The 57,086-nt window shown below is 42.9% G+C and overlaps 9 protein-coding genes, 2 long non-coding RNA genes and 2 other non-coding genes across 18 annotated transcripts; 11 read left to right on the forward strand and 2 right to left on the reverse strand.

Annotated features, from left to right (window-relative positions):
- The first annotated feature begins 5,610 nt into the window (after window positions 1-5,610).
- On the forward strand, window positions 5,611-6,763 carry LOC4326466 (thylakoid lumenal 17.9 kDa protein, chloroplastic). 2 transcript variants are annotated; one of them, XM_015775886.3, is made up of 3 exons: window positions 5,611-5,935; window positions 6,018-6,150; window positions 6,232-6,763. In XM_015775886.3, exons 1-3 carry the CDS (start codon window positions 5,631-5,633, stop codon window positions 6,571-6,573), a joined length of 780 nt encoding a protein of 259 aa, XP_015631372.1. In that variant the 5' UTR covers window positions 5,611-5,630; the 3' UTR covers window positions 6,574-6,763. The 2 variants fall into 2 exon arrangements, with proteins under 2 accessions (XP_015631372.1, XP_015631379.1); XM_015775893.3 differs by having other exon boundaries at window positions 6,018-6,144.
- A 2,478-nt stretch (window positions 6,764-9,241) lies between these two features.
- On the forward strand, window positions 9,242-12,922 carry LOC4326467 (uncharacterized). 3 transcript variants are annotated; one of them, XM_015766964.3, is made up of 3 exons: window positions 9,242-9,402; window positions 9,510-9,677; window positions 11,440-12,922. In XM_015766964.3, exons 1-3 carry the CDS (start codon window positions 9,373-9,375, stop codon window positions 12,733-12,735), a joined length of 1,494 nt encoding a protein of 497 aa, XP_015622450.1. In that variant the 5' UTR covers window positions 9,242-9,372; the 3' UTR covers window positions 12,736-12,922. The 3 variants fall into 3 exon arrangements, with proteins under 3 accessions (XP_015622450.1, XP_015622452.1, XP_015622453.1); XM_015766966.3 differs by having other exon boundaries at window positions 9,253-9,402; window positions 9,515-9,677; XM_015766967.3 differs by lacking the exons at window positions 9,242-9,402; window positions 9,510-9,677 and adding an exon at window positions 11,075-11,226.
- A 330-nt stretch (window positions 12,923-13,252) lies between these two features.
- LOC4326468 (uncharacterized) lies at window positions 13,253-15,811 on the forward strand. The gene is made up of 4 exons (XM_015766968.3): window positions 13,253-13,951; window positions 14,511-14,751; window positions 14,883-15,000; window positions 15,137-15,811. The coding sequence occupies exons 1-4, from the start codon at window positions 13,404-13,406 to the stop codon at window positions 15,226-15,228; spliced, it is 999 nt and encodes a 332-aa protein (XP_015622454.1). The 5' UTR covers window positions 13,253-13,403; the 3' UTR covers window positions 15,229-15,811.
- Window positions 15,812-16,928: 1,117 nt separating this feature from the next.
- Window positions 16,929-19,204, forward strand: LOC4326439 (probable inactive shikimate kinase like 1, chloroplastic). The gene is made up of 9 exons (XM_015766244.3): window positions 16,929-17,106; window positions 17,225-17,271; window positions 17,348-17,402; window positions 17,499-17,659; window positions 17,770-17,852; window positions 17,931-18,039; window positions 18,426-18,504; window positions 18,631-18,695; window positions 18,827-19,204. Exons 1-9 carry the CDS (start codon window positions 16,965-16,967, stop codon window positions 18,893-18,895), a joined length of 810 nt encoding a protein of 269 aa, XP_015621730.1. The 5' UTR covers window positions 16,929-16,964; the 3' UTR covers window positions 18,896-19,204.
- A 212-nt stretch (window positions 19,205-19,416) lies between these two features.
- LOC4326440 (uncharacterized) lies at window positions 19,417-21,826 on the forward strand. 2 transcript variants are annotated; one of them, XM_015766246.3, is made up of 6 exons: window positions 19,417-19,633; window positions 20,770-20,868; window positions 20,954-21,062; window positions 21,176-21,247; window positions 21,376-21,381; window positions 21,472-21,826. In XM_015766246.3, the coding sequence occupies exons 1-6, from the start codon at window positions 19,467-19,469 to the stop codon at window positions 21,589-21,591; spliced, it is 573 nt and encodes a 190-aa protein (XP_015621732.1). In that variant the 5' UTR covers window positions 19,417-19,466; the 3' UTR covers window positions 21,592-21,826. The 2 variants fall into 2 exon arrangements, with proteins under 2 accessions (XP_015621732.1, XP_066167048.1); XM_066310951.1 differs by lacking the exon at window positions 21,376-21,381 and having other exon boundaries at window positions 21,176-21,251.
- A 930-nt stretch (window positions 21,827-22,756) lies between these two features.
- Window positions 22,757-27,784, forward strand: CSB (DNA excision repair protein CSB-like). Its single transcript, NM_001397953.1, has 7 exons — window positions 22,757-23,031; window positions 23,131-23,235; window positions 23,368-23,859; window positions 23,949-24,345; window positions 24,498-25,966; window positions 26,330-26,770; window positions 26,863-27,784. The coding sequence occupies exons 2-7, from the start codon at window positions 23,143-23,145 to the stop codon at window positions 27,532-27,534; spliced, it is 3,564 nt and encodes a 1,187-aa protein (NP_001384882.1). The 5' UTR covers window positions 22,757-23,031; window positions 23,131-23,142; the 3' UTR covers window positions 27,535-27,784.
- A 6,809-nt stretch (window positions 27,785-34,593) lies between these two features.
- LOC112936174 (uncharacterized) lies at window positions 34,594-40,957 on the forward strand. 2 transcript variants are annotated; one of them, XR_010741626.1, is made up of 3 exons: window positions 34,594-35,427; window positions 39,945-40,116; window positions 40,194-40,957. It is a non-coding gene; the product is annotated as an uncharacterized lncRNA (long non-coding RNA). The 2 variants fall into 2 exon arrangements; XR_010741625.1 differs by having other exon boundaries at window positions 39,948-40,116.
- LOC4326442 (light-regulated protein, chloroplastic-like) lies at window positions 40,243-41,635 on the reverse strand. Its single transcript, NM_001397954.1, has 3 exons — window positions 41,411-41,635; window positions 41,071-41,229; window positions 40,243-40,976 (listed from the first exon to the last, which is right to left on the reverse strand). The coding sequence occupies exons 1-3, from the start codon at window positions 41,578-41,580 to the stop codon at window positions 40,919-40,921; spliced, it is 387 nt and encodes a 128-aa protein (NP_001384883.1). The 5' UTR covers window positions 41,581-41,635; the 3' UTR covers window positions 40,243-40,918.
- A 174-nt stretch (window positions 41,636-41,809) lies between these two features.
- Window positions 41,810-43,517, forward strand: LOC107279520 (uncharacterized). The gene is made up of 3 exons (XR_001541469.2): window positions 41,810-41,929; window positions 42,034-42,461; window positions 42,755-43,517. It is a non-coding gene; the product is annotated as an uncharacterized lncRNA (long non-coding RNA).
- On the reverse strand, window positions 42,241-44,487 carry LOC9266052 (vacuolar protein sorting-associated protein 60.1). The gene is made up of 7 exons (XM_015761781.3): window positions 44,324-44,487; window positions 44,090-44,241; window positions 43,898-43,991; window positions 43,718-43,789; window positions 43,084-43,195; window positions 42,726-42,874; window positions 42,241-42,415 (listed from the first exon to the last, which is right to left on the reverse strand). Exons 1-7 carry the CDS (start codon window positions 44,390-44,392, stop codon window positions 42,365-42,367), a joined length of 699 nt encoding a protein of 232 aa, XP_015617267.2. The 5' UTR covers window positions 44,393-44,487; the 3' UTR covers window positions 42,241-42,364.
- A 5,439-nt stretch (window positions 44,488-49,926) lies between these two features.
- LOC4326444 (protein NRT1/ PTR FAMILY 6.1) lies at window positions 49,927-51,869 on the forward strand. Its single transcript, XM_015772731.3, has one exon. It carries the CDS (start codon window positions 49,962-49,964, stop codon window positions 51,780-51,782), a length of 1,821 nt encoding a protein of 606 aa, XP_015628217.1. The 5' UTR covers window positions 49,927-49,961; the 3' UTR covers window positions 51,783-51,869.
- A 1,524-nt stretch (window positions 51,870-53,393) lies between these two features.
- Window positions 53,394-53,474, forward strand: TRNAL-AAG (transfer RNA leucine (anticodon AAG)). The gene has a single exon. It is a non-coding gene; the product is annotated as a tRNA-Leu (tRNA).
- A 108-nt stretch (window positions 53,475-53,582) lies between these two features.
- Window positions 53,583-53,664, forward strand: TRNAS-AGA (transfer RNA serine (anticodon AGA)). Its single transcript has one exon. It is a non-coding gene; the product is annotated as a tRNA-Ser (tRNA).
- The last annotated feature ends 3,422 nt before the right edge of the window (window positions 53,665-57,086 follow it).

The following is a 57,086-nucleotide window of genomic DNA, read 5'->3' on the forward strand; positions in this document are numbered from 1 at the left end:
TACTTAGATAACTCGGGGCTAGAGCATTTGTAATCTTTATGCATCTGGTTCGCGACTAGTTCGGAATCCCCTTTCATGATCAGTCACCTAACTCCGAGTGCAGCTGCTGCTCTTATCCCGGCGAGTAGTCCTTCGTACTCGGCTGTTGTTGGTCGCCCTGAAGTTGAGGTGAATTGCATGCTTGAACTGATCTCCCAAAGGTGATGTCAAGATGAATCATGCCCCTGCTCCTTGGCTGTTGAGTGCGCCGTCGAACACCATTGTCCACGTTTCGTTGTCAATTTGGTTGCCTGACCTGTTATCAGTCATAGTCCAATCGGCTACGAAGTCGGCAAGTACCTGGGACTTGATGGTTGTTCGTGGCACAAAGCGGACATTAAATTGGCTTAGCTCGACTACCCATTTCGCAATGCGGCCGACAACGTCTTTGTTTCTCACTACTTCACCGAGAGGGAAGGAGGATACAACTTTGACCCTGTGGGCTTGGAAGTAGTGGCGTAGCTTTCTTGATGTCATGATTACCACGTAGAGCAGTTTTTGGATCTGTGGATATCTTGTCTACGTAGTAGACTGGTCGTTGCACTTTCTCTCTCTCGACAACAATGACAGTGCTAACGGAATATGGCGTGGCGGCAATATAGAGAAATAATTCTTCATTAGGTTGGGGGGCAACAAGTACAGGTGGATTTGATAGGTAGCGCTTGAGTGCAATGAATGCCTCTTCGGCTTCCTGTGTCCATACAAATTTGTCTTGCTTCTTCAGCAGAGTGAAGAAGGGTTGTCCTCGCTCTCCCATCCTAGTGACGAACCTGCTTAGTGCCGCCATGCATCTGGTTAGCTTCTGTACTTCCTTGAGTCTTGTAGGCGACTTTATGTTTTCGATTGCGTTGATCTTCTCGGGATTTGCTTCTATTCCTCTGCTAGAGACGAGGAAACCAAGCAGCTTTCCCGATGGTACTCCGAACGTGCACTTCTCTGGATTGAGCATGAGGCGATATCGTCGGAGGTTGTCGAACGTTTCCCGCAGACTGTCAATCAATGAGTCGCTTGTCTTGGTCTTAACAACAATGTTGTCGACGTAGGCCTCGACATTGTTTCCGAGTTGGCCGCTAAGTGCGCCCTAGACCGTGCGTTGGAAAGTGTTTCCTGCGGTTATTAGTCCGATCGGCATCTTAACGTAGCAGAATACCCCGAACGGCGTGAAGAATGCTGTCTTCTCCTCGTCCTCTTTCGCCATGTTGATTTGGTGGTAGCCGGAGTAAGCGTCGAGAAAGCTCAACAACTCACAACCGGCTGTTGAGTCCACCAGTTGGTCTATTCGAGGAAGAGGGAAGTGATCCTTGGGACACGCCTTGTTGAGGTCGGTGAAATCGACACACATTCTCCATTTCCCGTTGGCCTTCCGCACCATGACTGGGTTGGCTAGCCACTCTGGATGGAGTACCTCTCTGATGAAACCAGCTTTGAGAAGCTTGTCGAGCTCTTCTCGTATGGCTTGTTTTCGATCTGGTGTAAATCTCCGCAGTTTTTACTTTACTGGTTTGGCGTTGGGTCGCACCATGATTTTGTGATCAATCACCTCCCTGGGTACCCCCGGCATGTCGGACGGCCGCCAAGCGAACACGTTAGCATTTTCGCGGAGGAAGGTGATGAGCGCGAGTTCCTATTTCCCGCCTAGTGATGCCCCGATTTTGACTGTCTTGTCGGGGTTGGCACTAGAGAGTGGAACGATCTTGATTGCACCGTCCGGTTTCGGCGTCTTGTTTGTTTTGCTCACTTTCTTGGGTGGCTCAGCTGTGGCGGGTGGGCTGGGCGTGTGCTCGACCATGTCGAGGCTCCGCTTGTCGCATTGCACTGCCAGCTTAGAATTCCCTTGAATAGTGATTGTTCCCTTCGGTCCCGGCATCTTGAGCACTTGATACACGTAGTTAGATGCGGCCACGAACTTCGCGAGTGCAGTTCTCCCAATGATAGCATTGTATGCTGTATCGAATTCAGCGACATCAAAGGTGATCTGCTCCGTTCGGAAGTTATTTGCTTGGCCGAAAGTCACAAGCAACGTAATTTTGCCCAATGGTTTGGACGATGACTGAGTAGTGATTCCATGGAAGGGTTGATCGGTGGGTGTCAACTCGCTTCGTGGGATCCCCATCGCGTCCAAGGTGCTAGCGAAGAGAAGGTTGATTGAGCTGCCGTCGTCGATCATAACTCGTGCGACCTTGATATTCCGAACAGTGGGTTCGACCACGATCGGATATCGCCCTGGGATGACAGCAGTCTTGGGGTGGTCCTCTTCTGAGAATTCTATCTTCTGCTCAGACCACTTCATCTTGGGCGCAGCTCCCTGCCACGTCGAACAGACTTCACGTTCCACTTTCTTGTATTCTCGCTTTGAGGAGTATGTCGTGGAACCTCCGAAGATGTGCGAGACATGGAGATCAGAGTCTGGGTATGCTGAGCCCGATTCCTGAGTAGCCGCCTCAGCGTCCTTCTCGACCACGCGTACTCGCTTGCCTTTTTCCAATGGCATGTGTTTTGCGAGCGACTTTTTGAAGACGAGGCAATCTTCTAGAGAGTGTCTGTCTGACTTGTGTATAGGGCACCATGTTTTCTTCGCGTCGCTGCCTTGTGGGTCAGGGCGCTTAGGAGGGTCCGCGTATTCTGTTGCGATAACTTCCGCTTGAGCTTTCCTTTTCCCACTCTTGCAATTTTTCTTCTTGCTTGACTCGGGTGCGTCCTTGGCTGGTTTCTTCTCTCCTCCGGTCTTTGGTTTGTCGTTCTTGCGTCTCAGTGCGTCGTCCGCATGAGCGCAACGATCGACAATTTCAAATAATCTCCGAGTAGTCGTGACGCGCCTCGTTGCCAACTCCTAGGTAGTATAGCGATCTCTGACACCGGACTTGAAAGCGCGGATTACAGAAGCATCGGTGATTTCGGGGATCGTATTTCTGCACTCATTAAAGCGCCGAACATAATCCCTCAAGGATTCACCCGGATTCTGTGTCAACGCATGTAGGTCGTCTTCGATCGCGTGGCGCTTGTAAGTTCCTTGGAAGTTGGCGATGAACTGCTGCCACAGGTCTGCCCACGAAGAAATCGAGTAGGGGGGAAGATGCATCAGCCATGAACGCGCAGAGACTTTCAATGTGGTTGGCAAGTAATTCGCCAACGCGTTGTCGTCCGCTCCGGCAGCGTAGAGTACCATGGAGTAAACCTGAAGGAATTCTTCTGGGTCGGTACTCCCATCGTACTTCTCTATTGCTCCTGGTCGAAATCTCTCAGGCCATCAGACATCACGCAGTGAACGACTGAAAGCTCTTCAACCAGCGCTGGGGGCGATGGGTTGTCGGCGGTCGTACGTCCTTCGTGGATACCTATCTGATGATGAGGATGAGGAAGATGACGACGATGACGATGGGTCACTTGGTTCCGGTGTACGATTACGAGGACGTCGGTCGGGTTCTCGAGAATCCTGTCGTCGTCTCCCGTTGTTGTCTCGGCGCCGATCTCCGTCGTCGTCGTCGTTATGGCGGCGTCCTCGACCAGTATCGCCCAGCACCCGCCGTTCGCGATCGTCGTGATCGTAGCGGTTGTGGCGGTTATCACGGTCTCGGTCTTCGCTCGAACGGCCTCCTCGTTCTTCGTTATCGTGACGCCGTGAAGAGACGCGATGTCGGAAACTGTTCTCGTTGTCTCGTGCACATCGCGCCTCTCGGCGGCCATTCAGGTGATCGCGGAGATCGTTGATGCCGCGAGGTGGAGGGGTGGCTCGATGAGGCAATTCCCGCTGTTTAGGGTTTTCACCATTAGCACCGCCAGTTGGTGGCTGTTCCGGGTGCGCTGCAGTAGCGGCCTCCTCGAACGCGTTGCTGAGGTTGGTCACTGATTCCCGCAACTGTTCTGTCCATCGTGCGAGATCGTCGTTCAGAACGGGATCGTAAGGGGTTTCCCTCAGTATTGCGTTGACGGCCCTGATGTGCTGGGCCGGTGTAGTCACTTGATTCTCCGCTTCCACATTAGCGCGCGCTGACGTGCCGGTCTCGTCGATAGCCAATACCTCGCGCGGCATACTTGTTGACGATGAGCCATAGTCTTCGAGCAGATGCAAGACTGATGGTTCGTGAGGATAGATATCGACTACCCCAACGAATCGATCTGAAATCACCGTCGCTCCTTGTTCCTTGTCCTCATCCCTGAGGGGGATGCGTGACTGTTGGACCTTAGGAGGTGACGTCTTCATGGCGCTGAGAAAGACCTTGCAGCCTGAGAGGTCGTGATTCTTTGTCTTGTGAATAGGACAATATACATCACGAGTTTGAGAAGTACGCTGAATTCCGCACTCTTTGCAGGCACGAATTTCTGCGTGGACGTTGAGAAAAACCCAGCAGGCTTGCAAGTTGTGTTTTCTGGTTTTGTGGATAGGACACCAGGACCTTGTCACCTCGGAAATCATCCTCGTCGGCTTGTGATTCTTGTCGGAAAGACAAGGTTTGGACGTACTAGGATCCTTCTCGGGCTCGGATGTCATCGACGTTCCGTTCTTCGCTTCGGCGGGAGGATCCTTCGACATGGAGTCATCCTGGGTTGTAGCCACTGTGTTCTCGCTTCCGGTCATTGATGGACCAGCCGAGATCGACACCGTGGTGTAAACCGGGAAGACGATTTCGCCGACTTGAGTCCACACCAGCATTGTTGAAGTAGGAACTCCTTGGTTGAGGTTGGTGTTGACGCTGTTGTCGACGAAGCTGGATGTCATAGTAGTAGAACCTTGAGCACCAAGTCCCCCTACCTGGCACGCCACTGTCGATGGGGGATACCCGTAGACCGAATATAGAGGGTATTGGGGTACGCTGGTATGAGGATCTACGTAATACGACATCAAGCAGACAGAAAACAAAGATTATACTGGTTCAGGCCCCTTGATAGGTAATAGCCCTAATCCAGTTGATATGGGATTATATGATGGAAACCACAGATTACAGAAGGAAAAGCAGAACTCGATGATACCGACGAGATCGTAGTCGAGTTGATTCGACTAGATCACCCGGCGACTTGGCTCCTGTAGGCTTCAACTCCGTAGGCTGTGGTGGATGTGCTGACTATGAGATTCAATCACTTAGGTCCTCCCGGGGGGTCCCTTTTATATCGCAGGTCAACTGGTCTCAAAGTAGGACTCGGAGACATCGGACTCGGCACGATACAATGACGACCCAGTTCTGTCCGAGTAGGACTCCTTCCATCTGTGAACTCCATGATGAATTTCCTTAACGTATGCCGAAAACGTCCGTATACGCGTATGTATACCATATCGATGTGTGACGTATATCGAAGGGTAGAGGGTATACCTTACCCGTAACCCTGACAAATATTTTAGATTCATCATAAGAAATATTTTTATATAATTCACATGGTGTTAAAGTATATATAATGGTCAAAGATATGTTTAAGTTATGATAAAGCTAAAACGATAGTTAATTTAAAATGGAGAAAGTGCAAGTACATTCTGGATGGGTAGATAAGAAGAGCAGATGGAGATGTGTGGGGTGTAGGTGTGATCGATCGAGGGACGACAAACCAATTAATTAACCACGCTAGCCCAGAGTGATCGATAGCAGAATCGTACGTTTGTAATGACGTCATCATTATCATCATCCACAGCCTCTGCTGCTGCTTGTTGCAAGAGTAGAAGTCGTAATCCTCCTCCGGCGCCGGCGCCACACACTAGTACTGCACGAGTAGTTCGCAGCAGCAGGCGGAGGCTTCTCTTAGTATTCTTCTCCGCAGAGGCGGCGGCGGCTGCGACGAGCGGTCTCATCCAGACCCCGTGTGGGCAAGCCTACCCTTTCGCTGGCACCAACGTGAAGAAGCCGCAGCCGCCGTCCACCCCTTACTCCCAATCCCAATCGCAGCAGCAGTTTGGCCTCGACGCCAAAGGGTAATTAACTAAACCGGCCGCCACAGATCTGGATGGATCGATCTTAAAATTAAGAAAGAGATTATATATATTATGGATGCAGGAGGATTAGGGCGTGCCCGTCGACGAACCCCGGATGCGTGTCCACAAACCCCACGGTGGGCGCATCTTGCTCCTTGGCCTCCCCGCTCATCGTCCCCGCTAATACACCAACGGACAAGGCCGCCGCTGTAAGTGTACGCACGCACGCATTTGTTATTCATTTAATATAGCAGTATTTGTTTCTGAATTAGTAATTCGATGTGAATGAATGACAGTCGCTGCGCGAGGCTATCCTCAAGACGCAGAGGAATGCGGTGATCAAAGCCGACGAGGAGACGGCGTACGGGCACTACATCCAGGCGGAGGTCGACGGCGGCGCAGGCCGCGACGTGATGGAGTTCCTCCTCAAGGAATCCCAGTCCCAGTCCCAGGAGGTGGTGGCCGCGTACCGATGCGTCGCCACCAAGGTCATCTTCGTCTACCCCTTCACCACTGCCGTCGGCGATTCAAGAGGGCAGAGCCAGAGGATCGCCGCCGTCGCCCAGGAGCTCGGATGGTACGCCCCGGACCTACTCAACGCCGCCACCGCCGACGACCACTCTATCCTCGACTATTAACCAAGGCCATACATATGCTTGCTTCATTATCTCTAGTCTGTACAAGTACAACTCGTCCAAATTCATTCATCCATCCATCCATCCACGACACATATACAAATACTAATCTATTATTACTACTAAGTAGTACTAGTAGCCACCGATATATATACACAACAAATGTATTAATCAAAATGCTAATTTATTTCTACGCCGGCCGGCGTCCTTGCACTTTTGGATGATATTGGGCCTTAATTTTCATCGTAGGTCACCGAGTTAGCCCATGCACTGTTTACTGTGTCATGAAATAAGCATGTGGGCCTCACAGGTATTTTTAATTTTTTTAACTAACACCAGCTGACAGACATGTAGGGTGCTTTTGAATTTTTTGTCCCATGTAAACATCATATGGGACCAGGGCGGATCCAGAAAAAAAAATTGAGGGGCTTAATTACACAGTTTTTTCAACCTTCAGCCATTTAGGGACCTTTAGTTTATCATTCATGGTGAAAAAAATAAAGGGGTGCTCTGGGGGTATCCATGGGTCTTGTGGGTGTAGGGGGGACTCGAGTCCCCACGCATCCACGTTGGATCCGCCCCTGTATGGGACTAATATCAACTAAACAAGCCACATATAGATTAGGACTATGCTTGTATCTTCATATCTCTATTTGGTTTATTAGGCCACTTTGTTCCATGTATTTTATACTTCCGAGACCTCACAGATCAAAACATGGACTCATCCAAGGCCCATATGATTTCGCCTCCCCATCTAATTAGATGTATAGGGCTAGATGTCCCTCTTCTTTGTAGTTGTAGGGCCCTGTCCTGTTGACAAGAAAATCGAACACATCGGCCTAGGAGATCTGCTTAGCTCCAGTGCAGGTCCAAATATGATGAGATGCAGGCGTGCCAGCCAGTTTGATCCTACAACTGACAAGATATGCAAATAGTAGATCAAATTAGCCGATCGGCTAACAAGCCGATGGAGTAGTTCCAGCCGATAGCCGATAATAGCCGATGTCGATACCAGCCGATAGCGATAGGGTTTAAGCAATCGGCTATATGTCAAATATAGATAATGATATAAAGGCAATCGGCTGATGATGATGTAATATAGCAATATAATCCAGTAGAAACCAATCGGCTAACAATATGATATAGTAGAACAAGTATTGATCCGAAGGTTAAAGCACCCATCGGCTGGAGGTCTGATGTCATGAAATCCACAAGATTAGATTAAACAATGAAACCTTTGTTGTCATCGGTTAAATCCAACTTATATGTATATGCAATCCTTATGAGCCGATGCAACGTTCAGATAACTCACCGGCTGAAACCCCGATGAAACCCTTATTGGCAATCAAGAAGCAGGCTAGACATTATGGTTCTAAGCATGACTTAGTAGATCAAACTTAACTGATGCAGCACTAAGTATGAAAAGAAACATAATATCTAGACAATCAAGCTGTTGACTGATTTTCAGGGTGGTAGATGCCTAGGCTAATTTAATCTAGCAACGCGATTTAGCCGATACCGGCAGAAACACTAAAGCGAGAGACAGCCGATAGAGCTAAATTGATATGCTAAGACTAGATTAACAGAGACATGATAAATAGGTAGGCAAATATATCATCCAAACCAGAGCAATCCAAGAGGTCAAATGTACTGATGCAGCCTTGAACGACGCCGACGTAAATGATACAATTGCCTGGGCCGACGGAACTTACCCATTCGCTGGAGATCGAACACTGATGCAGCCCCGCGTCAGGTGCCAAGTCCCGCCGGACGATAAAATAAAGTAGAAAAGGTAAAAGGTGGCGATGTGCCGAATTGTATTGATTGTGAGGATAAATTACATAAACCCCGGGTGTACATATTTATACCCATGGGTTGATACAAGTCCTTGTCGGACAAGAAAGAAACTTTCCTAAAGATAAAAGGAAAAGATAAAGTCCTTATAGGACACTAAATACACTTTCCTAAAGATAAAAGGAAACTAACAAACTATTCCTAATTAATAGATAACTTGCCAAGCCGCATTCTCTTTGAACTCGGTCTCTTCTAGATAAGCTTCCTCTAGTAGATCAATTTTCTTAACCGAATATAGCAAGAATCCGACAACTGACGACTTGATAACTCTCATTGGCTAATCTCAGGACTTCGAAGCCGATGCTGACTCTAAGCCGATGACTACTCCGGGCTTACCAAATTTCACTGTTAACATGTCCCAAATGGGGACATTTCCATCGTTGGCAACCACACAAGTATTGAGATGATTATATATGCAAGTAAAGAAATATATTGGAGATAAAATGATCGTGTATCCACACTTCACTACCTCAAAAAACTTAATAAAACCTATGGATAGGTGATCGGTAAGGAAGACGTTCCTCATTAAATTATAGTAGAGAAGCTATCTGATTTATGCACGAAAATAGGAAAAATAGTAAATTTATGTGCATACTTATATTCGCAAACGATTGAAATAAAATATGCTTTGAAAATGAAACAGGCGGAGCACATGACAACTGGCATATCGTGCCAAACCGAACCCTCCAGAAAGATGAAGTCCCAAAGCATAGAAAGCACTATAAAAGTCGACCCACAATATGCACTAGGAGCAATCGATGGATTGAGTAGCTTCTCTAGCCTTGACCTCCTAGCGCTCAGTTGTTATACTTACCCTCTAAGGGCTACTAGGCCTCACTCATCTCTTCGTGTATATTTAGCCTTTTATGCTACCCGTGGATCTCTTTCGTCATTGATGGGTATACCGTTTGTGGTTGATACCAGTTTTATAATTATCTACGGGCAAAGATGATAAATGCCATATATCGAAATGACAAGGTAATTTTATCTTCTCCTTATGAGTTTTTCAACTCAAAGTTTTTTTTGCAACCAATAATTAGTCTCTAATATTAATTTGCTAATTCAAGTGATGTTTTTTTTATAAGATTAGGGTGAAGATTAGGCCGGGGACGCAGGAATTTTACAGGAATTTCACATGTAATAGTTCAACCATAGTAGGAACTAGAAACATGAAAATTTGTGGGTTGCAAACAAAGTTCCATCTACATCATCGTGCATGTATCGAGCCAAAGGCAGGATCTACCTATACCCATGTAAGTCCCTCTAGTTTCTGTGATTTCCTCCATCCAGAAAGACTTGATTTCTAGCATTTATAATTTGTTAAAAAAAGATTTGGTTTCTTTTGTTTTTGTGGGGAAAAATACTTGATTTATAGCCCCTAGCTTACCTACCATCGGTCTATAAATCATGAAGTTTTATTCCTTCAGTACCCCTTATACTAATGCCATTTTTCTATTAGTGAGCGGCACTTTTGTTTTTCCCCCTTAACAACTAAAATACTTGGGATTACTAGGACTCAAGTTTTTTGGGGAATAAAGGGAGTGCTATATATGCCTTGAACTATTTCGTTTATCTTTTATTGTGTTTCACTATTTATTTGTATGTGGTATGGTCTCTTTGTTAAGCTAGCAAGTTCCATGAGTTTATATATCAATGTACAATTTGGAGTGGTATATTTGATTAGCCCGTTTTCCTTAGGCACCGCTTGTTAGCTAACTGCTAACATACAAAAGTAATTAAGTATGTATAACATTGAAAAGATGGCGAGTCATGAGAGAGAGCAATGTGGCAAACAAACTCTATACTAACATTCAAAAGTAAAGTACTAACATACAAAGCTTGTTAGCTTGTAGCTGATGAATAGCATACAAAAGTAATAAAGTATTAAGTACATGGAGTATAAGTTATGTAGCTAGGACCACAAACAACACATGATCTATGCATGGTATGCATGCAAACCATGCACTTACTGCAAGCAAGTAGGCCAGGACATCATGGTTTATTATTAACTAGGTCATTAGACAATTGCTTGCGTTACACAATGTATAGAAGAAATGTAGGATATTAAGCTAAAATACAAAATTCTCCAGCAGGAAAGGCGCCGAAAGTATACTTAGTTTGCTAGCAATGGATCGAGTACTTATCTACTGATCTAGTCATCGATCCATGCATCCATCCATCATTTAACCACGTAGCATGTATTGGCTGGAATCAAGCTATCACATATATGCGTGAATCTAAAGCAAAACAAACTCCTCGATATATCTTGCATACATCTGGAGCTAACCGTCCATTGATTAGCTAGCTAACTTAGAGATAGATTAGCATGTATGACACATCAAATTGAAATCATGATGCATATGCATGGTATAGGAGAGGACAAATAAATATATGGTTCAATTAACAAGCAAGTCAATTTGTGACATGATTGATACGTTACGCAAATAAACTACAATACTTTATCTTGGTTGTCTTTAGCATAAGAAGTGTGGAATGCATGGTTTAGCCTTGTGAGCCCCACATATATAAAGCTTGTTGTTTCACTAGAAAAGATACACGCTAGGCTAAAAGATTTCACCAAACCAACAAGAAACTAATAAACCTTTTTTTCTCTTTCTTCAACTTTCTTTCGTCTCCCTTCTCAACAACACAGATGTCATAGAAACCAGAATCTTTTGGGCCTATATAAACCACCCCACCTTGCATAGTATGTTCATCCTTGTGTCATATTGTGTTCATCTTCATACTACCAACCAATTAGTGCTAATAGGTAGCATTTTCTGCAGTTGCAGCTCAAGTAAGGTAATGCACCTACTAGCTTATTATTCTTGTGCCTAGTATTAATTAGTTTCTATACTGGTACTTGTGAAAATTTGTGATTTGAGCGATGCTATTTGATTTGTAATTAAGCTAGCTATCTCTTTTTTCTTGGACCGCAATGTAACATCGTGTTGCTAACTTTTAAACTATAAAAGTAAGATAAAGAAGTAACAAAAGTGTGTGCTTGCTATGTAGGTCTATTATTCGGAGCAACAAAGGGAAGGAATGGAGCAAACTTTGGACGTACCTAGATCGTTGAGGCTACCGACACCAAAGGCTCAACAACAAATGGATGAATTTTGGAGGGATCGACAAAAAGAGATTGAGACAACAAAGGACTTTAGCGAGCATGCGATCCCTATGGCCCGCTTGAAGAAGATCGCATCTTCTCAAAAGGGTAACATGATGATGTCCTTTGACATGCCAGCATTCTTATCGAAGATGTGTGAGCTCTTCGTACAAGAACTTGCTGTGCGTGCATGGGCATCTGCTCAATCCCATAACCGTTGCATCATACTAGACACGGATATTGCTGAAGCCATTGCCTCCACAGAGTCTTATGACTTTCTTGTTGATATCCTCCATAATCACCGTGAGAAGCACAAATCCACTCCTTGTTCTACACTTACTACAAAGCGTTGTAGGTTAGTCGATCAACCTTCCACATCTCGCCCGCCCTACCAACATCAGCTGCCACTGTTTGCTCCTACATATACTCCAGCCATCCCTATTACTCCTAGTTTAATGCCACCAATTTCTCACTATATACCGTTCCAATATCCATCCTTATCACAAGAAGTGTCCACGATGATGGCTTCCGCACCCATAGTGAATAGATCAATGTTGCTCATTCACAACATAGCAAGGGGTCTAGGCTTACAAGGAAACAATATCAGCACATTCGCCAACAATAATATCCCAGACAATATTATTGGTTGTAGTAGCCCCGCGGTTCTTGCAAGTATGATGAGTCCTGCTTTACTAGACGTTGCAGGGGCATCACTAAATCCGCCAAACTCTCACTCCATCTGCACGATGAACATGATCAACTCGAGTGATCCCAGTGGATCTAGCATTGGTGACATTAATGTTGCAAATCAAGCAAGTCTTGCTCCCTCTGAACATTTTAACCCTGCTATCCTTCAAGAGTCCTCATGTCCTTCGTTCTTATATAATAACAACAATGACACGATTGTTGTTGTACCGGAGGGTGTAGATATTAGTGGCACCATGGATGTTGCTGGTTTAGTTATCAATGGTCAAGAAGAAGAACATGAGAGGAAAACAAATGTTGAGCAAAATGAGATATATGAAAGCATTGATATAGGAATAATCAATGCAAGTGTTGCGGATGGTAATAAATGCAGTATTAGGTGGGATGAATTAGGAACGGCCGATGATTCATTGCTAGATAAATTTTTGGAGGAGTTTCAAGCAAGAAACGACGGTGTTTTGCACAGCGGGATTGTGTTGCATGAAGACCATTCCTAGGTGACGTGATTTTAGCAAACCCAAGTAGTAGCAATGCCAATATAAGTAATTGAGTTGGCAAGTTTTGTTTATGTCTTTTGTAAGAATGAGGTTGTAACTCTTTTTCTTGTTGAATATAATGTTGTTTGTTTGGAGAGAAGAAAGTTAGTCGGAGTAAAAAAAAAAAGAAGAAGCATATGACTATGTAGGGTGATCGGTACTTGCGCATGTGTGGTCCAATCACGAGTTCATTATCTGTAATTGGGACGAAGTAAACGCAGTGGTGATGAGAATGGCACACGCGTACGTGGCGTGGGAGGGGAGCAGGGAGGCCAGCCCACCAACCACATCCTCCTCCTGTGTGTGAGTCGTCTGGATGGATGTTACCAAAATAACCAAGCAAGATAGGAAGGGAAGAGGAAGTTTCCAGAAGAAGGGAAGGGCAAGAAAGGAAATACTACTACTACACCTGTAGTGGGTGTGGGTGGGTGGCAGGCAGAGGAGGAGCCAAGAAGCAACGGTCACATTTCCTTTGCTTACCGTGTTGTGTTGGTCTCATCGTCTGTCTCGCTCGGCGCTCGTCTTTCTCCCCTCCATTCCATTTTTCCTTCTCCTCTTCAACCAAACGAAACCCTAGCCGCCTCCTATAGCTAAGCTAAGCTCCCTCCCCTCCTCCCTCTCATCCATCAATGGGCAAGCTCCTCTGCGACTCCTCCTCCGCCGCCGTCGCCGTCGCCGAGGCACCTTCCCCTGCCCCTGCGCCCCCGCTCCTCACCTGGCCCACCCCCGACCCCGACCCCCCGACCAGCTGGACCGCCGTCGCCGCGCTCGAGGACCAGCAGCGCCGCCGCCTCCACCGGATCTGGGAGCGCGGCGTCGCCTGGAAGCCCCCCGCCACGCTCCCGCTCCCGCCCCTCGTCTTCCGCCTTGACCACGCCGGGGAGGTCGACGCCGACGGCAACTGCCTCTTCACCGCCGCCCGCAAGGCCGCCTCCGCCAAGCCCGACGCGCGCGACCTCAGGCACCGCATCGTCCGCCGCTTCTCCCACCTCTACGCCGCCGCCCAAGCCCCCGACAGAGACGCCATCGATGCGGCCGTGCGCCACCTCTACGCGCCGGATCTCAAGGCCGGCTGGGGCGTCCACGTCGTGCAGGAGCTCAAGTTGCTCGCGCCCAAGACCCTGCGCCACCACCTCGACGCTGCCATCAACGACCTCGTCGACCTCGGCATCCAAAGGTTGGTTCTTATCATCAATCCACACCCTCCCGGATCGATCCCCTCTCTCTTTTCTTTTCTTGCACCCTCTCCAATCGCGCGGAATTTCTTTCATGCCACCTCTTGCTCCTGTTTTTTTCCCCATTGATTAATAAATCTCCTCCTTTTGCACATATCCCTACTACTATTAGCTTTACAATTACGACTTCAATTACTACTGCGCCTAGGTCCTGCCTAAATGAAATGGTCAAAGACAACGAATTTCTTTCTCTTAAAAAAAAAGTGTCACCTACGCGTATGCACATGTAGTGGGAATCAACTTGGATATCCAAAACTTCCATGCATGTATTAGATGCTGCCTGACCTATTAGTTTTAGTATCGTCATGTTGACCACCCTGTACAGTTGTACATCTTCATCACACAAGAATCCCAAGTTGCTATGCATGTTAAACAACAATTTATGCTTCCTGCTGCAACTGTACAGTTGTAACAACCCATGGATTGGAGCCTGCTCACCAAATCAACCTGTTTCCTACTATCCACCTCTGTATACTAGTCTTGACGTTCACTGCCTTGCAGGGAAATGGCAGCTGAAACCATATACAGGGAGAGATGCATAGCTGTAAACAATGGAGATAGTTGGGCCAAGTACATGTCTGTCTCTGGTTCCGCAGAGGACGAGCACAACATAATCACTCTGCAGTACACAGAGGAAGGCTTACTGACCATCGATGAGAACCGGGATGGCCATGCTGCAGCTTTTGGTGATGATATTGCTATCGAGTGCCTGGCAACCGAGTTCAAGAGAGAAGTTTATGTGGTAAAGCCCGTGTGAATGTTCTGCATGATAGTTTGCTAGTCACCATAGATCTGGCACTTTTATCTTGCATCTCTGTTTCATAGTTTTCTCAGCACTTTTATCTGCAATCTAACAGGCCCTTTTGTTTGTAGGTGCAAGCACATGGAGCGGATGCAATGGTTGATGAGGACAACTGTGTGTTCTTCCTACCACACCGCCCTAGAGGAGAAATTTGCGAGCCGCCGATTTTTCTTTTCATGAAGGGAACAGGTAACTTTGGGAATCATTTGCCCAGCAACCTAGTACGAACTGAAAATTGGTGTCTCAACAAAATTTAGTTGCTGTCTATGCTGTCAGTTGCAATGTGTCTGGACTTAAGGTAGATGTCCAATTCTTTTTCTTGCAGCATGGTGTGGTGCTGGTGCCGACCATTATGAGCCTTTGATAGCCACTGTCCTCCAGAATGTTACTCCAGACAAGGCAGCTGTTGTACTTTGAGGATGACTTCCTTCTTTTTCGCTCCCCCAGTTCTAGTCACTGATGGAGTCGAGCCAATTTTGTAATCTGAGCTAGATTGCTTTATTGAGGAGCAACGTCTATGCCCAAGAGGATCTAACTGTGCGCCGCAGGGTCTTGCCTGCTTCTGAAGTTGTGTACTATGATTCGTTTTGTATGCTGATTTGATTAGTGTGTGTTTTGATAGGTTCTGACTGTTGAGGAGGAGATTCAGAGTGTGGTAGAATATCGGATCTAGTTTATGCTGTGAATTGTTGTGCGGCATTGTAAACCGGCATTTTGGTATTGCCTCATGCCTATTGTGAGGTTTTTTTTTTTTTTGGTTGCTTGCGTTCTAGGGACATGATTGGACATTTGAGAATGAGGATCATTCTTTTCAGTTTTGGGCTACCCGTTGTTCCAGTCCTTGCTGTTGCCACAATCTGACTGGAGCGGGGATGAATTGATTTGCAAAAGAGATGTAATACTTGTTTTCTCATGCAAATTGTACCAACATTGCAGAGGGATATGGCTGCTGTAAAAGTCTCTTCTTTCCTTTGCAAAAATAGGATCATCCTTCGTTGTATTTATAGCTTTGAACTCATTTCATGCATGAGGAAACCATGAAAGAACGCTACTTAAGCTCGTGAATCTGTCCCAAAGATCACTGTGATTTCCGAGGGATGACCGGATTGACATTTTTCACTTACCATCAATTTAACGATGACTGATTGATCTAATCTTACTCAGTAATTGCTCACTCCATTTGTTCTGTAAATGGCTTGGTGTTGGGTAAATTATCTACCCATCCCACCATCATGGAGATGAATGAATCAGTAGTCATGTTGAGTGGAGATGACTGATGAGTAATCAGTCATGTTAAGTCGATTACTTATCGTCATCATGAATTACTGGCATCTTGTAACGGATCCCCTCGTCAAAATAAAAGAGAATTAAAACGGGGATGGAGAAACAAGAGATGTTGGGTGAAGGAAATAAGAGCTTGAATGGTCAGAAATCTCATGTGGAATTAGTGTATCATCGCAGCGGTCAGCTGGCTCACAACAGTTAATATTAACGTTTCATCACTCCATTCAAGCATCCAAAGCAGCACTCGGAATAATCAGAGGGAAAGAAAACAGGGGGGAAACAAGAATGATCAGAAATCTCGTGTGGAATTCGATGGTTATGCACATGGCATCACGGATGCTGCTGCAACCTAACGAGCTCATCATATCATTTTTCATGCATTGAAACAGCCATTCATCCTCCAATCCAATCCAACGCCATAACCATAAAACAGTATGATAAGCGAGAAACAACAACAATAAAAAGGAACAAAATTCAGAAGAAAAGACGGCAGAAGAACATTGGGCGATGGGTGAAATCAAGACAAAACCCATCCAATCTAGTGATCCACTGTCTGTTGTGAGAAAACATGGGAGGGGCTAAGAATGGCGGCGGCGGCGGAGGAAGATGAACCCTAGAATTGGAGGGAGCAAGGAGGGAGGGAGTGAGTGAGTTTTATAAGGGGAAGGAAGAGGAGTCTGGCACGTGGGGCCCGCATCCCATCGCACACCGTCCATTTACACAGCAGGGGCGGAGATATTATTTTAGGTGGGACCCACAATTATTTTATTTTTAAATTGATTTTTTTTTGTGTGTGTTGGCCTTCGCCCTGGCCTGGCCTGGCCGGCAGCGGTGCGGTCGTGCGGATAACGAACGAACGAAGAGAAAGCATGGCAATGGCAATGGCGGCGATGAGAGGGGCGGCGGCGAGCTTGGGTCCGGGCGCTGTGTCTTGGAACTCGAAGCGCTTCTTCCTCTCCTCCTCCTCCACCACCAGCCGCCCCCATCGTCGTCGTCTACGCGCCTTCCCGAGTATCTATCTGCCCGACCCTTCCACCTCCACCCCTTCTCTGCGCCTCTTCCGTTGCTTTCTATCTACTGTATATTAGTAATTGAACTAACTCAGTTCGTTGTTGGGTTGGGATTGCAGGCTCGGAGCAAACTCTGGAGGAGCTTAACCCTTCCGTTGAGCTGCTCGTTCGTACCCTCTCTCCCTTCCTGCCTTCCTCTTCCTCTCTGCTGCGAACTAATAACGCGTTGCTATCCATTTCAGAGGAAAACTGCGGAGGCCGTTGGCGATTTCAGGAAAACACCCATCTACATCGTCGGTCCGTATCCTATTCCCATTCCTCTCTCTCTCTCTCTCTTTCTAATCAATCTGCCTCATTCTGCATTCATTATTATTAGTTAACGATGCATGGCAGGAACCGACTGTACTGCCAAGCGCAACATTGCAAAGCTCCTTGCCAATTCCATCATATACCGCTACCTCTGCAGTGAAGAGCTGCTGGAGGATGTTCTTGGAGGCAAAGATGCCCTCAATGCTTTCCGGGAATCCGACCTCAACGGCTACCTCGAAGTCGAGGTACCCTTATTTCTTCGTGTCCAACTTACTTTATCTTCCAAGTTCCAACCAATCTAGACATAGATACATCCCTTGATTTAACACTTGTCTTCTCTTGTAAATGATGGCAGACTGAAGGCCTGAAACAGCTCACCTCCATGGGCAGCCTCGTGCTTTGCTGTGGGGATGGTGCTGTCATGAACTCAACCAATCTGTATGCTGCCTTCACCCACCATTCTCTCATATCTCACATCCGCCTTCTCATCAACTCTTCTTATGCTAATTCTCTTAGAGGGCTACTGAGGCATGGAGTCTCCATTTGGATTGATATTCCTCTGGAATTGGTGGTGAATGATATGTTGAAGACACAAGCTACTTCAGACCCTGATTCCTTTTCTGAGGTTCATCTGTCCTCCTCTTGCACAATCCTCTTTAAGACTGCAACCTTCATAGTTTCTCGGTTTTTACACATAATACATATAACTCTGGCTACACTATGTCCAGCAACCCTTTATTTGTTAAACAACAATCGACTCCAGCATTTGTTAACAACAGCCTGTGAATATGTATTCAAGTATACTCCCTTAATAATCTTTTCCTATGTAAAACACACTGCCTCCCAAAATCCACATCCTGTTGCTTGATGCGTTGCGAGTCTAGGTTGACTCCATGGCTGGCTATATTTCTGACTTTGTCGTTGCATTAAAATGACTTTATTAAGAGCCAACTTTGTTGTCACTTGACTGCTTAATATCTGCCGGTCACATCTGAAATGTCATGTTTGCAGGCAATGAGCAGAGTCCGACAGCGACACGATGAACTAAAAGAGCGCTATGGAGTTTCTGATATAACTGTTTCAGTACAAAGTAAACAGAGAGATGCATAAACATCATTTTCTTCCATAAAGTTGGAAAAGAAAAGGAAAAGAAAGCAAATGTTGAATTATATATATGGTTGTTGTTATTATTGACTTGGTGTTGAATACCTTTCAGATGTGGCATCTCAACTGGGCTACAGTAGCATCGACTCAGTGACCCTAGAGGACATGGTCCTTGAGGTAAATCAGTTAGATAGATAAAAGTAGTAAAAAAGATGTTGTAGAGCTGGGGAAGAAAGAAAGAAAGAAATGGGTTTTGCGAAAGAAAGAAATGTTGACAGCATTATTTTTGTGTGTATTTTGAACAACAGATTGTGAGGCAAATAGAGAGGCTGATCCGAGCGAAGTCGATGATGGAAGCTGCTGGGAAGCCCTTCTAAAAGAAGGAAGGATCCATTGATGTATAGACTGTTGGTCATGTATGTACCTCCTGATCCCTGAGGAATTGCCTTAGATGTTCCAGGACCAGGAAGCAAAAAGTGCCGCCACAGCTACTGATTGATTAATTTTGTACCGAATGATCAATCATTCGATTGATATTTTTACATTCCCTTGTGACTTGTGAGGGAGACATATGTAGCAGAATGAAAAAGAAGTCGAATTTATTTTCAAAAAAAGAAGCTGTGAGTGTGGCTAGAATCTACACTTGTTCATATCTATGCTTGTTCGTCAGTTGTGTTTGTGTCAAATGAGCAAGTTTGTAACTGTGGACAGGATGACAAGTGGGAACTCGATGGACAATGCATTTGCTTTGGTGCGGAGGCCCATCAAATGCAGCCCAGCCCAGGGAGGTCCCTATCGAGTAGTAAGTGAGTAGAAGAAAAGTCTGATCTCCACCCACGGGCGGAGTTGACATACTAGTAGTAGTAGTACTAGTACACGAGGAGAAGAAGCAAGAGGAAGGGCATCCAGAATCAGATCCACAAGGCAGCAGCTGCAGCAGCATCGACCATGGCGATGGCGCGATCCATCCTCCTCCTCCTCCTCCTCGCCGCCGCCGCCTCCGCCTCCGCCGACGCGCCCTTCCTCGTCGCGCACAAGAAGGTTTCGCTCTCCCGCCCCAAGCCTGGCGTCGAGCGCCTCGCCGTCTCCCTCGACCTCTACAACCAGGGATCCGCGTAACTACTCTCCTCTCCTCCTCCTCCTCCTCCTCCGATCTCTCCTCTCCTCTCCTCGTTGTTGCAAGGGAACTTCACTTGTCTTTTTCTTCTCGGATCTGCATCTGAGGATCCGTCCTCTATTTCTATAGATAGATCCAGACCCCTTCCATGTCGTAATTGCCAACTAATCAACCATTACTCTGCTACTGCTTTCTTTTCTACGCTTAAAACAAACAAGCAATTAACTAGAAAGCCAAAAGATTCACTGCATATGCTAGTATCTTTAAATTGCATGGGCTTGTGCTCCATCTCATCATCTACTGTTATGTCTTTCTTGCCAGATTATGTTATGCTAATAGGATTCTACTTGTAATAAACCACACATGGTTTAGCCTATTTACAATGGTTTCACTCTCTGTTATATTCGCCTTATTTTGCTGAAATTACATACTAGGTGACTTGCCAGCTTATTCACCCTATGCCTTTTTTGTTCCCTCCATATGTTCTTACAATGCCTGCTATCAACATTTCTCTCTCTCAAGTCCAAACTTTTCCATGCTGCCCAAAGCACCAGCTTTGCCCAAAACTAACAACTTAACTTTCTTCCCCGAGAAGTAATAACAATTTCAAGCTAAAGTTGGTAGTTCGGACACAACAACATAACTGACTCTTTTTATGTACAGAAATATGGATTATTGCTAAATTTTAGCTTGGAATTATTTACTGGATCTTGGTGGAAATTCTGTTAAAGATTAGCTTAGCAGCCCATGGAGAATGAGAATGTTTTAAATATTATTTTTGCCAGTGTTTACCTGGACACCAACACAGGCCTCAAACTCTGCCTTGGATTCGCGTGTCTGATTCGGCAGAAAAGAATTGTACATGCAACGGGTGCCCGAATCCTACTCAGACTCAGGATGTCAGACTCGACAAAAAAACATCTGCCATTCTGATATGATGTCAAAGGGTGTTCTGGTTTATCTATTCTTTTCCCTGAAAGTGCATTACCTATAGACTACAGTTGCATTAAATTGCCAAAATCTGCCATTGTTTTTCTTTTCCTATTTTGGATTAGTTTACTTTCTCTATGTGATATGATGGCAAGCAACTATGTATATCACATAGTAATAAACTGACCGTAAAATTTATTGCAGAACTGCCTATGATGTGAGCATTAATGATGATACTTGGCCAAAGGAGGCATTTGAGCTTGTCTCTGGAGAGATGTCAAAGACATTGGAAAGGCTTGACCCGTGAGTGCATTTCATGCAGCATCTCTCTGCTATGTGATTCATTATAAGGTGTTACAGGAAATGACTTTATCTTTGTTGCTTCTAGTGGTGTCACTGCTTCGCATGCATTTGTCTTGGAGACCAAAGTACAGGGCAGGTTTCAAGGTTCACCTGCGGTTATTACCTATCGTGTTCCCACAAAGGCTGCGCTTCAGGTTTAATCTGTTACACTTACACACTTTTTTAAAACTTCAGCTCTTTTTTTTTTAAAGAAAAATGCTGTTCTGCTATGCTTGCAATTGCTCAATTTTTTTTTTGTATGGTGAAGGAGGCCTATTCAACCCCCATCCTTGCACTTGATGTTCTTGCTGAGAGGCCTCCAGAAAAGAAGTTTGAATGGGTAAGTAATTGTGCCATTGCATGTACATTCTAGTCTGTTTCGCTCTATGATCCTAATGTGCTGATGCTGTTTATGTTTCTGGCATGCGCCGTGTATGAATTCTTGATGTTCTCTCCTTGTTGGTTCAGGCTAAGGTAAATTTACTCTTTGTTTTATTCTACAAGGAGCAACTTTTCTAGTGCATCTATGGTAGAAGAAATTACTGAGAAATTATCCATTTGCAGAGGCTTGTGGCGAAGTACGGGTCGCTGGTGTCCGTTGTTGGCTTGGTTGGAGTGTTTATCTACCTGGTTGCAAGCCCGTCAAAATCCAGCGGTGCAAAAGCAAGCAAGAAGAGGCGTTGATATACTTGCCTACCATATATAAGGCAGTGTTTGTTCTTTTTTATTAAAAAGAGGAAGAGATGGTGGCAGGTTTTTTAGATTGATAGCGCGAGAGCTTTAAGGCTGCCGCATCCTTGAACTGTATGAATTTTCTCTGTTTGTGTTTTTGGAAGTTGAAAACCTAACCCAGAGAATTGGAGAGTAGATTTTGTAACAGATGAAATCTCAATGCATCATTTTGAAGTTGCCTGATACAGATACCTATTCATTGCATTTGGTAACAGATGAAATCTCAATGCATCATTTTGAAGTTGCCTGATACAGATACCTATTCATTGCATTGTATGTTGTTGAGAATGGCGGGTGAGGCTTCACATTTATGTTGTATGTGCCAATGGGATTGATGTTGGTAGATCTCGCTTAGTAAATCGAGAAGCTAAGCTTATGGATGCGTGGTGAACTTGTTTCTGACATGTGAGACGAAATATGATGCGTTCGATACAACAATCTATTATGTTTTCAAGTGGCGAAAATTGGAGAAGAAATATTTGAGCTATTAGATCATCTATAAATTACAATGTTTTATATTGACAACATAGTTTGTGTTCAACATAGCGAAACCGTTGGTAAACCGGTAAAAACTGGTAAGATTTGGAAAGTTTGATTATTTTTTTTTTAAAAAAAGTTGGGTAATTGTGGGGTTTGTTTTTTCTCCGAGCGGCCCCGTTGAGACTTGAGACTGTGAGCTATATATGTTTATTTATTTTAATTGTACTTTTGATATTTATTTTTGATACAATTGTATACTATATGGAAGCAGAATGTAAGAGTATAGATGTTATGAAAATCTATGCTCGCACAAAATTATGTGATTGGGGTGCGACATAGGGAATCAATATATACTTCATTTACATAGGGAAGTATTCCATACGTAATAAATGAAAAAAGAAAGCGCGGGAAATTCTAAATGTAACACTTGAAAGACGCTCAATAGGTATTTAGTGAGGCATTTTCATAACAAGAGGTAAGCAAATAAATATAGTATAGTAGTAAGATATATGAGAAATACTTTGAAGTAAGTTATCGTGTCATGGAAGAAAAAGAGAAATACCGAAAGTCGTCAGATATTAAAAATGAAATACTCCAATGGGTTAACTTAGGGTCGGGAAGGGGAGAGGCGGTGGCGGGCGGCTGAGGCTTTTTGTTCCTCCTCCTGTGAGAAGAGAGGAAGAGGCGGATCGGATTGGGATTGGGGATCCATCCATCGATCGATTTTGCCTTGCCAGTTTTCATCCGGCTCCGATTCCGCCTCTCATCCTCCTTCCTTCCCTTGATTCCTCTCCTCTCCTCTCCCCTCTGAGTCGGGTCGGGGTCGGGGGGAGTAGGGTTTCTCTTTCGACTTGGCGGCGGGGCGTGGGCGAATCGGCGCACACCACAGCATCTATGCCCTAAGACTCAGAGGTGAGCCCCTTGCCCCGCGGACGAACCCTCCTACTCTTCTTCTTCTTCTTGTGTTGCTGCTAACCCATGGATCGATGGAGTTTTTTTCTCTCTTTTCAGGTGACTAGCTCCATGGAGGACGATGACGATGACCAACGCTTGCTTCACAGCCTTGGTGTCACGTCCGCAGACATCCACGATATTGAAAGGAGAATCATATCACAGGTACGCTACGCAATGCAATGCACTCTTCTCTCTCTCTCTCACGCCCACAAGCACAACCCATCCATTCCATATATCACATCACAGGTATAGTGTAACTCATGCTGCACAATCTGATCGATACCTCCATTCCAGGCAACAACTGATCCTGCCGACTCATCTGGACCAACCATCAATGGAGGTCATCAGCCTGATGATGCTCTCGCCAAACTGCATCACAAACTGCGCTCTGTGCAAATTGAAATTGATGCTGTAGCCTCCACCATCAAAGGAGCTAAGCTTAAGCAACCATCCGGAAATAAACCACATGAGCATAAAGGCAAGGACCAGCCAGATCATCATGGAGCAGGACACCTCCAGCAAGCCCTTGCTGCCGACCGTCTTACAAGCCTCAGGAAAGCTAAAGCACAGATACAGAAAGAGATACTACAGTCACATCCTTCTCCATCTGCCTCCAATCGAAAAGATAAAATGCTGGCCATGCTGGTCCAAGACGAGCCGAGGCACAAAAAGCCACCCGTAGGGCCTAAAAACATCGTGAAACGCCCGATGAAAACTGTCACCTATGATGATGACAACAACTTCGATGCAGTGCTTGATGGAGCCTCTGCGGGATTTATGGAAACTGTGAGCCTCTCTGGGCCTTGTTTCCTCTCATATCCGTTATGCCTCACTCTCTTCTAACAATATACGATATATTTTCTCTTCTTCTGTAGGAAAGGGAAGAACTGATCAGGAAGGGTTTGTTGACACCATTCCATAAGTTGAAGGGCTTCGAGAAACGTGTGGAACTACCCGAACCTTCTCATAGACAAGATGATTCTGCAGGACAAACTGAAGAAGCCATGGAAGCTTCCAGGATTGCTAGAGTTGCTCAGTCGCTAAAGCAGATTGCACAGAACCGCCCAGCAACCAAATTGCTTGATTCAGAGTCTTTACCTAAGCTAGATGCACCTGCTGCCCCATTTCAGAGACTTGGAAAACCCCTAAAGCGTCCTGTCTCTCCCAGTTCAGATGAGCAGGAAAAGAAGAGACCAAGAAATAAGACCAAAAGACCACTGCCTGGCAAGAAATGGAGGAAAGCAAACTCAATTAAGGAATCATCATTGGATGGTAAGTCAAGGGTTCTTCACAGCTTGTAGGCTTTCCTGTTATTGTACATACAGTTGCACTTTCAAAAGGAATACTCTATCTGCTTCTCTGTATAACACTCTTTGGGTGAGATCACTGCTCTGAACATATTGTTCTACTTTCTGAACTTACAGACAACGATGTTGGAGAGGCAGCTGTGTCAGTTTCAGATGATGATGAAGATCAAGTTACAGAAGGCTCTGATGAGTTAACTGATGTTACCCTTGAAGGAGGTTTGAGAATTCCTGGCACACTTTACACGCAACTATTTGACTACCAGAAAGTGGGAGTGCAGTGGCTATGGGAGTTGCATTGTCAAAGGGCTGGTGGAATAATTGGAGATGAAATGGGCCTGGGAAAGACTGTGCAGGTCTTGTCATTTCTTGGTTCCTTGCATAACAGTGGGCTCTACAAGCCTAGCATTGTTGTTTGTCCTGTAACCCTTTTGCAACAGTGGCGAAGGGAGGCCAGTAGATGGTATCCAAAGTTCAAGGTTGAGATCTTACATGACTCTGCAAACAGTTCATCTAAAAAGAGCAAGAGGTCTAGTGATTCTGACAGTGAAGCTTCCTGGGATAGTGATCAGGAAGAAGCGGTTACATGTTCAAAACCTGCAAAGAAGTGGGATGACTTGATTTCACGTGTTGTGAGTTCAGGATCAGGTTTGCTTCTGACCACATATGAGCAGTTAAGGATCCTAGGGGAGAAGTTGCTTGATATAGAATGGGGATATGCTGTATTGGATGAGGGTCACCGCATTAGGAATCCTAATGCTGAGATTACTCTTGTGTGCAAGCAATTGCAGACCGTGCACAGGATAATTATGACAGGTGCACCTATTCAAAACAAACTTTCGGAGCTTTGGTCTCTCTTTGATTTTGTGTTCCCTGGAAAACTAGGTGTCCTGCCTGTGTTTGAGGCTGAGTTTTCTGTTCCAATTACTGTTGGTGGGTACGCTAATGCAACACCATTGCAAGTGTCCACGGCGTATCGATGTGCTGTTGTCCTACGTGACCTGGTCATGCCGTACCTTCTTAGAAGAATGAAAGCTGATGTCAATGCACAGCTTCCCAAGAAAACAGAGCATGTTCTTTTCTGTAGTCTAACTACTGAGCAACGTGCTACTTATCGTGCATTTCTTGCTAGTTCGGAGGTGGAACAAATCTTTGATGGTAACAGAAATTCCCTTTATGGGATAGATGTTCTAAGGAAGATATGCAATCATCCTGATCTACTTGAGAGAGAACATGCTGCTCAGAATCCTGACTATGGGAATCCTGAAAGAAGTGGAAAGATGAAAGTGGTTGAGCAAGTTCTTAAAGTATGGAAAGAACAAGGTCATCGTGTTCTTCTTTTCACTCAGACACAACAAATGCTTGACATTATGGAGAACTTCTTGACAGCTTGCGAATACCAATACCGAAGAATGGATGGACTTACACCTGCAAAGCAAAGAATGGCACTTATTGATGAATTCAATAACACAGATGAAATTTTTATTTTCATTCTGACCACGAAAGTTGGTGGACTGGGTACGAATTTGACTGGTGCAAACCGGATTATTATATATGATCCTGACTGGAATCCTTCAACTGACATGCAGGTACTGTTTATGTAAGAGTATTGTACTGCCAGTCTCTATATTTTTCTTTAATTCTGCAAATTGTTTCAATATTTCTCCCAAAGCATTTTCAAAACTCTAAGAAGGTTCTAAATAACTGTCTTAATTTACTTAAATAAAATGTCGACTTCGAAAAACTGCATGCCAGTGATAGATTACCTGGCAGATGAATAATTTGTACCATAGTCTACTGATACTGTTGCTGGCTTAGTAATGCCTTGTGATTTATTCATTAAATTTTGGATTATATATTTATATCTTGTTTTATCTTTAAAAGAAAATATCTCTGCAAAGTTGCATTTATCTAAATTACCATGCTAACAAGATTAAATTCTCTATGGTTAGGCTAGGGAACGTGCATGGCGAATTGGGCAAACTAGAGATGTGACAGTTTATAGACTGATCACGCGTGGGACAATAGAGGAGAAAGTCTACCATCGTCAGATATACAAGCATTTCCTCACAAACAAAGTACTGAAAGACCCTCAGCAGAGGCGGTTTTTTAAAGCCAGAGACATGAAGGATTTGTTTACGCTGCAAGATGATGACAATAATGGCTCAACTGAAACATCAAATATTTTCAGCCAATTGTCTGAGGATGTGAATATCGGAGTTCCGAGTGACAAGCAACAAGACCAGCTATATGCAGCCTCTGCTACACCGACAACCTCTGGGACTGAACCGAGCTCATCCAGGCATGGACAGGGTAAAGAAGACCATTGCCCTGACCAAGCAGATGAAGAATGCAACATTTTGAAGAGCCTTTTTGATGCTCAAGGCATTCATGTAAGCAATATTTTTTTTATCTCTTTAAGGCAAATTAGCTGCCTCAATTTTTGTTTCTAAAAAATGATACACTCTTTTTTGGACTTCCTCAGAGTGCGATCAATCATGATGCCATAATGAACGCTAATGATGACCAGAAGCTGCGCCTAGAAGCAGAAGCTACACAGGTGGCACAAAGGGCAGCTGAAGCTTTACGCCAATCACGGATGCTCAGAAGTCATGAAAGTTTTTCTGTTCCTACATGGACTGGAAGAGCTGGTGCTGCGGGGGCACCATCCTCTGTCCGCAGGAAGTTTGGGTCAACACTCAATACCCAGTTGGTTAATTCTTCTCAGCCATCAGAAACTTCAAATGGCAGGGGCCAAAGTCTTCAGGTGGGTGCTCTAAATGGCAAAGCACTGTCCTCCGCTGAGCTTCTGGCCAGGATACGTGGAACCCGAGAGGGAGCAGCTTCAGATGCACTAGAACATCAACTCAACCTGGGATCAGCTTCCAATCACACATCGAGTTCATCAGGGAATGGCCGTGCATCAAGCTCTTCTACTAGGAGCATGATCGTACAGCCTGAAGTCCTAATCCGCCAATTGTGCACCTTCATACAGCAGCATGGTGGTTCCGCCAGCTCAACAAGTATAACTGAACACTTCAAGAACCGGATACTGTCCAAGGATATGCTGCTGTTTAAGAATCTGCTGAAGGAAATAGCTACGTTGCAAAGAGGTGCAAATGGTGCAACGTGGGTGCTGAAACCTGACTACCAGTAATATTAGCTATAGCTGCAAAGTTTTGGCTAGGTGTAGCGAACAGCATAAATTAATTTCATTCAGATTGGAGATGCAAAAATCGATGAGGGAAATGCCTCTAATGCCTTTTTGATGAAGACTGAATTCTTTTTGTAGGCAATATACAACTTTTGTAGGGTAGATATACAAATCTGAAACAAAAACATGTAGGTGACAGGTTGTAAATGCATGAATACAGACATTTGTCGCTGGAAGCATTTCTTGTGGATTTTTTGTAGCTGTATTGAATGATCAGTGGTATGTTGTCCGTTATTTGTAGCTTCTTCCATCAAATCCGGACGAGCTGTTGTTGGAATCCACACCTTGTAATGCGGGAGCGGGAGATGTTCAGCTTCCTACAGTATACTCATGGACTAGCCCGGGAGATGTTACTTACACTAACATACTCCCTCCGTTTTTTAATAGACGACACCGTTGACTTTTTCTCACATGTTTGACCATTCGTCTTATTTAAAAATTTTATGCAAATGTATAAGATATAAATCACACTTAAAGTACTATGAGTGATAAAATAACTCATAACAAAATAAATTATAATTACGTAAATTTTTTGAATAAGACGAATGATCAAACATGTGAGAAAAAGTCAACGGCGTCATCAATTAAAAAACGGAGGTAGTATACTCTATTAGCTCATCTATTAAAAAACGGAGGTAGTATACTCTATTAGCTTGGTCTGATCTGTTGAAAGTGAATAAGATTGATTGAGCGAGAGGGATTGAGCGAGAGAGAATTGCACAAAGGAATGTAGGGAATGAATGAGCAGTATCTTTATTGATCAATGCGGTACAATATATAGATAGGGAAGGGGTGGTAGGGAAGGGGTGGCAACCGGAGACGCGATGGTTGGGCCGTTGCCAAGGAGCGCCTAGGGAAGGCGCGGTTGCCTTCGGTTGCGATCCATCCTTTTATATGGATGAGATCATCCTGTTGTTTCATAACACTCCCCCTTGATCGAATCCAGCTTTGATCATTGCTCTTTCACTGTTTTAGATATCTGTAAAGATAATCTTAGAAATAAGTATAGTTAAATACATAACGTAAAACTCCTCGAAAACCCAGTGGAAAAAATAAGGAGAGAACCATGATATATATTATTGACTATTTTATATCTATGAGTAAAGCTCATAGTATGATCCAAAATAGTATAATGTCTACAGTTATCATTTAGTAAAAACTCCAGTGGGGAAAAACCAAATGATAAGACATATAACTTATGTTGATATTACCTCGTTAAAAACTTTGAATGAGAAAACCTAAAGGGTAAAACTCATACAAAGGAAAAAGAGTATAATACTACGAAAATAAGTTATTTTCCAGAGGAAGATGCTTCCCTTGAATCCTGCAAATTTTTGGGTCGTCTCATACCAATTCTTTCGACACATTTAAAGAATGTGGAGTATGGTAGAGATTTTGTGAATAAATCAGCAAGATTATCACATGACTTAGTTTGCAAGATGTTTATCTCTCCATGTTACTGAAGCTCATGAGGATAAAATAATTTAGGAGCAATATGCTTAGTGATGTTGCTCTTAATATAACCAGTTTCCATCTGAACAACACAAGCGGCATTATCTTCATAGATAATGGTAGGTGATTCCAATGAACCAATACCACAAGATGTTAATATGTGGTTAACCATTCTGCGAAGCCATACACATTCACATGATGCCTCATATAATGCAATTATTTCAGAATGATTTGTGGAAGTGGCTACCAAAGTCTGTTTAGAAGACTTCCATGAAATAGCAGTTCCACCTTGTAAAATACGAATCCTGTTTGTGATCTAGCATTATGGGGATCAGATAGATAGCCAGCATCAGTATACCCAATTAAAGTCGAATCCTGGTTCTTTTTAAAGAAAAGTCCAAGATCTCTTGTGCTATTAAGATATCGAAAGACATTCTTAACTCCAGTCCAATGGCGTTGGTAGGAGCAGCGCTGTATCTTGCTAATATATTTACCGAGAAAGCAATATCTGGCCTCGTACTATTTGCAAGGTACATAAGTGCGCCAATAGCACTAAGATATGGAAAATCAGGTCCAAGTACATCCTCACCATCTTCCTTTGGTCTAAATGGATCTTTCTCCACATCTAGAGATCGAACCACCATAGGGGTTTTGGAAGGATATGACTTGTCCATATTAAATTTCTCCAAAATTTTCTGGATATATGCACTTTGGTGCACAAGGATTCCTGAAGGTAAATGCTCAAGTTGTAGACCTAAGCAAAATTTGGTTTGACCCAAATCCTTCATCTCAAATTCCGTCTTTAAATGATGACGTGCTTCATTAATATCTTGTGTATTGCCAATGATGTTGAGATCATCGACATATACCGAGATAATACAAAATCCTGTGGGGGACTTTTTGATAAAGACGCACGGGCAATCATCATTTTTAGTGTATCCCTTTAGCGAAAGGAATTCACTTAATCGGTTGTACCACATCCTGCCCGATTGTTTTAAGCCATAAAGTGACTTCTGCAACTTAACACAATACATGTTACGATTTACCTTCTGATTCGGGATGTCGATTCCGTCAAGAACCTTCATGTAAATATCATAATCAAGTGACCCATAAAGATATGCTGTCACTACGTCCATCAACTGCATAAATAGACGATTTTGTACTGCCAATGATATTAAATATCGGAAAGTTATACCACTCATAACTGGAGAGTAAGTTTCGTTGAAATCAACGCCAGGTTTTTGCGTAAAACCTTGTGCTACAAGCCTTGCTTTATATCTCACCACCTCGTTGTTTTCGTTCCGTTTCCGGACGAAAACCCATTTGTATCCCACAGGAAAGATACCACGAGGAGTAGGCATTACAGCCGAGAATACATCTCTTTTGTAAAGCGAGGCTAATTCTGCGTCAATTGTGTCCTTCCATTTGTTCCAATCAGAGCGCTTTTGGCACTCTTTTATAGACCTAGGTTCTGGATCAACTTGGAGGCAATCAGCAATTTGTTCAGAAAAATTAATGTCGACAATTGTAGCTCTTCTATCAAAAGATTCTCCAGTTTCAGAGTAGTTGATGGCAATTTCATCAACCCTTATAGACTCATCGTGATCTCCCAAAACAATGTGTCTATGGTCTTCCGAATTCCTAGTCTCAGCATTGTGCACCACCGAGCTAGGTTGCAGACTATCACGATCTGCTTGATATATAGTGTCAATTTGGTGTGTACCAACTAAAGGTTGGTTTGCATTTACCGTCTTTCTTTGTTTATTAGCAATTGTTTCTCGCTGAGTGGCCATACTTCTTCCTCTCTTTTTAGTGAGTGGAAGTTGAGTGGTTTTATTTGGTACCTCCACTCTTTCTGGCGCATTCTGAGCGGGAATGAAAGATTTAGTCACACCTTTATAATTGGTAAATGCATCTGGCAGATTATTTGCAAGTCTTTGCAAATGTATAATTTTCTGAACTTGAAGTTCAGTTTCAGTAGTACGTGGGTCTGAGGCTGGAACACCTTGGGCATCCCAATCAATTTCCTGGCATTCTTTCTGGTACTTGAAGTCTCCCCCTAATGCCGGGAAATGTTACTCATCAAAGATAGAGTCAGCGAACCAGGCAGTAAATAGATCACATGTTAAGGGTTCTAAATACTTTATGATCGACGGAGATTTGAATCCCACATAGATCCCCACTTTCCTGTGTGGGCCCATAGCAGTACGCTGTGGTGGTGAGATCGGTATGTATACAACACAACCGAACTTACGCAAATGGGAAATATTTGGAAGATTTCCACGTACTAACTGCATTGGGGAAGTTTCATGATATGCAGTTGGTCGTAGTTGGACAAGGTCAGCAGCGTGCAGAACTGCATGACCCCAACACGACGAAGGTAATTTGCAATTCATCAATAATGGTCGAGTAATAAGCTTAATTCTTTTTATCAATGATTCAGCCAAACCATTTTGTGTGTGGACATATGGAACAAAGTGTTGAACCTGAATTCCCAATGCCATACAATAATCATCGAAAGCATGGGATGTAAATTCGGCAGCATTGTCCATACGGATTGATTGAATCCTATGTTCAGGGTAATTTGCCTTCAGCCTTATAATTTGAGACATTAATTTGGCAAAGGCATGGTTTCGTGTCGATAGAAGACACACATGAGACCATCTAGTAGATGCATCAATCAGAACCATAAAGTACCTAAACGGTCCAGATCTTGGCACAATAGGGCCATAGATATCTCCTTGAATGCGTTCAAGGAATTTAAGTGGTTCGGCTCTAATTTTGAGATAAGATGGTCTCAAAATCAGTTTCCCAGTAGCACATGCAGTGCATACGAAATCGGAGGATTTGGGAAATTTGTCAGTGATCAAATGATGACCAATAGAGTTGCCAATAATTTTTCTCATCATCCCGATACTAGGGTGCCCAAGTCGATCATGCCAAGTGTGGAATGCATCAACATTTTGAAAAATTACTTTGTACGTAACATGTGCAATGGGCTTAATGTATGTATAGTACAATCCCGATGTGAGAGATGGAATTTTCTCGCAAATGCATTTGCCATATCTGTTTTGTTTGGTTAAGAGAAGAAATTCTTCTCGATTATCCATATGGGTTTCAATGTGAAACCCATTTTGACGGATATCTCTATAACTTAGTAGGGTACGGGTTGAATCAAGATACAATAAAGCATCCTTGATTGTAATTTGTGTACCCATTGGGAGTGTAATAATTGCTCATCCTGAGCCAACTATCACAGTATCGCGCCCAGTGATAGTCAAAACTTTGCCTTCTCTCTTTTTGAGAGTTTGAAAGTATTTGATCTCCCTAAGTATAGAGTTTGTGGTACCACTGTCCACAAGACATAATTCCTCTCCAATCGGAGTGATATCCTTAGACATCTATAATGAAAGAAGAATTGCTTGATTAAGAATTCTTTATCCAATATATATACATACATAAAATAATTAAAACATCAGATACATAGTATGACGTTTACAAATGTTAATAGTACATACTCTAATGACTAGCAAGTCTTATAACCTTATAATATAAGGGAGTTTGTACTCATCGACTTATTACAACCATTATTGTTTTAACAAACTATAGGATATCAATATACTGTCTCAAACACACTGAGATTAAAGCAGCTTTATCTCTAAGTGGGACGCACTGAGATTACAGTAAATCTCCAAGTGGGTCCGTTGAGCAGTATTCGATGAGCATGTCATCCATTGCAGAAAATGCAGCGGTATCCTCTGGGAGAAGAGCGAGGTTGTTCTCTGGTTCAATAGGAGCCTAGTGAGAACTTTCAACATCCGGTCTTTCTTTTGTAAGATGAAGTGAGCTTCAAATCTTAGTTCCTCAGAAGACTTTTTCGCCTTTAGGGATTTCTGATACAGGAGAACAAGATGTTTTTGGGATGTGGCAATCTTTAGTGACATGATAGTCAGATCCACACCTGTTGCAATGCCTGTTGCTATTGCAACGAGGTTGTGGTGCCTTACCCTTCTCTTTTCCTTTCTATCGACCATTGGATTTGCACCTTGTTGTTATGTTGCGTTTTCCAGTCAGATTCTTAGGGTTATTCGAGGAATTTCCCTTGAATCCTTTAAGTGCGATACTGTTGGTTTAGTATCTTGTCCTCCGGAAACATAGTTGATAGAGTTTTCTCTATCTTTCTGCTTTCGTTGGCTCTTATCGCAAAATATCAACTTGGAGCAAATGTTGTGAACAGCATGATTGTATTCTGCCACAGTTTAAAATCCTGTAGGCGTAAATGAATCCAGCCATAATTAGCCTCATGCCAAATGTGTTCCTTTTGCTGATCATAACGCTCTATTAGAGCTTTCCATTGGTTGAGAGGGATCGTCTCCAACATGTACTCATGTTTGAGATCTTTATAGATGTAGAGCCTCAGAAGGAAAAAAGGCAATATATAGCTTTCTGTTCTCAACTGGTGGATCCCAATCATTGGGTTCCTCAATTGCATTTGAAATCCCGCAAGAAGAAAGAAAAAAATATTTTGATATCGGAAGCCCAAATTGGGTAGTTACTCCCATCGAGGGCGAGTTCGTCGAACTCTATAGTTGCCATGTCCCTATAATCATGATTATCATTATTAATTACAGAGGTAAATTAATAAAAACATGATATTGTGGTTGTAATCTCAATGCGTAATGTAAGACTTCATATTTTGTAATGTTTCGAAAAGATGTAGGCTATAGACCTGACAATTTGAGTTAGAGATCGAAATTAGATGGCACAATGTGGATAATCTCCAAGTAATTAAACAGTGGAGTAGATCTCTTAATAGTGGGCAAGTTATACTTGCTGCCTAAAACACGGTCTCCAGGCAAATATATTCTGGTGAATATACCGCAGCCAATGTTTAGGACTCCACTACCTTGTGCTCAACCAAATTTCAAATAATCTCATTTTTCAAAACATATTCTCGGAAAATAACACATGTGGGTAATCATTGTGAGATGTAGACCTCTGTGAGATGGGCGGGTTACTCGCTGCCAAAGTTATGGTCGATATGACCAAAGTATAGGACTCCATCTACATGTGATTAATTTCCGAGTCAAAGTTTGTAGTCGAACATGCATTAAATCCTCCATTAATCATGTTGTACATAGTTGAGAGAATTTGCTAAATCAAAATACAAAATTTATAGAATTTTGTAAATTAATGAAGCGAGAAAGTAGAGTGTGTCTTGAAATAGTATGCAAAAGGTATGTTATTAAGACAACAAATAAATTTAGTGAAGCAGGGTATTTAAATAAACACCTATGCTAAGTAACATATAACATCAGTGGTTTACAGGACCAGTACATAGTAATTTGTACAACTGAACTGCTTGTACTAAATTATCAAAGATATAGGGACTAATAAGAAAATGCTGCTAAATTAGAAAATAAAAACTAAAAAAAATAAAGGGTAAATGGGTGGTGGGCCGAAATCAATAGGATTCGGCCCACCACCGCTATTGTGCGGCCGGCCCATCGGCCCGAGGGGAAAAGGGCGCAGGGGGCGAGGGGGTGTTACGGTTAGAACCCTAACCGTTCCCCTCGCGGTGTGCGCCGCCGCCGCCACCGATTGGCCGCGCGTCCTCCACCTCTTCTGCCGCCGCCGCCATTTCGCCGCCTCCTCCTCCACCACTTTGGCCGCCGTTTCCACCGCCGCCTTTCTCATCCACCGCCGATCCCATTTCCGCCGCCACCTTCTCCCCCTGAAACGCCGCCACCGCTGCCTCCATTTCCGCCGCCGCCCACCACCGCCTGCATCCACCGCCGTCTCTACCGCCCGCCGCCGCCATCCACCGTCCGCCGCCGCCGCATCCCCCATGTCGGCCGGCGGTTTGCCGGCTAGAGTTAGGCCGACGGCCCCAACTCCTCATCGGAGTCGGAGACCGGTCGAGCCCTTACACCGTTCCCCATCCCGCCATTTGAGAGCGTGCGGGAGCCATGGGGAACGGCGAGCCATGTGGAGCGGAGGCCGGGACGGCGAGCAGTGGCTTCACCGGCATGACGGCGAGACGACGATGGGTTGAAGTAGGCCGGCTCCCCCGTGCGCGCTGCCATGGTTTCGTTCCGGCCGGACTCCGGTGCCACGGGAGTGGGGGAGCGGCGTTGGCGTGGCGTCGGCGACGTCGTGGCGCGGGTGATGGCGGGGTTGGAGTAGCAGCAATGGTGATGCGGCGCCGAGGGTTGTGGCGGCGGCCACTAACCCTAGGCCCGCGCCTGGCATGGTGATGGTGGCAGTGGTGGCGACTCCTCGTTGTACGATGGAGGAGGTGGTGCAGATGGCGGGCTCGGTCATGGCGAGGAATACCAAGAACGGCGTCGATCGGCCAAGAACGGCGTCGATAAGTAACTGAAGGTAGACATCTCGTACCTTTCCTGTTGATTCTTTCGCTTTTCCTTGAGATCAAAAGCGATGTAGTTTCTTCTTTCACTTCGCGATCTCCTTCGCGAGAGCGAAAGTGCTGATAACATGTTGAAAGTGAATAAGATTGATTGAGCGAGAGGGATTGAGCGAGAGAGAATTGCACACAAGAATGTAGGGAATGAATGAGCGGTATCTTTATTGATCGATGCGGTATAATATATAGATAGGGAAGGGGTGGCAACCGGAGACGCGATGGTTGGGAACCATCACGTCCGTTGCCAAGGAGCGCCTAGGGAAGGCGCGGTTGCCTTCGGTTGCGATCCATCCTTTTATATGGATGAGATCACCCTGTTGTTTCATAACATGATCAATGGATCTGACAGGAACCGAAAAGGAGAGGATGGTCATCTGGTCAAGCGATGCAACAAAATTTATAACTCCGTATTTTTGTTACTGTTCTGGTATGGTTCACAGTTGGCAGCGTTACCGGAAGCTTTTGTTGGTGGCTATCCTCGTGGATCCACATTTGGCTTCAGGATCAGCGTCTAAAGTTTAATAAATATTAGTATTAGGATCGTTACATATTAAATTTGTGAATATGAACCTTAAGGTTAACCAATTTTGTGGTTTTTATCTTCGGTATAATTTCATGAGCTATTATAGCCTTCGACGAAAATTGATGAGTATTGACCATTTGAAAAAAAAACATTAAAGCTGAGTTCTTATCTCCACTTCTCTAACCCACATCTCTCGTTTTCCGCGCGCACGCTTTTCAAACTGCTAAACAGTGTATTTTTTACAAAAAAAATTTATATATGAAAGTTACTTTAAAAAATTATATTAATCCATTTTCCAAATTTATTTTAGCTAATACATTGAACACAGCCTAATAGTGTTCTCCTGCCCAACATTTTGTGAGTACTAGTATTGGGATCATTGCACAAGAAATTCATGAATATTAACATTAGGAAAACAGAATTCATAACTTTTATAAAAAACATGAATATTTTTCTCATGCACAAAATTTGGTGAGCATTAAAATTGGAATCGCCATGCACAAAATTCATGAATATTAACGTTATGGAAAAAAACTCATGATTTTTATTCTTTAGCCTGTAATTTCGTGAGTTATAGCCTTTGGCCAAAATTTATAAGTAATAAACTTTGGAAAAAAAACATGTGTGGTTATTTATTTCTCACCCAAAATTTTACGACTATTTGCCTTGGGCCCATACGAAACAAAATTCATGAATAATAACCTTAGGGCAAAGAAATACATGATTTTTAGCCCCCTGCGTATTATTTCATGAGTTATAGCTCATGAATTATAAAAATCATCGATCATATTTTTAATGCTCGTGAAAATTTTAATATTAACCTTTTAAAAAACACGGAATTATTTTAGGCCTATGGAAAATAATATTAACGCTACAACATCAAATTTTATGATTTTTTTATCCTTCACCTTATAATTTCATGAGTTATATCCCTCAAGCAAAATTTATTAGTATAAACCTTTGAAAAAAAATACATGAATATTTATTTATGACCCAAAATTTCTTGATATTTATCTCAGGCCCATTTCTTGAATATTAACCTTATTATAAAAAAAATTCCATGAATTTTAGTCGGCCTATAATTTCGTGAATTATAGAATTTAGCAAAAATTGACGAGTATTAACCTTTTGGGAAAAAAGAAACGCATGAATATTGCTCTCTGTTCCAAAATTTCACAAGTATTATCATTAGGGTCGTCGCACTAAGGAGTAAAATTTTCATGATTTCTAGCCTTTGCACTATAACTTTGTGAGTTATAGCCTTCTACTCAAATTAAAGAGTATTAACCTTTTGGGGAAACCATACGCATATTTATCTCCAGCGCAAAATTTCATGAGTATTTGCCTTGGGTCAGTTCAAAAAAGTTTCATTAATATGAACGTCATGACAAAAAAATCAAGATTTTTATCCATCGGCATATAGTTTTATGAGTTATAGCCTTGGGAGAATATATGGCACGGATATTTATTCCCGGCCAAAAATTTCTTGAGTATTTGCCTTGGGCCCAATCGAAACAAAAAAATTCATGAATACTAACATTTATCCCGAACTGACCCAAGGCAAATACTCATGAAATTTTGGGCTGGAGATAAATACCGGAGGTTATAGCCTCCAGTATATAATTTCGGTAGTTATAGCCTTTAGCTAAGACTGATGGGTATTATCCTTGGGGGGGAGGGGGGATGAATCAATTTTTTTTCCAACCAAAATTTTCATGGTATTAGCATTGTAGTCACTGCACACAAAATTCGTGAACATTAACCTTTTGAGCAAAAGGTTTGTGATTTTTAGCGGTCATCCAATAATTTTGTGAGTTATAGCCTTCGAAGAAAAATATGTGAGTATTATTAACCTTTTGGAAAATAAATGCATGAATATTTTTTTCTCAATCCAAAATTTTATCAGTACAACTATTGGGATCGTTCGACACAAAATTCATGAATATTATTGTTAGGACCAAACATTTCATGATTTTCATCGTTCGATCTATAATTTCATGACTTATAGCCTTCGAGCAAAATCCATGAGTATTAACCTTTGGAAAAAAACATGAATATTTATCCCATCGCAAAATTTCACGCGCATTTTCATTGGCCCACTTGGAGAGAGAAAAATGTGAATGTTAAAGTTAGGATCAAAACTTTCATGGTTTTTAGCCTGACATATTATTTCGGGAGTTATAGCCTTCGGCAAAAATTGATGAGCATTAACCTTTCTCTCTGACATATTATCAGTATTTCTCTCTGGCCCAAAAATACATTAGTATTATCATTGTGGTTGCTGCACACAATAAAAATTAGGGGAAAATTTTGTGATTTATAACCTTCAACAAATATATGAGTAATAACCTTTGGGAAAAATGCATGAATACTTTTCGTCGATCGTTGAGCATAAAATCCATGAGTAATATACTTAGGACCAAATGTTTTATGATTTTTTATCGTTCATCCAATGATTTCGTGAGTTATATCCTTCAACTAAAACTCCTAAGTATTAACCATTGGAAAATATGCATGAACTATGGTCCAAAATTTCAAGAGTATCTGAGTTGGGCTTATTTGGAACAAAATTCATGAACATTAACCTCTGGATTTAAAAGTCATTTTTTTAGCTTCCGGCTTGGTATTAATGATCTGAGAAAAATGCATGAATATTTTTCTCTAGCAACAAAATCCGTGAAAATTAAAGGATTTTTTTTGGGGGGGGAATAAATAGTTTTTTCCGACCCAACAAATCAGATAACATATTTTTTAGGCTTTGGCCGAAATTCATGAGTATTAAGTTTTAGAAAAATAAATGAATATTTATCTCTATCCCAAAAATTCACGAATATTTGCCTTGGGCCCATTCAGAACAAAATAATTCAATATTAATATTACGATAAAAAAATATATGTTTTGCCCTTCAACCTATAATTTCATGATATATATCCTTCGGGCTTCTGCCAAACTTTCCTTGCTATGAACCTTTGAGAAAAAAACCCTTGAATATTGTTCTCCATGCCATATTTCACAACAACCAGCATTGGCGTCATTGCGGATAAAATTCACAAATGTACACATTAGGACAAAAATTTCATGATTTTAAAACATTTCTCCGACCGAAAATTTCAATAGTATTAGCCTTGAAACATTTCTACATAAAATTCGTGAATGCTAACCTTAGGATGAAGAAAATTCGATATTTTTTAGCCTTTGGCCTATTATTTCATGATCTTTTGGGGAAAATGCATAAATATTTTTTTCACTCCAATATTTCATGAGTATTTGCACTGGGATCGACGCACATAAAATTTATGAATATTAACCTTATATCTTATAATTTTGTGATTTTAGCCTTCGGCCTATAATTTTGTGAGTTATAGCCTTCGAAAAAATTGTTGAATATCAAACTTCTGAAAAAAAATCATGAATAATTTTCTCCGACCCAAATTTGAAGAGTATTGCCTTGAAACCATTCTTCATAGAATTCATGAATGCTAACCTTAGGACCAAACATTTCGTGATTTTTAGCCTTCGCCCTATAATTTTGTGAGTTATAACCTTTGGCCAACATTTATGAATATTAACCTTTTGAAAACAAAATGCATGAATAATGTTCTACAGCCTAAAATTTTAGCACTATTAGCATTCACAAAAATCGTGAATATTAGACGTAGGAGTTTTTTTTTTCCTTCGGTCTATAACTTTCGTGAGTTCTTGCCTTGGGGGAAATTGATGAGTATTCAAATTTTGGAAAATAAAATGCATGAATATTGTTCTCTTGCCCAAAATTTCAAGGATATTAGCTTTGGGATTGTTACACACAAAAATTCGTGAATATAGTTATTGCGTTCGGAAAGACATGCATAAATATTTATCTCCAGCCTATATAATGTCACGAGTTATAGTGTTGGCGTCACACTTCAATTTCTTTGTCATATAGTACTCACTAGTGTATGCACTATGCAGCAGGTATCGACATATATTGTGCTCCGGCCCGTTGCTGATTGATTCCAGGTAAGTTTGGCAAAGCGTCCATGACTCATATTGTCATATTGCCTCCATGACAACAAGCGAGGGGAAATGCTTTAGGTGAATAACCGGAGGAAGTATCCGGATGATGTATTTGCTCCTGGTCTAGGTGAATAGCCTTCTCTGGACACTGTTGTCTGCCCTGGAGGTAGTTTTGATAACATTGACAGGTATCTGGATTGGCAGGTCCCAAGTACGACGGAGAGGCCGGCGCAGATTAGAGCTGATCTATAGGTAATCACATATGTCCATAATATATGTTTTTTTTAATATAAATGTTTCCGCACAACAAATTTGTTTCAGTGCTCCCTCAGTTTTCTGGCGCCAACTTTCCAATAGTTGTGAGATAATTAATTCATATACTGTACCTGTTGCTATATAAGAGCAAGTTCAATAGTATAGCCAACTACTAGCTCCAATTCATCTATAGTCAATCTAATAGCCCATTCATACAATAGTTACATACTACACTATTAATATCTAGTCCCACCTGTCATAGACACACTGCGTCTTGGAGTCCGTGCTACAGCTGGCTACAAATCTGTAGCCCGTTGCTCTTCTCTCTCTTGATTTATCTTCGTAAAATATGTTTGTAGCTGGCTTATAGCCTGCCATTGTACCTGCTCTAACGCAGCAAAGTGTGATGAATGTTGGTGTTGATGATGGGATCATGGGAAGTAACCATGAGATAACAGAGGTATTGTTCGATGGAGTAAGTGTATTATATGTATGTAAATATTATATTATTGTAAATCATTTTGAGGAGCTAGACTAGCGTGCCTTATTAACAAGGAGATATGTACCATTACATGATGATTAACATATAAATCTGTAGCTACATGGAATTAAGGTAGTGGAGCAGAGGAGGAAGGATGATAGAAGACTCCAATTCTCCATGGATGGGAATGGGATCAGGTGGCCTTGCAGAACTCTCCGCCCAGATCGTCGCACGCCTCCTCGGGGAACACCCTGCGTGCAATTTTGTGTTTTCCGATTTCAGTTCCAGTTAGTTACACTAGATTTCATCAGTTGGGTAGTATAGTAGTAGAGCTTAATTAATTACGTGGTGGGCTCGTCGTAGGATAGGTAGTCCCTGTCGACTTCCTCCGCCGCCGCACGAGAAACAGCAACAGCAGCCGATGATGAGAGCTTGGCCTCTGGGTACATCTGCACGTTGCACGCCTCGCCGCCGATGAGGTCGCACGCCTCCATCGGAAACACCCTGCGCGCAGTAGTCAATTTCACTTCATGGCATATACTGTACTATATACTACTAGTAATGGTATGATGAGTTGCATTGCAGTGCACAATGCAATGGTGAGTTTGGTACAAACATAATTGGTGCCTAGGCTAGGATCAATCGATAGATGCATCATGTATAGACAGACAATTGTAGTACTTACGAGATGTTAGAGCTGTAGTCCACCTCCGCAGCCTCCACTGCCACCGCCGCCGCCGCCGCACGAACGCGCAACGCAACACGGCGAGGAGCCTGAATCTGCAGGCTGCGCCCCTTCACAGCAGCGGGCAACACGGCCGACAATCCAACGACACTGCTAGCAGCGGTCTGCATCTTCTTCTTCTTCTTTCTTCTTCTTCTTCTTTTGCTTAATTAGCTTGGTGGTAGATATCTTCTTTCTTCACATCCTCCTCTCTTTATACATCTCCAGTCAAGTGTGCCACAAGGCCGGGATATCCTTCCTGCCCCTTCAATTCCCTCTTTTCTATGGATAAGATTCAGCTGATATGTGGTGTTCTCCCATTTGGCTTGCTCGCTACAGGGCCCCACCCCCAATGCCCCGCATCTTTGTACTCTTGTAAAGATATTTCTACCCTATCTCTTCATACTTATCTTACCTCAATTCTTACAAAATTGCAAAACAGGCACAGCCAAAAAAGGACAGCATGCAGTTGATGTTGCAGTAAGAAAACAACCTACCTCCGAGATATTTTCTTCTTCCCTCCCTGTTCACCTTCTCTTTTCTTTGCACAATCCACTAGAAAGAATACTTTGTACAATTTTTAGGTGGCAAGCAAGCAGAAGCAGGCAACCTATTGATGTTGTACTTGCAACCAAGCACGCTTCCAATGACACTAGGACAGTATTCCAAATTGAAAGAACCACCACCACCGACAAAGCATCATATGATGCATCTAATCAACCTCAACCCATCACAACTCGAAATCCCCTTTTCTAAAAGGCAGAGTGGAAGATATAAGACTGCAAGCTCGGTTTAACAAATCAAGGCGACTCATGAAGAGAAACACATACACAGATTAATTGTTCAACTGCAATTGCATAGCAATGGGTTCTCACGTCAATGCCAATCACAAGCAAAGGTACATGAATTACTGTTCTAACTGCGGATTGATGCTCGAGGGACTGCTGGCAATCCTAGCTCATCCACCTGCACCAGATAGCACCAGGCAACATTCAGTACAAGCTTAAAACAGGTAAACTACGGACCAATCTAATTGGTTCATACAAAACATGGTTGTTTTAGCTGTTGATCAACAATGCACCTAGTCTATGCAAGAATATTTGAACTTGGGATAGTGAACAACAGACACTGCTAACTCATGAATAACAACTTCTTAAGAAAAAAGGAAAGGAAAATTCATCATTCATTCCTCTAGTACATACATGGGACTAGATAGTTCTCGAATCATCATGACAAAGCAAGCATCTGAATAAAAATAACAATAATATAAACTAACCTGCTGCCTGCTTACTGGGACTGCTGCAGGAGCGGTAGGTGCAGCTGGCAAATTAAGCTCTGCATCGAAATCGGATTCCTTGTCTGGTTGAAGATACGATGGGACTGCACTTGACTCAAACTCCATATCAGCCTCCAAAGCATCCAGTTCTGCAATGTTCAAGAAACAACGACAGTAGATAGATTATTATCTCCAGCCCTGCAATGGTCCCAGGAAGAATGAAGGCATGGCAACAAGCTAGGCAATTTATGGCATGAATCTATGTTATTACTTCCAGATGCCTATGAATGACAATAATGCCAAGTAAATTGCCAACCATCATTTTCCAATTGGCCAACTGATGGTACAGCGTCCATACCTCCCATTAGTTCTTCCTCATCAACATCGTCAGGGATGTTGTAGCTTCTACCAAGGGATTCTTGTATTTCGTTGCTCACATCCATCAGGTCAGTCATTTCATCTTGCATATTCTACAGGTGGATCAGGGCATTCGTTTTACGCGAAAAAAGATGATAATACTCAAGATAGTCCAACAAGCAATTTCAAGGGCGGTTGATAACCGCACTTAAAAAAGATTGACAATTGTGGTTTTTGTATGGTTTTCTTGTAAATCAATGGATATACTGGTGTAAAATGTGTTGATGATCTAAACAATAGGCAAATCCTGCAGATTAGCTTGAAATGTAATGAAGGATAGCGTCTGAAACTAGGAATGCAATGCCCAATAAAATATCTGCACTGGAGCAATTGTCCTTGAGAGAACAATTGGTCTGTTTGCATGGTTATGAAAAATCTATAAGCAGGTTTTTCCCTTTCAATATATAAAAAAGAAAAGATTTGACAGCAAGTTTTTTTCAAGGAATGGGCATGATACAAAACACAGGATGGGGACAGCTCAAATGGTAGCACCTGATAAAGAAATGCACATGAGGAAGGAATATCTTGGTAAGGTAGCTGTAGTAAGTAGCAACTAAAGAGAAAGAGAAGCATACATCGATGTCCTCAATCTTGACTGTCTTCATCATTCCCTTGAGCTCTTTATTGGCGGCCTTCATGGCATTCATCTGAGGAATCGATAAATTAACAAACAAAAGAATGGTTCGGCAATAATTCATAGACATGGAGACAGTAGGAACAAACAAGGCGGGCTATATATGTGGAGTAGTACGTACGGTCTGCTGAGCGTCTTTGAGGCCATCGGCAGCGAAAGCGACTTGGTCGAGATTATAGGTCTGGTTGTAGAGCATGTTGCGCTGTTCTTCGTACCTTGAAACAGGCAACGTACATTCATCAGAGTTGCATAGTGGAGTAGTAGCAAATACTCTACTAGTAGTAGAATAGTGAGTAAGAGTAGAGTAGAGTACATGCGCTTGTGCTTGAGAAGCCTGATGGCGCGGGCCTTAATGGCGTCCTGGGAGGGTCCAGGGCGTGTCTTCCTGATCTGCTCCTTGTAACGGCCGAGCTCTTCGTCCAGCTTCTTGATCTTGTCGTCCACGCTCTCCCCCCTCTTGTTGATCTTCAATCACATACACATAGAGAGGAAATGTTCAAACTAAGAGAGATGGCGTGCGAGCAAATGGCCTAGACGAGGAGAATACTCGTTCGGTAGCGTCCTGGATGGATGGGGGCGGGTCCTTGCTCTTCTTGGCTCCAAAGATCTTCTTCATTTCCGGCGCGTGTGTGCGGCGGCGGCGGCGGCGGCGGCGGCAGCGGCAGCGAGGAGAGAGAGTGTTGGGAGTGAGATGAGATGGAGAAGGGGAATGGGGGACGGGAGGTTGGGCTCCATGCTGAATTCTGCTGTGGATTGGGCCAGGGAAGGCCCTATCCGGCATACCATTAATCGGATTTGATTTCATTCCCTTTCTCCTCCTTAGTCATACTCCCTCCCTTCCATATTTGACTTATTTTTTCTTAGTTAATTTTTTAGCTTGATCAAATTTATAGAAAAACTAAACACTATCTATGACATCAAATTATTTTTATTAAATGTAGCATAAAATACATTTTGATAGTATGTTTGTTTTCTGTTAAAAATATTGCTATTGTCAAAGCAATAAGCTCTTCTAGTGGGAAGGCAAAGTACCCTCCCTTGAGAATTCTGCTAGTGTGCAGGTTCCGAGCTCGTACTCGGTTTGCGTGTGGGGTTGGAGACAAGTGGTTTATACAGATGCCGCTCGAAAACATAATACACATACTCATGTGATATTGCTATGGATAATGAACTTTACAAGGAGATGATTGGGTTGTTCTAAGTGAGAGAGGATGAACTCTTCTTCATTGTCTAAGTGAGAGAGGATGAACCCTTGTTCATTGTAATGTGGCTAGAAACTAACTTTGCTTGAGTCCGATCCCTTTCTATGTGGCACGGATGCTCCTTTTATACGTCAAGGGGAGTCCGTAGTCCCATGCATGCATAAAAAAAAGGGCCCCAACCCATAGGGGTTGATATGCTTGGTCTTATTGCTGTCCCTCCAAGCAGGGTGACCGGATGTGAAGGGTCCACCTATCAGCCCACGACGTTGGTAAAAAGAGGGGTCCATCAGGTGAATACGGAGCAAATGCGCGTCACACATCTTTTACTCCGGGGTGACGTGGGCAAGCAAGGCGAAGCATGCACGGCCATATCCCCCACATCGCCAGTGATATGTTCATAGAAACTGTATTACCCGACAATTAATGCAGAATGACAGGCTAAGGGAGTACACGTAGGACCGGATATCAAATCTCCTTAACGAAGCAAATTCGTTCAGAGAGACCTCCTGGCGCTATCCTTGGGGCCATGGCCCATATGCAGCGGCCGTAGGGGTTCCGAGGTAATGAAAGCTTGTCTTAAGGCTACTGTTGTCCTCGGGTCACCTTTGTCCGTCAACTCCCACTTTGCTCCCGTGGTGCCCCGAGCCATCGATGGAGTGTGAGGATTCTCGCTCCGACAATGATGTTTTCCTATAAATTTAATTATTATTTTTTAAAATGTTTAACTTATAAGAGCATGGTTAATGGTTTCGTCGGCAGCTGGCGCAATAGGGTGGCCATGTCACTTTAAGCATTTGAGAAGGTCATTGCAGATAGTGAACTGGCGTAGAGGTTGGCTATAAGAGTTAATGCTTGCATGTACTAGTAGCAAATGGGAGAGAAGGAGCTGCTGGCTTAGTCGCATGCAGCAGGCTGAGAAGAAGCTTTTTATCTCGGTTCTGCTGCTTCAAGCGAGCGTCTCACCAATCGCTCGTCCTATTCTCTATTAGGATTTCTCTCTCTTCCACCTCAGATTTGGGTGACGTGGTCAGTTATTTCGCCGGCTAACTGTGCTTCACTATACTTGCTCTAAATAAGTCAAAGCCTAAAAAATATTAATTATTCCCTCCCTCACAAGAGGAATGTACTAGGGACTAGGAGAGAGCAGCAGCATCAGCAATTAAGGAGACCGGTAGCTGTATCAGTCGTGAATTATTTTTTTTACTAGCTATCAAAGAACAGTCGTACGTGAATGTATTAACCATATATGTGATGGATTGACACACACACATAGTACTCTCTCCGTTACAAAATGATGATCATATAATTTTTTTAAGGTTATTTTTAAATGATCATTATATTTATATTTATTTATTAAATATATTTGTTATTTGTGTATTGAAGTAAGTTGATATTGATGTATGTATTTATACACATAAGTATTTATAATCAATGTGTAATATTTTGATTTGTTACTGGCTAGAAAATAGTGGGATGGTTCGTTATCGAAGTAAATATGGTAGGAGAGGATTATCACAGTTTTTAGCAGCCAAGAAGCGAAAGCAAACAGCAAGAATTCTTAATCGAGGTCAGAGAAAGAGAGACAGGTGTATTGGTCAACTCATTCATATCGAGTCCATTTGGTGGCATTTTGAGTGGTGGTGCAGGCACTAGCACTACGAGTGGTAGTGGCTCCTCCACTACACCAACCAACTTGTACAAGTACGTGTTGGTTGCAGGAGTATACCACCACAACAGCAGCTCCTAGCTAGTTGCATGGAGCCATGGAGTGATGGATGATTCATCAATTCCAATTAAGGCCTTGTTCGGTTACGAAGAATTCGTTCCAGGCTGAAAATGATAGGTATAACAATAAATTTATAATAAGTATAACTAGAGATCGAGATTTATTTTGGCTCGGGAACCAATTTACTCATATTAGGTACAACAAAAATATTTAGATTAGTTCCACACCTCTTATTATTCCTATTATGAGTAAATTAATTTCCGGTCTGAAATAAATCTCGGTCCCTTGTTCTATCTATCATAATTTTTTTACTACAATTATCATTTATGACCCAGATTGAATCCTTATCTAACCGAACAAGGCCTAAATATTAAATCGATCGACGGCGATCAATTGATCAGTCAACCCGGCCGGATGAAACGAAACGAAACGAAGGCATTATACAATACTCCTACTGTACAAGTTAGTAGTACTAGCTACATATCCATCTTAAAATATACTGCTAGCAAGTTAGTAGTAGTAATTCGTACTGGATTATTTCAAGACGGAAGGTCCGGTTGAGGATTAATTAATTATTTGCCATTCTTACGGATGGCTAAATGATTTGTTACTGGATCCATATGTCTATGTCATAGACATATGAGAATCCACATGTCATAAACAGCGAGTGATAAATAATTAATTGTCACATCTTAAAATTGGCATGGAGTTAAATGTCCCTTCGGTTGAAGCACGCATGTCGCACTGGATTATCTTAGATCCTTCCTTCAATATAATCGCCCGTACTTACTACTCCCTCCGTCCCATAATATAAGGTATTTTGAGTTTTTGCTTATAACATTTAACCACTTATCTTATTCAAAATTTTTTAAAATTATTATTTATTTTATTTGTGACTTCCTTTATCATCTACAGTATTTTAAGCACAACTTTTCGTTTTTTATATTTGTAAAAAAAAAATTAAATAAGACGAATGGTCAAACGTTACAAACAAAAACTCAAAATCCCTTATATTATTAAACGGAGGGAGTACTACAGCTAATATATATATATACGTGTGTGTAGTACGTGCATCGTATCAATCGCCACTAGCTAGCAAAACTAGAGGTGTAGCTAGTAATTTCTTGTTGAACATCACAACATGCATGTATTGCCTTCAACTTGTTGTGCATCATCGCATGCCTTTCTTCTTGTCATGCCGTGCGTACCTACCACTATGATGCATAAACATCGATCGGCAGATGTTCCCTCTATTAATACTCCTATTTCCTCCCTCCTAAAATGTTTAACGCCGTTAATTTTTTTAAAAATATTTGACCGTTCGTCTTATTAAAAAAATCAAGTAATTATTATTTCTTTTCCTATCATTTGATTTATTGTTAAATATATTTTTATATATACATATAGTTTTACATATTTCACAAAAAATTTTAAATAAGACAAACGGTCAAACATGTTTTAAAAAGTCAACGCCGTCCACGAGCGAGTATTAATCGATTCATCCATCGGCGGCTGGCTACCGACAAATCAATAACTGATGTAAGATCTATAGACATGCATCCTCCGTATGCAGTACTAGTACGTAGGACCAAATTAAATTGCTTTGCTGCCCTTGCCCTGCCCGGACTGTCCTATGAACGGAACCAACCTTAATCTCCCGATTACAGTACAAATGGAGTATCCCAATGTGGCCGTGTTCAGTTTCAAACTTTTTTTTTCTTCGAACTTTTTAACATTTCCATCACATCAAATATTTGAAGCCTAATTACGCCATGATTTAACAATGTGGTGTAACAGTAAACATATGCTAATGACAGATTAATTAGGTTTAATAGATTTGTTTCGCAGTTTACAGGTGGAATCTGTAATTTGTTTTGTTATTAGTCTACGTTTAATATTTCAAATATGTGTCCGTATACTTAAAATTTTTTTTTGACACACGACCTAAACACACAGCCTACATTATTAATGTCCTTTCCCGTGTTGCAAACCCCGTTCCATTTCATTCATCGACTAATTGATGGAACTTACTTACTCTCTCCGTCTTATATTATAACAACCTATAATTAGATAGAATATTTACATGTTACAAAGATTTTGATTAGAAAATTTATTCATATTCATTGTACCATCTAATATCATATTTGATCATAGATTATTATATTATGGGACAGCCGAAGTAGTACTCCCTCCCTCCGTTTCAAAATGTTTGACACCGTTGATTTTTTAGCATATGTTTGACCGTTCGTCTTATTCAAAAACTTTTGTGAAATATGTAAAATTATATGCCTACATCAAAATATATTTAACAATGAATCAAATGATAGGAAAAGAATTAATAATTACTTAAATTTTTTGAATAAGACGAACGGTCAAACATGTGCTAAAAAGTCAATGGCGTCAAACATTGGAGTACTTATTTTTGTTTTGTTTTGCAGCTTAGCTGTTGTTTTAGTAGAGCATTTGTTGGTTGGTCGTTCCCAGCATTTGTGCATTGCAGGTAGCACAAGTAGTACAACCTCCGTCTCAAAATAAGTGCAGTCTTGAGTTTCCGCGCTCAACTTTAATAATCCGTCTTATTTGAATTTTTTTTATAATTAGCATTTTTGTTACTATGAGATAATAAAATATGAATAGTACTGTACTCATGACTTATATTTTTAATTTTTTTAAAAAATTTTCAAATAAGATGAACGATTAAAATTGGACGCGGAAAATCATGGCTGCACTTATTTTTGTTACGGAGGGAGCAGTAGAGTACAGGCAGGGCAGGGAAGGGCGTTGGTGGTTCATCTCCTCTCCTCTGCTTGTGGCGCGCTCATTGAATATTGATGCTGCTGCATGCTACCTGTATTTCTGTACTACTATCTACGACTACCCCCATTAACAAACTAAAATGACAGCTCCGCACTGCCCCAACATCATTTTCTTGTACTCCATACGTCTCATAATATAATTTTGAGTTTTTACTTTGTAATGTTTGACCACTCGTCTTATTCAAATTTTTCTTTATAAATATAAAAAACGAAAAGTTGTGCTTAAAGTACGTAGATGACAAATTAAGTCACAAATAAAATAAATAATAATTTTAAAATTTTTTGAATAAGACGAGTGGTCAAATGTTATAAGCAAAAACTCAAAATCTCTTATATTATGGAACGGAGGGAGTAGTATTCAATTCAGATCAGTTGATTTGAGCCGCCGTCGACGATCCGGCCGGCCGCTTGCTTCTTCCATATTGATCGAGGAGACATCACATGGATCATCATCCAATTCCAGCAGATGAGAATGAGATGACTAGTACTAGTCCCCAGATGCAGATGAGGAGAAACAAGCTCTCCTCCCACTTCCAAGGAGATATCGATGATGATGGTGGTGTTGGTGTTGTGGACATCCGGGGGTCGCCGATGGGGTCGGCGGAGCTGGCGCGCACCGGCGGGTGGGTGGCGGCGGTCTTCATCTTCGGGAACGAGATGGCGGAGAGGATGGCCTACTACGGCCTGTCCCTCAACATGGTCATCTTCATGTTCAACGTCATGCACCGCCCCTTCGCCGCCTCCGCCAACGCCGTGAACAACTTCCTCGGCATCTCCCAGGCCTCCTCCCTCCTCGGCGGCTTCCTCGCCGACGCCTACCTCGGGCGCTACTGGACCATCGCCGCCTTCACCACCCTCTATCTCCTGGGCCTCGTGGCCCTCACCCTCTGCGCCACCATGCCCGCCCTCCAGGCCCCGGGCCAGGACGAGTGCGACGGCTTCGCCAAGCTGCTGGGCAAGTGCCAGCAGCCGCACCCCTGGCAGATGGCCTACCTCTACGCCGCGCTCTACACCACCGCCTTGGGCGCCGCCGGGATCCGCCCCTGCGTCTCCTCCTTCGGGGCGGACCAGTTCGAGGAGCGGAGCCCGGTGCTGGACCGCTTCTTCAACCTCTTCTACCTGGCCGTCACCGTGGGCGCCATCGCGGCCTTCACGCTGCTGGTGTACGTGCAGAGGAACCACGGGTGGGCGGCGGCGTTCGGGGCGCTGGCGCTGGCCATGGCCGCATCCAACGCGCTCTTCTTCATGGGGACGCCGCTGTACCGCCACCGCGTGCCGGGGGGAAGCCCGCTGACGAGGGTGGCGCAGGTGCTAGTGGCGGCCTACAGGAAGCGTCACATCAAGCACACCACGGAACTGTTGTACGAGGTGGGCGGGGCCAAGTCGGCGGTGCGCGGGAGCGGCAAGATCGAGCACACGGAGGAGCTGAGGTGGCTGGACAAGGCGGCGGTGAGGGTGGAGGGCCAAGAAGAAATCAATAACCCATGGCGTCTTTGCACTGTGACCCAGGTGGAGGAGGTGAAGATCCTGGTGCGGCTGGCGCCGGTGTCGGCGTGCACGGTGATGCTGAGCGTGGTGCTGACGGAGTTCCTGACGCTGTCGGTGCAGCAGGCGTACACCCTCAACACCAGGGGCCTCCCCGTGGCGTGCATGCCCGTCTTCCCCTGCCTCGCCATCCTCCTCCTCCTCGCCCTCTACTACAGGGCCTTCGCCCCGCTCGCCCGCCGCCTCACCGGCCACCCGCACGGCGCCTCCCAGCTGCAGCGCCTCGGCCTCGGCCTCCTCCTCTCCACCCTCTCCGTCGCTTGGGCTGGCCTCTTCGAGCGCTACCGCCGCGCCTACGCCATCCGCCATGGCTTCCTCCCGCTCTTCCTCACTCCCATGCCGGGCCTCAGCGCCTACTGGCTCCTCATCCAGTACTGCCTCATCGGTCTCGCCGAGGTCTTCTGCCTCGTCGCCCTCCTCGAGTTCCTCTACCAGGAGGCCCCCGACGCCATGCGCAGCCTCGCCTCCGCCTACGCCGCCCTCGCCGGCGGCCTTGGCTGCTTCTTAGCCACCGCCATCAACACCGCCGTCGACTCCATCACCGGCGACATCGACGCCGGACGCCCCTCCTGGCTCGCGCAGAACATCAACGTCGGCAAGTTCGACTACTTCTACTGGCTCCTCGCCGTGCTCAGCACCATCAACCTCATCGTCTTCATCTACTTCGCCAAAGCCTACAAGTACAGGATCAAGCCCCCCACCACCCCACATAACTAGTTCATAGTATTTCTACACCACTACAGTCTAGTACTAGTAGTATCTGCTAAGTGACATTATATTGATCAATCAAACAAATTAAGGGCATCCAATATCTTCTTTTTTATTGATCTACTCCTACATAGTGCTACCTAAACTATTGGAGTACGCCGATGAGTTTTGCAGCATATGGCACACGCTAGCTTCAAGCGTGGTAATGATATATTTATCAACCCTGCTATACGTACGACTCCTCCGTCCGACCAGTGTGTACGACTGGAACGGCTGAGCACGTCGCTACGCGCAGCTTCTGCCTGAATTTCGTCAAGCTAAATCCAAAGCTTGCTATCTTAATATTCTGTTTTTCGCGCATATACACACACAAAAAAAAGTACAGTGACATCAAAAACCATAAAGCACGAAGTATACTGTACTGTCCAATCATTGCATAAAAATAAACATGCTAATGTCTTGTTTAATCTGTCGATTGAAATTAGACTTAGCATTTCGAAGCGAAGGGCCAACAAGTTTGTAGGTTCTGCACGCCTACAGCCCACGAAGATCGACGTTCCGCACGTTAACGTTGCTGCGTACTCCGTAGTCGGACAAAAGTCGGACGATCCAGTCGTGTGTGTAGCATTTTCGTATATTTATGCTATATCAACTTTGCAATTGCAGTTCCTCATAATTGCATTATTACTTGTAAAGATAATAATGAGGAGGCACTTTTCCACAAATCAGGTAAGCTAATTAAAAAGTAATCCAGACTTAGACATTTTTTGATTTTTTTATCTTGCAACTGTAACTGCGGCAATTCGTAGATACTTGATGTATAAATTATTCTGAGTATACTCTGTTCAGCGATTCCTAGTTATTATTAGCTGTATATTGTCAGTGGGAGGCTAGCTCTTGCCCTTTTATTATGATGGGAATATATATCCGTTAATCAGCTAAAGTCATTAGCAGAAGGTTCTGGCGCTTTAGGTCTTGCTGTTACAGAACGTACGGACACTTGGCTGCTGATCGAAGCATGTCGATCGTGATGTTGCGTAGTATCCGATCGATCAGGTATAAGGAAATTTATTGTGTTTATTCCGAATTTTAGTTAGTTTTAAATTCATATATGGACTCTATACGCTACTTCTAATATTCCTTATTTTTTAATTTCGAATTTCTATTTTTTTTCTTAATTGTATCTCTATATGGACTCTATACTCTACTTCTAATACTCCTTACTTTTAATTCCGAATTTCAGTTATTTCCTAATTGTATTTCTATATGGACTCTAGTCTCCTATTCTAATATTCCTTATTTTTTAATTCCGAATTTTAGTTATTTCTAAATTGTATTTCTATATGAACTCTGCCTTTTCTTTTTCTCTGATTAATGTGAGAATTTCTAGGCCATGAGGGCGAACGTGGAGGCTCTTTTTCTATTTCTTTAATAATATAATAGATAGATAGATTTCTATACTTAATTTCAAGATGAAAAATAAACCATGGCATAAAAGTCTTGACCACAAAAAACACTAGAGATCGAGATGGTCGACTAGCACCATGAATATGCACCGAATCCCGTCCTAAACCGTCCCTCTTTCACCAATTAATTAGTACTAAATATGCGGCCAGGAAAGTTGAGATGGCCGAGTTGGTCCAAGGCGCCAGATTAAGGTTCTGGTCCGAAAGGGCGTGGGTTCAAATCCCACTCTTAACATCCCCTTTTTTTGGGTTTTCTAGTAGTCTACTAGGTCAAGTATCACAATAATAATAATGTACTTACTACTTTACTTAATTAGATAAAGAGTTCATCGTATTTCACCAAGTGGTCGTGCCGGAGTGGTTATCGGGCATGACTAGAAATCATGTGGGCTCTGCCCGCGCAGGTTCGAATCCTGCCGACCACGTTTTCCTTTTTCGGTTCCTCCAATCTCAGACTGTAGATTGAACTTGGGGACCCCAGCTGATTTAGTTGCATTTTGCCCTTCTATTTGAAATTGGCATGCTTCATTAATCACAAAAAAACTTCAACTCAAATACCTGTTGATCTGTGTGTGTGGGGGGGGGGGGGGGGGGGTCGGACTTTTTTTTTTAAACAGACGAAGGAAACATATCTTTTATATATATACTTACTTAAAAAATAAGATATGTTTCCTTCGTCTGTTAAAAAAAAAAGTCCGACTCCCTCTCAGGTCCGACTCCCATCAAAACAAAATAAATAGCGAAAAAAAGTTTGAGTCCGAGATCCCAGGCACATTCCTCTCAGTTTCAATCTATACCGTGATATCCCATACATCTTGGTGAAAAAAATTGATGAGCCAGATTGAAGATCATTCTATTTTTATATGATTTTAATTTTTGGGTTTGTACTTTTCTATCTAAGTCCCTATAATTTTTATATTTACATTTGAGTCCCTATAATCTTGCAATAAGATACTTGAGGTCTTTTTTTAAGAAAAAATAATAAAAGGGAGAGAACAAGGGTATAAAGGTGCATAAAAAGAAAAAGAAAAACTACAAAAAAGAAAGGGAAAAAAGAAAAAAAAAGAAAAACAATAACAATAAAATTTTGTTTCCCTTAAGTGGCGAAAAAAAACCGTAGATCCGATTCCTATAAAAGGCAAAAAAAAAAGTGGTGAAAAATAAAGGCCAGATCCGATTCCTTTAAAAACGGAAAAATAAAGTCTGATTCCTATAAAGGCGAAAAAATCTGAAAAAACATCTAAAAAAATTCTCCCTAAGAAAGTGGAGAAAAAAATGGTTCGTAAAAAAATGCACGCGAGAAAAAAATGGAAAGGGCGAAACAGATTTCGATTTCTAATCAGTATATATCTCTTCTCTATCTCTAATCTAATCTAACTATTTAAAAAAAGAAAATGCACGAGAAAAATAAAAACGGTTCAAAAAAATACGTGAGAAAAAAGCGCAAAAAAATGCTAAAAAGGTTTTCCATCTTCCATTAAAAAAACGTGCAAGAAATATTATTTCCATCGTCGGTAAATTTTTTAAAAAAACATGCAAGGAAAAAAATGTAAGAAAAAATGCGCCATTTCTAAAAAATTATTGGGTTAAAGTCTCACATGCTAACCATATTTGTTACTGCACAAAAGTAGAAGTGTTACCACATAATAGGTGCATGTTACCACTTCCAAGTAGTTATGTTACTGCACGATAATCGTAGTTTTACTATGTCAGTTTTACGAGATGAAAATCGAATAGGTGGGCTATAGGTAAAGTCTGTAGGTGGCTTTTAGTGAGGTCTGATTGATGTACGAGTGTTTTGAACAATTTTATACATTTGGTAAAACCATGTTACTGCATGTATATACCCATGTTACTGCAAATTACATATTCTGTTACTGCATATGGAGTGCTAAAGTTCAAAATGCCAATATTTGAAAAGCAATATCTCACAAGATATGTATTATTTTTAAAACCGTTTTCACAATGATGCTATAGTGTTACTGCATGTGGAGGATATATGGGTTAATGTCTCACATGCTAAATATATTTGTTACAACACAAAAGTGGAGTGTTACTGCAAATGTAGGTACACGTTACCACATGTTTATGCAGTAACACTATCCAAAAAAAAAGCAGTAAAACACAATTACTGCACTCTTACAGTAACAATGCGGTGGGATTGTAGTAACGTGCAACTGACAGTAGTAACAAGTAATGCTATAGCATTACTACTTGTGAAGAGTCAAATTCTAAAAAAGCCAAGATTTGAAGAACAATATCTCTCACGTGATGTACTATTTTTTAAAATAGTTTGCACCATGATGCTAGAAAAAAAGCGCTTATCAAAAGTAGATCCATCATGACTATATTTTAACATTATTTAAGTGCTGTTACTACACATAAGACGTAGTGTTACTGCACGTTGACTGTCGCGTTACTGCACCGTTCCGCGAGACAGAGCTGAGAAGAGGTGGGTGGTGAGAGGAGTTAGCAGGTGGTTTGACCGCGGTTTGACTGACGTGAGATGCCTTTGACCGACCTTTGACTGATGTGGGAGATGGGTTTAGCCCTCGAGAGAGGGGGTATAGAATAGCTATTCTATGAGTAAATCCCTTGTATACCCATGAAAACTTGCCCAATCTCCTCTATACCCCTCAATTTTACTCGATCCTCTCTGTACCCCTGAATTTTCGCTTTGATCCCTTCCATGCCCCTCCCGTTAGGTTTTCTTCATTTCCCAGTTATGTGTAATTGCAAATGTCGATAATACCCTTGTAGATGGAGGAGCAACAGCAGGTACTAGGTAGATTGAAAAAAAATTAAAAAATGTTGACTGCACAGTATGTGTATTTATGAGACTAATAATGAGTTTAGAACTTTTATTGTGGTATTGGAAAAAATGCAATACATGAAACTTTTCGTTTTGAAAAAAATAATAGGGTTGGAAAATCAAAAAAATTCCTCAGTACAAAATTTTGGTACAGTCAACAGGAAGCGGAACTTATTGCGGACAAAGGAGAAAATCCATTGCAAAAAATTTGGAGCATCTATACAAAAATATTAGCACCATTAATAGCAGGAAGGAAATGAAAAGAGTATCCATATAGAAATTTGTGAAACAAAATAATCCGGATCAGTAAGAGCATCAAGAGCATACATCATCAATCAAAACAGTAGCAACCATACAAAGCACTTTATCAATTTTATTTTCATCATCCATACAGAGCACTTCATATCAATCTCATTTCCATCATCCATACAGGACAGTTCATATCATACTCAATAGTGTAGGAACCAAACCAACTTTGCACTCCATACACAAATGTTGCAAATGACAAATCAAGTTAACTGGGCAGTACATCATGATTATAATGTCATAAGATCCATAACAGTACATCACTGCATCATGAGAAGGGGATGGTGGCCTCAACTGTTTCGCTTACCGACACCAATGAACAACCCACTCCTCTGAACAAGAAATCAATCACTCATCAACTGCAAATGTTAAATACGCAAGAAGAAATTTACATTGCTGCTACTCGTACGCGGTGTTGGGTCGCGCAACGATGATAGGGTGGTGGACTTTGGCTGCACGACGGCAGGACGTTGGACAGCGGCGCCCGCGACGGGAGGGCGGCCGGCGGTGGCCTACTGCGCGACGGGACGGGTGGTGGCCGGTGGCGCCCCACCGCGCGACTGGAGGGCGGGGGCCGGCGGTGCCCCTACCGCGCGACGGGAGGATGGGGGCCGGCGGCGCCCCACCGCGCGACGGGAGAGCCTTGGACGCCGGTGCACGCGATGGGAGGCCGGTGGCCGGCGGCGCGCTCAACGGGAGGGCGGTGGCCGGCGGCGTGCGCGACAGGAG

This window comes from Oryza sativa, chromosome 1 (genome assembly GCF_034140825.1).
Source record: "Oryza sativa Japonica Group chromosome 1, ASM3414082v1".
In the NCBI taxonomy this organism is placed as follows: domain Eukaryota; kingdom Viridiplantae; phylum Streptophyta; class Magnoliopsida; order Poales; family Poaceae; genus Oryza; species Oryza sativa.

What these genes read in the sequence shown, in the direction of transcription:
- LOC4326466 (XM_015775886.3), top strand. Translation starts at nt 5,631, where the DNA reads ATGACGTCATCATTATCATCATCCACAGCCTCTGCTGCTGCTTGTTGC. An exon ending in TTTGGCCTCGACGCCAAAGG is followed by an intron (nt 5,936 to 6,017) that starts GTAATTAACTAA and finishes TTATGGATGCAG; the next exon opens with GAGGATTAGGGCGTGCCCGT. An exon ending in ACAAGGCCGCCGCTGTAAGT is followed by an intron (nt 6,151 to 6,231) that starts GTACGCACGCAC and finishes AATGAATGACAG; the next exon opens with TCGCTGCGCGAGGCTATCCT.
- LOC4326439 (XM_015766244.3), top strand. Translation starts at nt 16,965, where the DNA reads ATGGCAATGGCAATGGCGGCGATGAGAGGGGCGGCGGCGAGCTTGGGT. An exon ending in AACACCCATCTACATCGTCG is followed by an intron (nt 17,403 to 17,498) that starts GTCCGTATCCTA and finishes GATGCATGGCAG; the next exon opens with GAACCGACTGTACTGCCAAG. An exon ending in GTCATGAACTCAACCAATCT is followed by an intron (nt 17,853 to 17,930) that starts GTATGCTGCCTT and finishes TAATTCTCTTAG; the next exon opens with AGGGCTACTGAGGCATGGAG.
- LOC4326467 (XM_015766964.3), top strand. Translation starts at nt 9,373, where the DNA reads ATGATAAATGCCATATATCGAAATGACAAG. An exon ending in CCATATATCGAAATGACAAG is followed by an intron (nt 9,403 to 9,509) that starts GTAATTTTATCT and finishes TTTTTTTATAAG; the next exon opens with ATTAGGGTGAAGATTAGGCC. An exon ending in CAGGATCTACCTATACCCAT is followed by an intron (nt 9,678 to 11,439) that starts GTAAGTCCCTCT and finishes CTTGCTATGTAG; the next exon opens with GTCTATTATTCGGAGCAACA.
- LOC4326442 (NM_001397954.1), bottom strand. Translation starts at nt 41,580, where the DNA reads ATGCAGACCGCTGCTAGCAGTGTCGTTGGATTGTCGGCCGTGTTGCCC. An exon ending in GACTACAGCTCTAACATCTC is followed by an intron (nt 41,230 to 41,410) that starts GTAAGTACTACA and finishes TACTGCGCGCAG; the next exon opens with GGTGTTTCCGATGGAGGCGT. An exon ending in TCCTACGACGAGCCCACCAC is followed by an intron (nt 40,977 to 41,070) that starts GTAATTAATTAA and finishes AATTGCACGCAG; the next exon opens with GGTGTTCCCCGAGGAGGCGT.
- CSB (NM_001397953.1), top strand. Translation starts at nt 23,143, where the DNA reads ATGGAGGACGATGACGATGACCAACGCTTGCTTCACAGCCTTGGTGTC. An exon ending in CTGCGGGATTTATGGAAACT is followed by an intron (nt 23,860 to 23,948) that starts GTGAGCCTCTCT and finishes CTTCTTCTGTAG; the next exon opens with GAAAGGGAAGAACTGATCAG. An exon ending in TTGATGCTCAAGGCATTCAT is followed by an intron (nt 26,771 to 26,862) that starts GTAAGCAATATT and finishes GGACTTCCTCAG; the next exon opens with AGTGCGATCAATCATGATGC.
- LOC4326440 (XM_066310951.1), top strand. Translation starts at nt 19,467, where the DNA reads ATGGCGATGGCGCGATCCATCCTCCTCCTCCTCCTCCTCGCCGCCGCC. An exon ending in ACATTGGAAAGGCTTGACCC is followed by an intron (nt 20,869 to 20,953) that starts GTGAGTGCATTT and finishes TGTTGCTTCTAG; the next exon opens with TGGTGTCACTGCTTCGCATG. An exon ending in AAAGAAGTTTGAATGGGTAA is followed by an intron (nt 21,252 to 21,471) that starts GTAATTGTGCCA and finishes ATCCATTTGCAG; the next exon opens with AGGCTTGTGGCGAAGTACGG.
- LOC4326444 (XM_015772731.3), top strand. Translation starts at nt 49,962, where the DNA reads ATGGATCATCATCCAATTCCAGCAGATGAGAATGAGATGACTAGTACT.
- LOC9266052 (XM_015761781.3), bottom strand. Translation starts at nt 44,392, where the DNA reads ATGAAGAAGATCTTTGGAGCCAAGAAGAGCAAGGACCCGCCCCCATCC. An exon ending in CTTCTCAAGCACAAGCGCAT is followed by an intron (nt 43,992 to 44,089) that starts GTACTCTACTCT and finishes GCCTGTTTCAAG; the next exon opens with GTACGAAGAACAGCGCAACA. An exon ending in TCAAAGACGCTCAGCAGACC is followed by an intron (nt 43,790 to 43,897) that starts GTACGTACTACT and finishes TCGATTCCTCAG; the next exon opens with ATGAATGCCATGAAGGCCGC.
- LOC4326468 (XM_015766968.3), top strand. Translation starts at nt 13,404, where the DNA reads ATGGGCAAGCTCCTCTGCGACTCCTCCTCCGCCGCCGTCGCCGTCGCC. An exon ending in GTCGACCTCGGCATCCAAAG is followed by an intron (nt 13,952 to 14,510) that starts GTTGGTTCTTAT and finishes ACTGCCTTGCAG; the next exon opens with GGAAATGGCAGCTGAAACCA. An exon ending in TCTTTTCATGAAGGGAACAG is followed by an intron (nt 15,001 to 15,136) that starts GTAACTTTGGGA and finishes TTTTTCTTGCAG; the next exon opens with CATGGTGTGGTGCTGGTGCC.